The sequence below is a fragment of the Oncorhynchus masou genome, chromosome 25 (assembly GCF_036934945.1).
Source record: "Oncorhynchus masou masou isolate Uvic2021 chromosome 25, UVic_Omas_1.1, whole genome shotgun sequence".
Classification (NCBI taxonomy): domain Eukaryota; kingdom Metazoa; phylum Chordata; class Actinopteri; order Salmoniformes; family Salmonidae; genus Oncorhynchus; species Oncorhynchus masou.
The window spans coordinates 38,420,428-38,492,516 of NC_088236.1; the positions used below are offsets into that span (position 1 = coordinate 38,420,428).

The 72,089-nt window shown below is 42.3% G+C and overlaps 1 protein-coding gene and 2 long non-coding RNA genes across 4 annotated transcripts; all 3 read right to left on the reverse strand.

Annotated features, from left to right (window-relative positions):
- Positions 1 to 12,890: 12,890 nt before the first annotated feature.
- LOC135513571 (uncharacterized) lies at positions 12,891 to 14,322 on the reverse strand. The gene is made up of 3 exons (XR_010451559.1): positions 14,230 to 14,322; positions 13,503 to 13,588; positions 12,891 to 13,191 (listed from the first exon to the last, which is right to left on the reverse strand). It is a non-coding gene; the product is annotated as an uncharacterized LOC135513571 (long non-coding RNA).
- Positions 14,323 to 33,511: 19,189 nt separating this feature from the next.
- On the reverse strand, positions 33,512 to 58,026 carry LOC135514289 (lysosome membrane protein 2-like). Of its 2 annotated transcripts, XM_064937657.1 has the most exons (13): positions 57,517 to 58,025; positions 48,631 to 48,788; positions 48,172 to 48,319; positions 47,006 to 47,200; positions 45,727 to 45,818; positions 45,284 to 45,403; positions 44,617 to 44,795; positions 42,864 to 42,982; positions 41,855 to 41,928; positions 41,682 to 41,733; positions 41,305 to 41,457; positions 40,412 to 40,459; positions 33,512 to 37,751 (listed from the first exon to the last, which is right to left on the reverse strand). In XM_064937657.1, exons 1-13 carry the CDS (start codon positions 57,637 to 57,639, stop codon positions 37,614 to 37,616), a joined length of 1,599 nt encoding a protein of 532 aa, XP_064793729.1. In that variant the 5' UTR covers positions 57,640 to 58,025; the 3' UTR covers positions 33,512 to 37,613. The 2 variants fall into 2 exon arrangements, with proteins under 2 accessions (XP_064793729.1, XP_064793731.1); XM_064937659.1 differs by lacking the exon at positions 40,412 to 40,459 and having other exon boundaries at positions 57,517 to 58,026.
- Positions 58,027 to 68,551: 10,525 nt separating this feature from the next.
- On the reverse strand, positions 68,552 to 71,594 carry LOC135514290 (uncharacterized). The gene is made up of 3 exons (XR_010451655.1): positions 71,495 to 71,594; positions 70,724 to 70,801; positions 68,552 to 69,372 (listed from the first exon to the last, which is right to left on the reverse strand). It is a non-coding gene; the product is annotated as an uncharacterized LOC135514290 (long non-coding RNA).
- Between the last annotated feature and the right edge of the window lie 495 nt (positions 71,595 to 72,089).

The following is a 72,089-nucleotide window of genomic DNA, read 5'->3' on the forward strand; positions in this document are numbered from 1 at the left end:
GCAAAACATGAATTGATACCGATAAGCCATCAGATATAAAAGTGACATTTAATACATTCTTGCTTTGTGGTCTCACCGTAGAAAGAGTTGACAGAAAACTGTCAACAACAAAGAATATCTTGATGTTGTCCTCAGCTGTGGAAAGGTGATAAATGGCTGCCAGATAAAGTTGGACAAGCCAGACGAGGATGGGAATGGTGAGATCTGTTTCTGGGGGCGTCATGAGGCCTTGGACCAGGAGGGCTGGCTGCACTCTGGAGACCTGGGCAAGCACGAAAAGGACAACATCCTGTTCATCACAGGGAGCATAAAGGGTATAGTACTTATTTCTAGTTTGTTTTCTAGATGTACAGTATTGTATATAGCCATTGCACAACATGGCTGCCAGTGTTGGGTGTTGATGTGAGAAAGACGCTGTTTCCTCAAGACACTGATCTAAGGTCAATTTTGTGTACCTTCCCCTGATCCTAAGTCTGTGCCTAAGGGTAACTCCTACCTTGAGCCTGGATATACAAGATAATCATCATTGAACATCATGTAGATCTATGATCTAAATATCTAGCTGAGTATGACATATCTTGTCCTGCAGAGCTGATCATAACAGCAGGAGGAGAGAATATTCCACCAGTGCCCATTGAGGATGCAGTGAAAGCAGAGACTGCCATCATCAGCAACGCCATGTTGCTCAGAGACAAGCTCAAATTCCTCTCTATGATGCTCACACTCAAAGTAAGGCCTCAAACATTAGATGTGGACTGTATTGCCAACTCCTATGTTCATTGGCATACTTTAGAATTATTGCTTTAGAATTATTAAGCAATTCAAATAGAATTATACAGCACAAACAGATCTGGAACCAGGCTCAAGACCTCAAACATTAGTTGTGGACTGTAATGCCAACTCCTATGTTCATTGGCATACTTTATAATTATAATTATTTTATAATAATAATTATAATTATTTCTTTAGAATTATTAAGCAATTCAAATAGAATTATACAGCACAAACAGATCTGGAACCAGGCTCTGTTCAGAAAGACTCCTGGATCACTCCTAACCTTTGGCCCCACTCTCCCTCCATAGTGTGTAGTCGACGACAACGGTTATACGACAGATGAGCTGACCCCAGAGGCCTTGGCGTTCTGCCAGCAGCGTGGTGTCATGGAAACCAAGGCCTCTGAGATTATAGCCAGTAAGGAGCCAGCTGTTTACAAGGCCATCCAGGAGGGCATAGAGCTAAGGCCAACTCCAACGCCCAGAGGGTCCAGAAGTGAGTCATTTTGGACAGAGACTTCTCCATATCCGGGGGAGAACTGGGTGAGTCAGTCAGTGTGAGAAATATATACAGTACCAGTCAAAAGTTTGGCCTATTTTCTACATTATAGAATAATAGTGAAGACATCAAAACTATGAAATCACACATATGGAATCATGTAGTAACCAAAAAAGTGTAAAACAAATCACTTTATATTTTAGATTCTTCAAAGTAGCCACCCTTTGCCTTGATGATGGCTTTGCACACTTGTCTGAAGCTGTGAGCATATACTGGAAAATAGGTCATAGCAAGTAGCTTAGTGGAGAGATTAAACATTGTGTTGCAATGAACAGTTGTGCTGATTGGATATAACGGGAAAAGATGGCACATGAGGATGCAACTCAGCATAGTAGTGCCTGACTCATGTGATTCGCCTAGTGCAGGGGTGTCAAAGTCAAATGGACGGAGGGCCAAATAAAAAATTTAGCTACAAGCCGAGGGCCGGACTGTTCGAATGTTCATTGAAAAATTTTTAAATGACGCATATAGTCTAGTGAACCTAATTGAACCTACTGAAAACCTAACAAATATATTCCAATATGATCAGATAAATAAAGCAATATTTTCTTATGGCTCTGTCAGTAATCTTTAATTTTCAACAGACACAAAAGACAAATTTCCTTTATATAAAAATCCCCATAACATGAACATTAAATGAAAGAAACCGGTATTCAAGGCACCATCAGTAGCCTATATTTTCTATTTTAGCAAAAGTGGGCTAAATTTACTTCAAAGAAAAAAACAATAATAGCAATTTTCTATCATCCACTCAACTGAAATATTTTTTAAATATAATTGGATTGAAATACAATAAAATAAAGTGCAAAAATCTATTAATCAAAAACAACACTTTGTTTAAGGAGAAGTAACATGCAGTGAAAACAAATATTAAACTTTAACTTTTAAACTTGAACTGAGTAAAAACTCTAAATATGTGATTGCACAGTAATGTTCACTTGTTTGAGGTTGAGGGTGATACTTGGTGGTGTCCCATCTTTTCCACAAGTTCATCAATGTTCGGGGTAAGGCTCTGAGCTGAGGAAATCCTCAGAATTGAGTGGAGGTGTTCAGCAGTAAGTCGACTTCTGTGTGATGTTTTGTTCAGGTTCATCAAAGAAAAAAGTTGTTCACACAGGTATGTGCTGCCAAACATAGACAACGTTTGAGCAGCCTGGATGCGCAGCTGGGGCATTGTGTCGGGGAGGAAACGGGCGAACTCCGCAGCACCCACTGCCGCATATTTTGCCCTCAGTGCATCATTGCATTGGAGGTCAATCAACTCCATTTGGAGGTTTGGTGGTGAGCTTTCCACGTCAACAGCAAATGGGTTACCGAGCAGTTCCAACCTGCTTTTTTGTGCTTCAAAGTCAGCAAATCGGCGTCGAAAGTCAGCGGCAAGCATACCTATTTTATCAGCCAACTGTGCGCTCGGGAACGCACTGGTAGAGAGCTTCTCTTTCATGGTCTGGCAGCTGGGAAAGTGGCTCAAATTTTCTTTCCGCATCTGCGTCTCCCACAGAGTCAGTTTGGTTTTAAATGCCTTCACTGTACTGTACATATCAGAGATGACATGATCCCGACCCTGCAGCTGCAAGTTCATTGCATTCAGATGACTCGTAATGTCACACAGAAAAGCCATTTCACACAGAAACATTTCGTCTCGGAGTTGTGTTGTGTCTTTCCCTTTGCTGTCCAAGAACAGACAAATCTCCTCACGAAGCTCGAAACATCTTTGAAGCACCTTTCCCTGGCTTAGCCATCACACCTCTGTGTGATAAGGCAAATCACCATGCTCCGTTTCTAACTCCGTCAGAAATGCCTTGAACTGGCGGTGATTCAAACCTTTGGCTCTGATAAAGTTAACTGTGTGCGTGATGATGCTCATTACATGCTCCATTTTCAAGGCTTTACCGCACAACGCTTCCTGGTGTATGATACAATGATAAGCTGTCAGCTCACCTGTCGCGTTTTCCTCTTGCATCTTTTCCCGTATCTTCGCCACCAGTCCGCTCCTGTGTCCACACATCGCAGGTGCTCCGTCGGTTGTCAAACCCACGAGTTTTTCCCAAGGCAGCTCCATCTCATTTACACATCTTGACACCTCTTCATACAAATCATGCCCCGTAGTTGTGCCATGCATAGGACGTAAAGCCAAAAACTCCTCTGTCACGCTTAGGCTGGAGTCCACTCCGCGGATGAAAATTGACAACTGGGCAATGTCAGAAATGTCGGTGCTCTCATCCACAGCCAAGGAATATGCAATGAAATCTTTTCCCTTTTTCACAAGCTGCTCTTTTAGATTGATGGACAACTGGTCTACTCTCTCGGCAATGGTGTTTCTGCTCAGACTCACATTTAAAAAGAGTTGCCTTTTTCTGGGCAAACTTCGTCACAAACTTTAATCATGCAGTTTTTGATGAAATCCCCCTCCGTAAATGGCCGGGCTGATTTAGCGATCTCTTCTGCCAAAATAAAACTGGCCTTGACAGCAGCCTGGCCTTGTGATTTGGCTTTTTTGAACAGAGCCTGTCGAGATTTGAGGCCTCGTTTTAATTCCTCTGCCTTTTGTAGCCTTTGTTCCATGTCCATATTCTTGTTTTTGTCCGCGTGTTTCGTTTCATAATGTCGTCTCAGATTATACTCTTTCAGTACCGCCACACTTTCTCCACACAGAAGACACACAGGTTTTCCAGCTACCTCCGTGAACATATACTCCGACTCCCACCTTGTTTGAAACCCCGGTTCTCAGTGTCCACCTTCCGTTTTGCCATTTTTGATGGGTATCTGAAAGTTAATTTTACTGTGATGCTGACGACTGCTGTGCCAATAAATATTGAAATGAAGCAGCCTACTGCTCGGTGCGTCACCGTTGCATTGTGGGAAATGTAGTATTGGTGCGTGTAAAAGATCTGCGGGCTGCCGGCTTGCTGCGGTCTGCGGGCCGGTTCTAATAATAAATCAAGATCATCCCAGGGGCCGTAAAAAACCTTCTCGCGGGCCGGATGTGGCCCGCAGGCCTTGACTCTGACATATGTGGCCTAGTGTGTTACATGCTGACGCTAGGTCTATGAGGTTGAGGCCCACTAAAGATTCACCAATTATTATCCGTAAAGTAAAAAAACTATGAACTGTGGACTACTAGTCCGAAAGTCTCCCCAAAGGTATACGGAAAGGTAGCGTCTGTAGTAAACCCGTACTCCGAGCCAACTGTCTAACCCAAAATTAGATCTGAAATCAGGCACTATTGCAACACTACCATAGAAACTGTAGGAAGAGACCTAAAATGGCACTTGAATAAAAAATGTATGAAAAACTGAGTGCTACCAAACCCATGCTAGCAGTAAAGGAAACAGCATGGTAAACCCATTGCTGTGTAGCCTTAATTTGCAACCAGAAGGCATGAGTTTGCCAAAAGGCACCTAAAGCACAATATTCTCTGGTCTGATGAAACCAAGATTGAACACTTTGGCCTGAATGCCAAGCGTCACATCTGGAGGAAACCTGACACTGTACCTACTATGAAGCATGGTGGTAGCAGCATCATGCTGTGGAGAATGGGAGACCAGTCAGGATCAAGGGAAATATGAACAGAACAAAGTACAGAGAGATCCTTGATGAAATCCTGCTCCAGAGTGCTCATGACCTCAGACTGGGGGCGAAGGTTCACCTTCCAACGGAACAACATCCCTAAGCACACAATGTCCTGAATGTCCTTGAGTGGCCCAGCCAGAACCCGGACTTGAACCCGGCCGAACATCTCTGGCGAGACCAGAAAATAGCTGTGCAGCGAAGCTCCCCATCCAACCTGACAGAGCTTGAGAGGAATTGCAGAGAAGAATGGGAGAAACTCCCCAAATACAGGTGTGCCAAACATGTAGCTTCATACCCAAGAAGACGCAAAGCTGTAATCGCTGCCAAACGTGCTTCAACAAAGTACTGAGTAAAGGGCCTGAAATCTTATGTAAATGTGATATATCTGTTTTTATATTTGGAATACATTTGAAACAATGTCTAAAAACCTGTTTTTGCTTTGTCATTGTAGGGTATTGCGTGTAGATTGATGAGGGAAAAAACGATTTAATCAGTTTTAGAATAAGGATGCAATGTAAAACAAATGTAGAAAGAATCAAGGGGTCTGAATACTTTCTGAATGCACTGTATTTAGGTACATGAAGGATACAACCTTACACAGGATAAAATACTTTTTACACAATATAATGAAGCTATTTTGACACAACCACAATGATGCTTTGCATGTCAGCCCCAATAACTATACAATAAAGTAGGTCTATTCCATGAATAATAATATGGTGATTATAGTTATAAGAAATCCCCCAAAACTTGATCAGCAACAATAGACATTAAAAGTAACACCTCATTCAAAGTAACCCTATGTTTTCATTTGCAACGTCAGTTATGTGAGCAGGACCATACACAATGAAGTAGGTCCTATTTACAGAACGTTTACATACCACAGTATTGAATACTTGGAGAATGGACATGTTTAGTAAGTAGGATGATGGGGGTTGATCTGTGGTGTCCAGCTGTAGTCCTGTGTCAGATACACAGAGTGTCACACCCTGACCATAGTTTATTTCTATGTTTCTATGTTTTGGTTGGTCAGGGTGTGATCTGAGTGGGCATTCTATGTTGGATGTCTTGTTTGTCTATTTCTATGTCTGGCCTGATATGGTTCTCAATCAGAGGCAGGTGTTAGTCATTGTCTCTGATTGGGAACCATATTTAGGTAGCCTGGGTTTCAGCCTGAAACCTGTGTGTTTGTGGGTGATTGTTCCTGTCTCTGTGTTTGTTGCACCAGTCAGGGCTGTTTCGGTTTTCGACGTTTGTTGCTTTGTATTGTTTGTGTTTTCTTCATCATTAAAGATATATCTAACGAACCACACTGCATTTTGGTCCGATCCTTGTTCCACCTCTTTGTCAGAGGAGGAGTTGGAAGAAACCCGTTACAGAATCACCCACCACAAACGGACCAAGCAGCGTGTCAACAGGCAGGAGCCACAGGAGCAGCGATCACAGGACTTCTGGACTTGGGAGGAGATATTGGACGGAAAAGGACCCTGGGCACAGCCTGGAGAATATCGCCGTCCCAAGGAAGAACTGGAGGCGAAGAAAGCGGAGAGGCGCTGGTTTGAAGAGGCAGCACGGCGGCGTGGTTGGAAGCCCGAGAGTCAGCCCCCAAAATTTCTTGGGAGGGGGCTAACAGGGAGTATGGCTACGCCAGGTAGGAGACCTGCGCAAACTCCCTGTGCTTACCGGGGGGCTTGAGAGACCGGGCAGGCACCATGTTATGCTGTGGTGCACACGGTGTCTCCAGTGCGGGTGCATAGCCCAGAGCGTTCTATTCCAGCTCCGCGTATCAGCCGGGTTAGATTGAGCGTCGAGCCAAATGCCATGAAGCCGGCTCTACGCATCTGGTCCCCAGTGCGTCTCCTTGGGCCGGCTTACATGGCACCAGCCTTACGCTCGGTATCCCCGTTTCGCCTGCATAACCCAGTGCGGGCTATTCCACCATGCCGCACTGGCAGAGCGACCGGGAGTATTCAACCAGGTAAGGTTGGGCAGGCTCGGTGGTCAAGAGCTCCAGTGCGCCTGCACGGTCCGGTCTACCCAGTACCACCTCCACACCCCAGCCCCCCGGTGGCAGCTCCCCGCACCGGGCTTCCTGTGTGTGTCCTCGGCCCAGTACCACCAGTGCCAGCACCACGCATCAGGCCTACAGTGCGCCTCGCCTCTCCAGCGCTGCCGGAGCCTTCCTCCTCTCCTGCACTGCCGGAGTCTCCCGCCTGTTTAGCGCTACCAGAGCCTTCCGCCTCTACAGCGTTGCCGGAGTCTCCTGTCCGTTTAGCGCAGCCAGAGCTGCCAGTCTGCATGGAGCAGCCAGAGCTGTCAGTCTGCATGGAGCAGCCAGAGCTGTCAGTCTGCATGGAGCAGCCGGAGATGCCAGTCTGCATGGAGCTGCCAGTCTGCATGGAGCTGCCAGTCTGCAAGGAGCTGCCAGTCTGCAAGGAGCTGCTAGTCTGCAAGGAGCTGCCAGTCTGCAAGGAGCTGTCAGTCTGCAAGGAGCTGCCAGTCTGCAAGGAGCTGCCAGAGCTGCTAGTCTGCATGGAGCAGCCAGAGCTGCCAGTCTGCAAGAAGCCGCCAGAGCTGTCAGTCAGCATGGAGCAGCCAGAGTCGCCAGTCAGCATGGAGCAGCCAGAGCCGCCAGTCAGCATGAAGCAGCCAGAGTTGTCAGTCAGCATGGAGCAGCCAGAGCCGTCAGTCTGCCAGGATCCACCAGTCAGCCAGACTCTTCCAGATCTGCCAGTCAACCAGACTCTTCCAGATCTGCCAGTCAACCAGACTCTTCCAGATCTGCCAGTCAGCCAGGATCTTCCAGATCTGCCAGTCAGCCAGACTCTTCCAGATCTGCCAGTCAACCAGACTCTTCCAGATCTGCCAGTCAACCAGACTCTTCCAGATCTGCCAGTCAGCCAGGATCTTCCAGATCTGCCAGTCAGCCAGACTCTTCCAGATCTGCCAGTCAACCAGACTCTTCCAGATCTGCCAGTCAACCAGACTCTTCCAGATCTGCCAGACAACCAGACTCTTCAAGATCTGCCAGTCAACCAGACTCTTTCAGATCTGCCAGTCAACCAGACTCTTCCAGATCTGCTAGTCAACCAGACTCTTCCAGATCTGCCAGTCAACCAGACTCTTCCAGATCTGCCAGTCAACCAGACTCTTCCAGATCTGCCAGACTCTTCCAGATCTGCCAGTCAGCCAGACTCTTCCAGATCTGCCAGTCAGCCAGACTCTTCCAGATCTGCCAGTCAACCAGATTCTTCCATATCTGCTAGTCAACCAGACTCTTCCAGATCCGCCAGTCAACCAGACTCTTCCAGATCCGTCAGTCAGCCAGGATCTGCCAGAACTGCCAGCCAGCCAGGATCTGCTGGATTCAACTACCTGGCTGAGCTTCCTCTCAGTACTGGGCTTCCTCTCAGTACTGGGCTTCCTCTCAGTGCTGAGCTGCCCCTCAGTGCTGAGCTGCCCCTCAGTCCCGAGCTGCCCCTCAGTCCCGAGCTGCCCCTCTGTCCCGAGCTGCCCCTCTGTCCCGAGCTGCCCCTCTGTCCCATGTTATTTAGTAGGGTTGCCGTGGCTAGGAGGTCACGGAAGCGGACACGGTGAGGGAGGACTACGGTGAAGTGGGGGCCACGTCCAGCACCGGAGCCGCCAACGCGGACAGATGCCTATCCAGACCCTCCCCGATAGGTTCAGGTTTTGCGGCCGGAGTCCGCACCTTGGGGGGGGGGGGGTACTGTCATACCCTGACCATAGTTTATTTTTATGTATCTATGTTTTGGTTAGTCAGGGTGTGATCTGAGTGGGCATTCTATGTTGGATGTCTTGTTTGTCTATTTCTATGTCTGGCCTGATATGGTTCTCAATCAGAGGCAGGTGTTAGTCATTGTCTCTGATTGGGAACCATATTTAGGTAGCCTGGGTTTCAATGTGTGTTTGTGGGTGATTGTTCCTGTCTCTGTGTTTGTTGCACCAGTCAGGGCTGTTTCGGTTTTCGACGTTTGTTGTTTTGTATTGTTCGTGTTTTCTTCATCATTAAAGATGTATCTAACGAACCACGCTGCATTTTGGTCCGATCCTTGTTCCACCTCTTTGTCAGAGGAGGAGTTGGAAGAAACCGTTACACAGAGGAGATGACTAGTGTGTTGAAGTCATCCAGGTAAAACCTGGCACCAGTTATCGGGATACAGGTTTGCAGCAGGAAACCTAAAAAAGGAAAGGTCACTGAACTGTAAGTAACCATCAGATCACAGTTTGAATATGTTTGTAAACTTTTCAATCTCTCCATTTCCCAGTCTGTTGTTCCAACATGCTTTAAGATATCCACCATTGTTCCTTTACCCAAGAAAGCGAAGGTAACTGAACTAAATGACTATCGCCCCGTAGTACTCAGGGCCCTGGCTCTGAACCCCTCCCTGTGCAACTGGGTCCTGGACTTCCTGACGGGCCAACCCCGAGTGGTGAAGTTAGGCTACAACACCTCTGCCACGCTGATCCTCAACACAGGAGGCAGGGGTGTGTGCTCAACCCCCTCCTGTACTCCTTGTTCACCAGGAGCACACTGCCTGCCCTCCAGGACATCTACAGCACCTGGTGTCACAGGAAGGCCAAGAAGATCATCAAGGACCTCACCTGCCCGAGCCACTGCCTGTTCACCCCGCTACCATCTAGATGGTGGAGACAGTACAGGTGCATTAAAGCTGGAATCTAGAGACTGAGAAACAGCTTCTATGTCCAGGCCATATCAGACTGTTAAACAGTCACCACTAGCCGGCCTCCGCCCAGTACCCTGCCCTGAACCTGAGTCACTGTTCTAGCCAGATACCACCCGGTACTCTACCTTAGAGACTGCTGCCCTATGTACATAGTCACTGAACACTGGTCACTTTAATTATATTACATACTGTTTTACCCAATTTATATGTATGTACTGTATTCTAGTCAAGGTTCATCCTATATACCTACTGCTGTACACACTTTTTCTATTCATACACTGTCCATAATGTCTTTACACACCATTATATGTATGTAAATATGTATATATATATTCCGATCTCTGACGTTGCTCGTTCTGATATTTCTTAATTTCAACTTTATAATTTTTCTGGATTACCGTGTGTATTGTTTTTTTCCCATATAATTATTGCTAGGTATTACTGCACTGTTGCAGCTAGAAACACAAGCAAATCGCTGCACCTGCAATAACATCTGCAAATCTGTGTATGCGACCAATAAACCCATACAGTATATTGACATCATTATGCTTCTTAGAGAGGCTGATCATCTGAAATGAAAGACTATAGTAATACAATGAAGTAATCAGGTATGTCCAGTAGCACATTTGTTCAGGGAGAAGAAAGGGAGAAGAAAACAAAAAATTTAAGAAAGCGCAATATCTGAGTTGTGGTAAAAAAAAAAAAAAAAAGAGGCAGGATGGTCGCAGTAGTGTCCTAATTTTACCCTTAAATCATATTTGGTTGTTAAGACGTCTGCTCTGTCTGCTTGAGTCTACCATTTCCTGGCTGAACAAATGTGAGAACCAATTAGATGAACAAGGTACTAACCCTTAAACCTGTGACCTTGTACTGAGAGATGCATAACACATTCTATTTTATCACTTTGTTCAGACAAAGCACAGGTAGCCACTTCTATGGAATCAGGTGGAATAGCCGCACATATACATTGTGTTTGCAAAACGTGTATGTTACGTTCCCCAGTTTCTGTGCTGTTTTGGGTTTGTTTGTGTGTGTGTGTATATGTTTCAGGATGGCTTCCTGGATTCCCACAAGCAGCTCATTGGTCGGCCCCATTGCAGATTGGAGCTCTGATCCCGCCCTCTCATTAGGGGATACAGCTGTCGGCAATTACAAACTCCTTCTGCAGCTGGATAAAGCAGTGTTCCTTTGTTAGGAGAGAGAGCTTCTTTGTATGTCCTGTATAAGTTTCTGTAAAGGGTTTTGTAACTGCTCCTGTTGAGGTATGTGTATGCCAAAAGGACAGTGTTTTTGATTATTGAAATGATTCACTTTAAGTTTGTATTGTTCTGTTTCATTTGTTCCCAGGGGGGAAGGGGAAGGCACCTTGGGAGTGTAGGCAAGAGGCCCGTGGGCATACATATACCCGTAGTAGGTATTCTGTCTATGCACACTAGGTAAGACATGGGCGGACCACCCCATACTTATTATTATTATTATTATTATTATTTTGGTTAGCGCGCCAGGTGGAGTTTAGGTGGGTAGGCGAGGGTACTCTAACTTTTACTTTATTTTGCTTTGGTTCCGTCCAGCCCCTTTTTCCCACATTTTACCTTAAGGAAATACATTCCCTGTAAAAGGTAATATTCTCTGCCTTTGTCATCCTTACCTGTGCCTACAGTCACATACCTCTTAAACTCCATGAGAAGTTGAGTGTAGCAGGGTGTTGCATTTGCTACAAGATGTGTGTAACATTGCATTTGATTTTTAAACTTAATCATATGCCAACTGTTACCACTTCAACGCTATTGCAGTGTGATGAAGTTTCAATGTTTTTAGTGCAGTTTTGACATTCTTGGTTGAGAGGCCAGGGTTCCATGCATTACCTCTGGAAGGGAGTCCTGTGGGGAAAGGTGTGCACCCCACCGTGGGCCTGTGGGGTCCAGCTTTGGGGTGCAGGCTGCACACTGGGTGACGGGGAAAACTCTCTGGGTAGATCCAGTTCTCCCAGCCCAGGTCTAGCCGAGAGCGACAGACCAGAGTCACTCCAAATGTTGGAAACCGTGCTTCTAAGGTTTGTCGGACCTGATAAACTACTTATTTGTCCACGATTGTAATTATTTGTTGTAAAAATGGAAAATGATCATGTGACACAAACCTTGTATGAAGATCTGAGATGTTGTCTGAGTCACTGTTGTCATGACATTGGTCTGTCGGGGGAGGTTTATGACCCCCATAAATACTTTCCCCCATTTTCCCTCTACTCTACCGATGTGACTATTGAAAAGCCCTTGGTTAACAAAGATTCTGGAGACATCAAAAGGTGGGAAACTGAACCAAATTTCGGTAATCCAACCAGTTGAAAATATGCGTTGGTACTTAATGTCAGTTCGGTTGGCATCTGAGACATTACTGATGATAGGACGACAAACTGTATCTTGGAAAGTCGACACATTCTAGTTATCAGATTCACATGGAATTGTTGTGCAGTTTAAATATGAAACTATTTGTGGAAAGATTAAATTTAATTTTAGCTTCTTAAATGAGAACGGTTTATCACTCGGACGTGAACAGACATGGGTTGTACAAGCTATGAAACACACTTATTTCACCACTATATGAACCCATTGACAAATGTAACTTCCTGTTCCAAGGATGTGCGGACCCCACGTTGAAAGGACAAAGGCCACCTACAGAAAATTGATGAATTTTGACTATGCCAGGCAGAATATAGCATGAGCTTAAAGTATGGCAACTTGGTATGAACTTTGAACTCTTATTCACTAAAGAAGTGCTACCCCCTCCAACCCCGCTAAACGTGGTCTAGGAGAGGATGGACAGAGTATGCATTCTACCATGCTCCAGTTCACCACTAGACAGTCTTCAGAGCTCCATGCTGGACCACCCGGCCTGCCACCTACAAACAAGCTACTGAAGCGCAGCTCAGAGTAAATACTTATTGTATTCTCCTTTTTCAAATGGGCGGTTATTTAAAATGCATAACCTTTTTTGCTCCTCAGTCTTCCCGCTCTTTCATTCTAACCCAAACCCCTCTCTTTGTGTAACCAGTCGTCGTATATGTTCCGTCCGCTAGGGACATTTTCCTTTATGACATTTGTAATCTATGTATGATACATTCTGTGTATATGTGATTATTTAGTAAATAAGTAATTAAACAAAATGTTGTATTGCAGATTAAACTTGTTAGCCAGGGTTCGTGAAGATAACCCAGAATGTACAACACTCAGATGAGACTAAATAAAATGACGATTAAATATTAACTGCTACTGATGTAAAAGATTACTAGGTCTTTAAGAGTTTATTCGGAAGATAACAGCTCTATAAACACCTTTCATGGTGCCCCAACTTTCTAGTTAATTATTTACCTGATTAGCTTAATCAGGTAATGTTATTTTATAGAATAGCATGTCATATCACTTAATCCAGCATAGCCAAAGACACAACACTGTGTTGGGTTGCGAACACAGCTGTCCACTTCTCCCTTGGTGAGGCCAGTCCAGCCCCCTCCATCCGAGGCTCTCTTTGCAGGTTCAGACCCCCCACAGGAACTGCTTTGTCTAAAAGTGGTTCCCATCGGCACCTGCAACAAGTGAATAAGGGGACCATTACTCCTTAGATTTTTTTTCATACAGTGGCCTACATGACATTCACCACTGGGCACAGACGTTAATTCAACATCTATTCCGCGTTGATTCAACGTAATTTAATTGAAATTATAAAATTGATTCAACCAGTGTGTGCCCAGCGGATCAACTTTGCTGTGCAGAAAAGGGCAACAATTGTCTCTCATTGTTTCCACTACTCTGAAGCTATGCATCTAATATTTGAGTATGACAATGAAAACCATAATAAAACCATGAATATAAGCTAAGCTTGTACAAAAACACATACCTGAAAGCAGTATTCTGTGTTCAGTGTGCTTGGAACAGGATGATATAGATATGTCTTCAGCATGGGTAAACATCTGGTCTCTACAGCTGCAATAACACACTGCTATTTTCTCTGCTCAAAACATCATTGACTGATGATTACATCAGCATGTCAGTTTCAAAGTACATTGCAATGGGAGAAACAAATCAACCTAACATCTGCATCTTTAAAGTAGGTTATTCATATCTTTATATTTGAAACTAGTAACTCCAGATCATTTCATTAATCAAAAACATAGCATGCATTCAAGAACAGGAACTACTTCTGTCAGAGTATTAAAGAAGATACCGTTGGTGTGTTGGCCAGTTCTCTGTTCTACCCTGCGTGGTGTTACAGCGGACCCGTATATACGAAAATTGCATTTACCACTTATTGCTTAGCTAATATAAAGTACATAGTATACAATCGGTGACTCAGTGTCATATTTATCCTGATACCAGATTCGATTGACGCAACCCTTAACAGTAGTTACTGCAGTCCTCGGATATATATTATTGGGCTAGCTAGCCCAAATAACAAGATCAGTTACTATGGTGGCTAGCATCAGCAAAACGATTACTATTAGCATGCTAGCAACATTAGCTGAGTAAACAACACATTTTGCAACATACACAGGTTCATCACTGTTTTGATTGTATAGCTTCACGTGTTTGTCTTTTTTAACATGTCATTTGCGGGGGATACTTGCCGATACAGACCAGAATTGAATTGACAGGAAAGCTTGATCAGATTAGTGTTTTTGTTTTTATTGCATTGGCTTCATGAGAAGTGAAGCCAGGAGGCTAAGCTTCACCTCAGTGGATTCCTGGAGTAGCTGCACCCTCTACTGGACACTTGGTGAACCTAGCCAGACCCGTCAATTCACACTTTGTAACATCATTAACAAATCATACCAGCATAGCTAATTGCCTTCAATAGACCATACATAACAATGAATACTCTATGCATCACATTGAAGAAATGTGTAATTAGTGTGTGTATTTTGAAATAAATATTGACCCAGTAGCCTTCAAATTAGCAATAAAAAAAGCCCCAGTCATAATCTTTGTAAAATAAACTGGTTTTGATAGTGTGTGGAACACAAGCCTAACAAATACAATACCACACAGAGGTTATATCATAAAAGCACAGCTAATTGAAGTGTTGAAAATAAAAAATATTACAAAGAAAATTCCACCACTTTATAAGGTAACCAGTTATACTTTTACTCCCAGACTGTCAAAATAATTGTGTTTGCAACAATAACATCAAATATTTTAAACAGTCCAAAACAACATAAGCCTCTCAGTGGAATGTATTCATGGATGCCAAGGGAAGCCAGGCTTCCCCAAAACATTTACCAAGAAAGAAACAATTTATCTTTCGTCTCTCTGTCTTTCATAATTTTCCTTCAATCCACAAGTCTGAATGTACAGTCGTGGCCAAACGTTTTGAGAATGACACAAATATACATTTTCACAAAGTCTGCTGCCTCACTGTCTTTAGATATTTTTGTCAGTTGTTACTATGGAATACTGAAGTATAATTACAAGCATTTCATAAGTGTCAAAGGCTTTTATGGACAAATACATGAAGTTGATCAGTGAACTTCATGAGTGAATATTTTCAGTGTTGACCCTTCTTTTCAAGACCTCTGCAATCTGCCCTGGCATGCTGTCAATTAAATTCTGGGCAACATCCTGACTGATGGCAGCCCATTCTTGCATAATCAATGCTTGGAGTTTGTCAGAACCCCACACATGAATAGTTTCAGGATGCTTTACTGTTGGCATGACACAGGACTGATGGTAGCGCTCACCTTGTCTTCTCCGGACAAGCTTTTTTCCGGATGCCCCAAACAATCGGAAGGAGAAAATCATCAGAGAAAATGACTTTTACCCCAGTCCTCAGCAGTCCAATCCCTGTACCTTTTGCAGAATATCAGTCTGTCCCTGATGTTTTTCCTGGAGAGAAGTGGCTTCTTTGCTGCCCTTCTTGACACCAGGCCGTCCTCCAAAAGTCTTTGCCTCACTGTGCGTGCAGATGCACTCACACTTGCCTGCTGCCATTCCTGAGAAAGCTCTGTACTGGTGGTGCCCCTATCCCACAGCTGAATCAACGGTCCTGGTGCTTACTGGACTTTCTTGGGCGCCCTGAAGCCTTCTTCACAACAATTGAACCACTCTCCTTGAAATTCTTGATGATCCAATAAATGGTTGATTTAGGTGCAATCTTACTGGCAGCAATATCCTTGCCTGTGAAGCCCTTTTTGTGCAAAGCAATGATGATGGCACATGTTTCCTTGAAGGTAACCATGCTTGACAGAAGAAGAACAATGATTCCAAGCACCACCCTCATTTTGAAGCTTCCAGTCTGTTATTCGACCTCAATCAGCATGACAGAGTGATCTCCAGCTTTGTCCTCGTCAACACTCACACCTGTGTTAACGAGAGAATCACTGACATGATGTCAGCTGGTCCTTTTGTGGCAGGGCTGAAATGCAGTGGATATTTAGTGGGGGATTCAGTTCATTTGCATGGCGGACTTTGCAATTAATTGCAATTCATCTGATCACTCATCATAACATTCTGGAGTATATGCAAATTGCCATCATACAAACTGAGGCAGCAGACTTTGTGAAAATTAATATTTGTGTCATCTCAACTTTTGGCCACGACTGTATCTCACAGGAGAAAGCATTTGAGTGAGCGAAACACTGCCCCTCTGTCTCTCTATGCGTAGCTCACCTATCCGATGCTGTCTGGTCAAAAAGATTATGGCATTGTCTCCACCCTTAGCATTGAATGCAAGGAAAACGAGTGAACACTTGACAACCCTTGATAAAAAATAAATAAAAAATAATAGCCAATCAGCGTTGAGCTAAACTGTGAATGGTCCTGGCGCACCAAAAAGTGTAAAGGAAACCAGTTTAACATCAAAAGCCAAACATCATTGAGAGAATTTGTTTTGATTGCTGCATCTCGTTGTGTCGTTATCCTCCGGTGGCTACTGTTAGCTAGCAAAAATTGGACGTTTTATGAATTAGCCATGGATGGAGATAGGGATTTGGACTTCTCCGTACTGGCCAATGATCACAATGGTGATTCTGATCCAACCATAAATTCACACATTGTGCCCCTGGCTTGAGAGGATGGAAGTTCAATATGTAGCTAGATCTAGGCTAGTAGGCTGTTGTTAACTAGCTGGCTCATCGTTGCCCATGGAAGGAAGTTAGGCTAGCGAGCAGACGTTTTTGCCAGGTAGCCTAGGACAACAAAAACTAGAAGTGAGTACTGTATGACAGTCCGCTTTACACACTCTTGGCATTCTCTCAACCAGCTGCATGAGGTAGTCACCTGGAATGCATTTCAATTAACAGGTGTGCCTTGTTAAAAGTTAATTTGTGGAATTTCCTTCCCTGTTTGAGCCAATCAGTTGTGTTGTGACAAGTTTGGGGTGGTATACAGAAGCTAGCCCTATTTGGTAAAAGACCAAGTCCATAATATGGCAAGAACCACTGAATTAAGCAAAGAGAAATAACAGTCCATTATTACTTTAAGACATGCAGGTCAGTCAATCTGGAACATTTCAAGAACTTTGAAAGGATAAGTTCATTAGAGTTAACTGCACCTCAGATTGCAGCCCAAATAAATGCTTCAAAGTAACATATATATCAACTGTTCAGAGGAGACTGCGTGAATCAGGCTTTCACAGTCAAATTGCTACAAAGAAACCACTACTAAAGGACACCAGTAAGAAGAAGAGACTTGCTTGGGCCAAGAAACACAATGGATATTAGACCGGTGGGAATCTGTCCTTTGGTCTGATGAGTCCACATTTGAGATTTTTTGTTTCAACCGCCGTGTCTTTGTGAGACACAGAGTAGGTGAACGAATGATCTCTGCATGTGTGGTTTCCACCGTGAAGCATGGAGGAGGAGGTGTGATGGTGCTGGTGACACTGTCTATGATTTATTTAGAATTCAAGGCACACTTAACCAGCATGGCTTCCACAGAAATCTGTAGCGATACGCCATCCCATCTGGTTTGCGCTTAGTGGACTATCATTTGTTTTTCAAAAGGACAATGAGCCATAACACACCTCCCAGGCTGTGTAAGAGTTATTTGACAAAGAAGCAGAGTGATGGAGTGCTGCATCAGATGACCTGGCCTCCACAATCACCTGACCTCAACCCAATTGAGATGGTTTGGGATGAGTTGGACCGCAGTGTGAAGGAAAAGCAGCCAACAAGTGCTCAGCATATGTGGGAAGTCCTTCAAGCTTAACTGGGGGGGGATTGTTAAACCATGGGGTGCTGTTTGAATTTCAAATTTGGGAGATGTTAAACAATGGAGTGTTAATTAATTTACCTGCAAAATTTGACACAGGTGCACTTTGTGCTGGGGACAATAAAAGGCCACTCTAAAATGTGCAGTTTTATGCGACAGATGTCTCAAGTTTTGAGGGAGCGTGCAATAATATTGGTGGACGGAAGACAGGGTGGTGCAGCAGGTGCCGCATCTCATACGAATGCTGTTATTTTATCTAAAACATCAGGTGTACGCCGACCCCAGCTAAGCAACTCGTGCAAAGAGTTAAAGCCCAATTATATGTTTAATCTCCGGTACTCTGCCATGATTGTCAGTTATGTAGCTGCTCTACTGATCATCTCAGTGCGCCCTTGCTGGGATGACACAAATCTACTGCCGGAGAAGATCAACACCAAGCACATTGGTTCACCGTTCCACGGGAGCGAACAGCACACAGCATACCATAATGTTCTGAATAATGGCCTCGTCCACTGATCGTCGCCGCTGTGGAAGTGGATGAATGCTATGGTCCCATGGTTTCTCTCGACTCAAGGATAGACTTTGACTCTTCAAACATATCCCTGTCTCTGCTTCTGGTACGCAAGCTGTTTTAATTAGTTCCCCGCATCCAGTGCAGGCAGGACGGATTGTTCATTGCGCTACCGAACTGACCCTAATCAAAACAGCTTAACACATCAAATTAAACTTTTTTTTTTCTATGTGTCAATCACTCTCGAGTCACCTGGGACCCACAAGCGAAGCCCAAGGGACTTACTAGGGGGGGCACTTCAACATTTGTAGTGTCATTCCAAAAAGTGATCAAATTCAACATCTACTCAGACTCCAACCTTGACTTCCTCTGCCTCTCAGAGACACGGCTCCATAAAAACTCCCCATATGCTGCTTTGATTGTGCCTGGCTACAATGTTTTCAGGAGAGACAGGACTGAAGGAAGAGGAGGGGGTGTGATGATTTACATTAAAGAACATATTCGATGTAAACAAATTGAGTGGTCATGTGATAATGAACTAAAATGTATTGGCCTGAACGTTACACTGTCTCCCCAAATGTCTTTTACCCTTATTGGAATGTATAGGCCACCTTCCACCAAAAGTGTGTTTTTTGATCAGTTTAAGGTTTAACCTCTCTACTGTTAGAATGCCAGATCAACTAAGAATACCTAAGAGTGAATTCAACTATTTTGAAAACACTATTAAGGGAATTAACTGGAATGATCTCTTGTCCTATACAGACATGGAAGCTGATAGTCAGGTTTTTCTATCCACAATCCAGACTACAATAAATGGTTTCCTAAAGAAAATCAGATCCAAACCTGGCCAAAAGAGCACTCTTTCTTGGCTAAATGGAGAAATCTGGATATTGATGAAAGAACGAGATTATGCTCTGAAAATAGCCCTAAGATCCAAGTTAGAGCATGACAGATGCAGGTTTACCATGTTGAGGAATAAGGTGATGAAATAAATCAGACAGGCCAAGGCAAACTTTTTTATTAACATAATTGGTGAAGCAAAGGGAAATTCTAAATTGATCTGGGAGAATCTAAAAAAGTTAACAGGGAAAGACCATAGTAACACTGCAAAAAGACTAGACATCATGGTGAATAACAATCTAACACAGGATGCAGTCGAAATAGCAATAGCCTTCAATTCCTACTTTATTGACTCTGTCAGGGTACCAACACATAACCCCTCCACTTGTTTCATGGGCTCAGTGCTAATGAATGTCATTCAACCTGTCTTCATCATAAGGGAGGTTTCTATGTCAAAGGTGATTAGCTCACTAAAGAACTCTAAAACCAAAGATGTGTTTGGCTGGACTCTACCTTTCTTAAAAACTACAAAGAGTCACTCATTGGCCCCATTACTAAGGTCAGTTATTATGTGTTCATTAACCAATTCAATTAAAACACTCTGTCCGTTTCTAAAAATTTGTAAGGTACTTATTTGCATAAAATGGACAGAGACCAGCCACCAAAATTAGCCAATAGCATTTATTCTCGAGAGCTCTGGTCATAATGCCATGTACATTGGTTTATATACCTCACATTTCATCATAAATGTCCCTCCTCCTCTCAGATACAATGGCAATATAGTTCACAAGCCTTCTCACATTGTCTGTCACCTGTTAAACAATCTATTACAAGCCCAAGGTCTCGCCCCTCCCTGGGTAGGGACAGAATGTCCTGTAAGGAACACAGTATTCCAGCCGGTCTGACGATAGCTCCATTTGTTTCTAACAAGGAACAGAAAGTCATTGTTCTAATTCTTGACTAAAACTACACACATTATATTCAGTATTATGATTATAATAAGATTCATACATTCATACAGTAACAGAGTAGTATTCTGTTTAGTTAAAGTTCTAAGATAAATGTATACATAATTGATTCATTATTCATAAAAATCAGTCACCAACACATCTATTGGTCTCGGGGTGTTTCCAAGGGTATGGAAGTCGGTCATAATAACGGCCATCTTTACATCAGGCGACCCTGCTGACGTGAGTAACTACAGGCCCATTAGTATGCTACCTGTGGTGTCAAAGGTTGTTGAAAAGTGTTTAACAGAACAACTGATTGCCCACCTCAACAACAGCCCCTTCACATTACACTCCATGCAGGAGTGTAACACTGTGGAGTGTTACAGAGCGAAACACTCCACAGAAACGACCAACTGCTTCCTTATGGAAAATGTGAAGTCCAAAATGGACAAAGGCGTTATTGGGGCTGGGTTTCTGGACCTAAGGAAGGCATTTGATACTGTTAACCATGAGATTCTCATCACAAAATTGTCCAAGTTCAACTTTTCCCCCGATGCCTTGAGATGAAATCATACCTTGAAGGCAGAACTCAGTGTGTCAGATTGAGCAATGAACTGTCGCCCACTCTTAGCTATGATGTGGGCATGCCCCAAGGGTCAATACTGGGGCCCCTCCTGTTCAGCCTGTACATTAATGATCTGCCTTCTGTCTGTACTGGGTCTGAAGTTCAAATGTATGCAGATGATACAGTGATATATGTGCATGCAAAGAGCAAACAACAAGCTGCACAAGAACTCACTACTGTAGTGGTCCAGGTTACAAAGTGGCTCAGTGACTCGTGTTTGCATCTCAGTGTGAATAAAACTGCATGTTCTTCACAAAGAGGGCAACAGATGCTACTGAGCCAGGTGTCATTGTGTCAGGGGAGAAGCTCCAGGTGGTATCTGATTTTAAGTACATTGGCATCATACTTGATTCCAACCTCTCTTTTAAAAAGCATGTGAAAAAGGTAATTCAAATAACCAAATTCAACCTAGCTAATTTCCGATTTATACAAAATTGTTTGACTACAGAGGTAGCAAAACTGTATTTAAAATCTATGATACTCCCCCACTTAACATACTGCTTGACTAGTTGGGCCCAAACTTGCTGTACAACATTAAAACCTATTCAGTCTGTCTACAAACAGGCTCTCAAAGTGCTTGATAGGAAGCCCAATAGCCATCATCACTGTTACATCCTCAGAAAGCATGAGCTCCTGAGTTGGGAAATCTTGTGCAATACACCGACGCAGGTTTTGTATTCAAGATCCTAAATGGCCTGGCTCCCCCTCCACTCAGTATTTTTGTTAAACAGAAAACCCAAACATATGGCAGCAGATCCACAAGGTCTGCCATGAGAGGTGACTGTATAGTTCCCTTAAGGAAAAGCACCTTTAGTAAATCCGCTTTCTCTGTGAGAGTTTCCCATGTCTGGAAATCCCTGCCATCAGACACAAATAACTGCACCACATATCACACGTTCACAAAATGCATAAAGACATGGCTAAAGGTCAATCAGATTTGTGAACATAATCCCTAGCTGTGTATTGCTGCTTTCCATGTTGTCTGTTGTCTGTAGCTTGTGAGGTGTGGAAACACTTTGTTGCTTTTATGAATTTTGTCTTGCTGCTTTTTGTTCTATGTTGCTCTGTCCGTATGCTACGTCTTGCTTGTCCTATGTTGCCCTGTCTGTATGATATATCTTGCTGGTCCTATGTTGCTCTGCGTGTGCTCAATACTCATTGATTGTCTATATTGTAATTGTTTTAATAACCTGCCCAGGGACTGCGGTTGAAAATTAGCCGGCTGGCTAAAAATCGGCACTTTTACTGAAACGTTGATTAATGTGCACTGTCCCTGTAAAAATAAAATAAACTCAATTAGCATCCTGACTGCATGAATGTCCACCAGAGCTGTTGCCAGAGAATTGAATGTTCAATTCTCTACCATAAGCCGCCTCTAATATTGTTTTAGAGAATTTGGCAGGACAGCCAACCGACCTCACTACCGCAGACCACAGGTAACCATGGCAGCCCAGAACCTCTACATCCAGCATCTTCACCTGCGGGATTGTCTGAGACCAGCCATCCAGATAACTGATGAAACTGTGGGTTTGCACAACCAAAGAATTTCTGCACAAACTGTCAGGGAAGATCACCTGCGTGCTCGCCAGGGTCTTGACCTGACTGTAGTTTGGTGTTGAAATCGACTTCAGTGGGCAGATGTTCACCTTTGATGGCCATTGGCACACTAGAGAAGTGTGCTCTTCATGGAGGAATCCTTCTTTCAACTGTACTAAGCAGATGGCGGTTTGCTGATGTCAATGTTGTGAACAGAGTGCCCCATGGTGGTGGTGGGGTATTGGTACGGGCAGGCATAAGCTAAGGACAATGAACACAATTGGATTTCATCGATGGCAATTTGAATGCAATTGTGTCGAGATCCTGAGGCCCATTGTCGTGCCATTCATCCGCCGCCATCACCTCATGTTTCAGCATGATAATGCACAGCCCCATATTGCAAGGATCTGTAGACAATTCCTGGAAGCTGAAAAGGTCCCAGTTCTTCCATGGCCTGCATACTCAGCAGACATGTCACCCATTGAGCAGGTTTAAGATGCAAAGGAGATGCGTCATGCTGCATGAGGAAAATTATGGTCACACCAAATCAAATCAAATTTATTTATATAGCCCTTCGTACATCAGCTGATATCTCAAAGTGCTGTACAATAACCCAGCCTAAAACCCCAAACAGCAAGCAATGCAGGTGTAGAAGCACGGTGGTTAGGAAAAACTCCCTTGAAAGGCCAAAACCTAAGGAAGAAACCTAGAGAGGAACCAGGCTATGTGGGGTGGCCAGTCCTCTCCTGGCTGTGCCGGGTAGAGATTATAACAGAACATGGCCAAGATGTTCAAATGTTCATAAATGACCAGCATGGTCGAATAATAATAAGGCAGAACAGTTGAAACTGGAGCAGCAGCACGGCCAGGTGGACTGGGGACAGCAAGGAGTCATCATGTCAGGTAGTCCTGGGGCATGGTCCTAGGGCTCAGGTCCTCCGAGAGAGAGAAGGAGAGAATTAGAGAATGCACACTTAGATTCACACAGGACACCGAATTTGACAGGAGAAGTACTCCAGATATAACAAACTGACCCCAGCCCCCCGACACATAAACTACTGCAGCATAAATACTGGAGGCTGAGACAGGAGGGGTCAGGAGACACTGTGGCCCCATCCGAGGACACCCCCGGACAGGGCCAAACAGGAAGGATATAACCCCACCCACTTTGCCAAAGCACAGCCCCCACACCACTAGAGGGATATCTTCAACCACCAACTTACCATCCTGAGACAAAGCTGAGTATAGCCCGCAAAGATCTCCGCCATGGCACAACCCAAGGGGGGGGCAACCCAGACAGGATTACCACATCAGCGAATCAACCCACTCAGGTGACGCACCCCTTCCAGGGACGGCATGAGAGAGCCCCAGTAAGCCAGTGACTCAGCCCCTGTAATAGGGTTAGAGGCAGAGAATCCCAGTGGAAAGAGGGGAACCAGCCAGGCAGAGACAGCAAGGGTGGTTCGTTGCTCCAGAGCCTTTCCGTTCACCTTCCCACTCCTGGGCCAGACTACACTCAATCATATGACCCACTGAAGAGATGAGTCTTCAGTAAAGACTTAAAGGTTGAGACAGAGTTTGCGTCTCTGACATGGGTAGGCAGACCGTTCCATAAAAATGGAGCTCTATAGGAGAAAGCCCTGCCTCCAGCTGTTTGCTTAGAAATTCTAGGGACAATTAGGAGGCCTGCGTCTTGTGACCGTAGCGTACGTGTAGGTATGTACGGCAGGACCAAATCAGAGAGATAGGTAGGAGCAAGCCCATGTAATGCTTTGTAGGTTAGCAGTAAAACCTTGAAATCAGCCCTTGCTTTGACAGGAAGCCAGTGTAGGGAGGCTAGCACTGGAGTAATATGATCAAATTTTTTGGTTCTAGTCAGGATTCTAGCAGCCGTATTTAGCACTAACTGAAGTTTATTTAGTGCTTTATCCGGGTAGCCGGAAAGTAGAGCATTGCAGTAGTCTAACCTAGAAGTGACAAAAGCATGGATTAATTTTTCTGCATCATTTTTGGACAGAAAGTTTCTGATTTTTGCAATGTTACGTAGATGGAAAAAAGCTGTCCTTGAAATGGTCTTGATATGTTCTTCAAAAGAGAGATCAGGGTCCAGAGTAACGCCGAGGTCCTTCACAGTTTTATTTGAGACAACTGTACAAGATTAATTGTCAGATTCAACAGAAGATCTCTTTGTTTCTTGGGACCTAGAACAAGCATCTCTGTTTTGTCCGAGTTTAAAAGTAGAAAGTTTGCAGCCATCCACTTCCTTATGTCTGAAACACATGCTTCTAGCAAGGGCAATTTTGGTGCTTCACCATGTTTCATTGAAATGTACAGCTGTGTGTCATCTGCATAGCAGTGAAAGTTAACATTATGTTTTCGAATAACATCCCCAAGAGGTAAAATATATAGTGAAAACAATAGTGGTCCTAAAACGGAACCTTGAGGAACACCGACATTTACAGTTGATTTGTCAGAGGACAAACCATTCACAGAGACAAACTGATATCTTTCCGACAGATAAGATCTAAACCAGGCCAGAACTTGTCCGTGTAGACCAATTTGGGTTTCCAATCTCTCCAAAAGAATGTGGTGATCGATGGTATCAAAAGCAGCACTAAGGTCTAGGAGCACGAGGACAGATGCAGAGCCTCGGTCCGATGCCATTAAAATGTCATTTACCACCTTCACAAGTGCCGTCTCAGTGCTATGATGGGGTCTAAAACCAGACTGAAGCATTTCGTATACATTGTTTGTCTTCAGGAAGGCAGTGAGTTGCTGCGCAACAGCGTTTTCTAAGATTTTTGAGAGGAATGGAAGATTCGATATTGGCCGATAGTTTTTTATATTTTCTGGGTCAAGGTTTGGCTTTTTCAAGAGAGGCTTTATTACTGCCACTTTTAGTGAGTTTGGTACACATCCGGTGGATTGAGAGCCGTTTATTATGTTCAACATAGGAGGGCCAAGCACAGGAAGCAGCTCTTTCAGTAGTTTAGTTGGAATAGGGTCCAGTATGCAGCTTGAAGTTTTAGAGGCCATGATTATTTTCATCATTGTGTCAAGAGATATAGTACTAAAACACTTGAGCGTCTCTCTTGATCCTAGGTCCAGGCAGAGTTGTGCAGACTCAGGACAACTGAGCTTTGAAGGAATACGCAGATTTAAAGAGGAGTCTGTAATTTGCTTTCTAATAATCATAATTTTTTCCTCAAAGAAGTTCATGAATTTATCACTGCTAAAGTGAAAGTCATCATCTCTTGGGGAATGCTGCTTTTTAGTTAGCTTTGCGACAGTATCAAAAAGGAAACACCAGACTGGTTTTCTGATCTACGCCCCTACCTTTTTTTTCTTTAAAAGGTATCTGTGTCCTACAGATGCATATCTGTATTCCCAGTCATGTGAACTCCATAGATTTGACTGATTTCCTTTCATGAACTGTAACTCAGTAAAATCTTTGAAATTGTTGCATGTCGCGTTTATATTTTTGTTCAGTGTGGCTGGCTAGCCAGCTCATATAATTACCAGAACATATCTGCCAACGTTATTGCTTTTAACTCTAGCCTACTTTTTATTCAACATATAACTAGAAAATGAACACATCACAAGTTAATCATTTACAAATGATTTACAAGAATGGCAAACTTTCCTGTTGGAGGAATTTGCTGTTACCCCTACCTCTTTCAGATATACCAAGAAGCAGGCAAAAAGAAGCAGGCGTGGTACATTCGTGGGATCTTGGTCTGTGTATGAAAGGGATTTTACAGTACAAGAGTTAGTCGACTGAATCCGCCAATAGTGTTTTCAGAGTTCAGTATATTCTCATATGATATATCAAATCAAATGTAATTTGTCACATACACATGGTTAACAGGTGTTATTGCGAGTGTAGCGAAATGCTTGTGCTTCTAGTTCCGACCGTGCAGTAATATCTAACAAGTAATCTAACAATTTCACAACAACTACCTTATACACACAAGTGTAAAGGGATGAATAAGAATATGTACGTAAAAATATATGGATGAGCGATGGCCATGTGGCATAGGCAAGATGTAGTAGATGGTAAAGAATACAGTATATACATATGAGATGAGTAATGTAGGGTATGTAAACATTATAAAGAGTGGCATTATTTAAAGTGGCTAGTGATACATTTATTACATCCAATTTTTAATTATTAAAGTGGCTAGAGATGAATGAGTTTGTTGGCAGCAGCCACTCAATGTTAGTGATGGCTGTTTAACAGTCTGATGACCTTAATATAGAAGCTGTTTTTCAGTTTCTCGGTCCTTGCTTTGATGCACCTGTACTGACCTCGCCTTCTGGATGATAGCGGGGTGAACAGGCAGTGGCTCGGGTGGTTGTTGTCCTTGATGATATTATTGGCCTTCCTGAGACATCGGGTAGTGTAGGTGTCCTGGAGGGCAGGTAGTTTGCCCCCGGTGATGCGTTGTGCAGACCTCACTACCCTCTGGAGAGCCTTACGGTTGTGGGCTGAGCAGCTGCCGTACCAGGCGGTGATACAGCCCGACAGGATGTTCTCGATTGTGCATCTGTAAAGGTTTGTGAGTATTTTTGGTGACAAGCCAAATTTCTTCAGCCTCCTGAGGTTGAAGAGGCGCTGCCTCGGCACCTTCATCACGCTGTCTGTGTGGGTGGACCAAATCAGTTTGTCTGTGATGTGTACGCCGAGGAACTTAAAACTTTCCACCTTCACCACTACTGTTCCGTCGATGTGGATAGGGTATAAGCATTGGCTAAAACTAGTGTACTATTTAGGGAATAGAGTGCCATTTGAGATGCAGACATGGTCTTCTCTATATCCCCTTATATCCATATACCAGTCATTTGTTTAATGTTGTATTTGTTTTCTTATAATTCCCTATTGTAAAGTCTTTGGATCTGAAAAAAAATGCTACTAAAAATATTAGATCCTGGACCTGCTGTGGAATGACCCCATGCCTCAGAATGGCTGCGTGCCCAGCGAGGTGTGGGGAGGAGGCTGCTCCTGGGGGCCAGATGTCACCCGGGTCTTCCTCAACAGACACAACATGCAGCTCATCAGCCGCTCCCATGAGTGCAAGCAGGATGGCCTGCCACAACCACAGGGTGAGAACAGCCAGGCTTCAGATGTCTACGGGTTTACATAGGATGGGTAAGACCATGGCCCATATTCAAAAAGTGTCTCAAAGTCGGAGTGTGGATCTTGTATCTCTTCCCATCTGTCAAAATAATCTTCATTCATTATGATCTAAAAGGCAAAACTGATATCAGATCAGCACTACTCTGAGCCGAGCCCAAGAGTTTTTCCTGGCCATGTGACCGGCTCATGAAAGATTCTAGACCCTCGTTATAAGCTATAACATTGGCTCAGAGTTTGTCCTGGGTCGGTATCTCAGAGTAGGAGCGCTGATCTAGGATCTGTCCATATAATATTACTCATTATGATCGAAAAGGCAAAACTGATCCAAGATCAACACTCCTACTCTGAGAAACTGTGGATATGGGCCCTGGTCAGGTTACAGTATGTAGCCAGGAAGAACCTCCTGGCCTTGGTAATGAGGTATTTTAAAAGCTAAATCTCTTTATGCCCATAATGCTAATACGCCCACTGACTTGTCATGGCAAGCAACAGGGGGGCCAACATGAAACTGGGACCAGGCCTTGTGCCTTACTTGATTCAGTATCAGGCTAGCAGTATGACTTCGAGAACTCACCCTGAGGAAAAAGTCAGATGCAACAGACAATGGAAAACTACATTATCTAACAGTTTCCCTGAGAATGTTGCGCTGTGATATTTCACATCCAAGACTGTAATTATATAAAGATTGATATGGCACTACACGAGAGAACGCTTTGGTCTCTTTGTATTGAGGATTAGACAATAGCTTGTACACAACTACGCATGCATACATGTTAACAAGATTATGCATGAACAAAGTATTTAGATTATTCAGTGGACAAGGAAAAAGTTTGATCTGTTCTCCCTGTCTGGCTTACAGTGTGCGGAAGGTAGGAACATTCAGCCCTCAATGTCCTGCTGGAACAGTTGTTTTCACACAAGTCGGACCTCGTCAGTGCCTTTCAAGAGATTGACAAAACAGGTGTCATAACCTCAGTATAGCCATGATCAAATATTATTCCAAAGGATTAAGAGTTTATGTGGGTTAATCCAACCAACACCGGTTTGTGCTCATATTTCATAAGAAATAAACAGACTAAAACATGAAGCAATTCCCTCCTCCCAACACAGGGCAGGTGTCTCTGAATGACTCTGCCACGGTGGTAGAAAATGTGCTGCGTCTAGGCCTGTCCTGGAGGATGCTGCTCTCCGGTCTGGTCAACGGAGACCACCGGGGGGGGGGGCATGTTGGACTACCAGGAGTAGTTCTGGGAACTCTCCATAAAAAGCCAAATATGGTTGTAATGGCATGTTAAATCTATCATGTAACTTCCATATTGACCCTACTGAGTAAAGATGGCGCCGGAGGGGATGGCTGCCATCTTATCGGCTCTTTACCAACCATGCAAATTTTTTTTTTTTTTGAGTTGTTCGTAACTTGTTTTGTACTGCACCAATTTCTGACCGAAAAGAGTTTATGGACATTAGAATTGCGATTACTCACCTCACATTAGACTAAGAGTTTTTCTTCAATGAGTTGGACAGGAGGGATATACTACAGACACCGACCAGGCCCAGATACCCGTCATTCGCTGGAGAAGGAAAAGGAGATTTTGCGAAAAAAGATCAGGGTGCCTTGTGAGGATCAGGCGACGAGTGGCCAATCTGCCTTTGCCTTCCATCCTGCTAGCTAACGTTCAAATCGCTGGAAATAAATGGGACGAACTAAAAGCATGTATATCCTACCAACTGGACATTAAAAATTGTAATATCTTATGTTTCACCGAGTCGTGGCTGAACGACGACATTAAGAACATACAGCTTGCGGGTTATACACCCTATTGGCAGGATAGAACAACAACCTCTGGTAAGACACGGGGCGGGGGTCTATGCATATGTAAACAACAGCTGGTGCACGATATCTATAGAAGTCTTGAGGTTTTGCTGAGGTAGAGTATCTCATGATAAGCTGTAGACCACGCTATCTACCTTCACCTGTATTTTTTGTAGCTGTCTACCACCACCACAGAATGATGCTGGCACTAAACAGCCCTCAATTTTTTTATTTATTTTTATTTATCCGTAATTTTACCAGGTAAGTTGACTGAGAACACGTTCTCATTTGCAGCAACGACCTGGGGAATAGTTACAGGGGAGAGGAGGGGGATTAATGAGCCAATTGTAAACTGGGGATTATTAGGTGACCGTGATGGTTTGAGGGCCAGATTGGGAATTTAGCCAGGACACTGGGGTTAACACCCCTACTCTTACGATAAGTGTCATGGGATCTTTAATGACCTCAGAGAGGCTCAATGAGCTGTATACCGCCATAAGCAAACAGGAAAACGCTCATCCAGAGGCGCCGCTCCTAGTGGCTGGGGACTTTAATGCAGGGAAACTTAAATAAATTTGACCTAATTTCAATCAGCATGTCAAATGTGCAACCAAAGGGAAAAATTCTAGACCACCTTTACTCCACACACAAAGACGCATACAAAGCTCGCTCTCCATTTGGCAAATCTGACCATAGTTCTATCCTCCGGATTCCTGCTTACAAGCAAAAAGCACCAGTGACTCGGTCAATATAAAAGTGGTCAGATTAAGCAGATGCTAAACTACCGGACTATTTTGCTATCACAGACTGGAATATGTTCCGGGATTCCTCAGATGGCATCAGTCACTGGCTTTATCAATAAGTGCATCGAGGACGTCATCTCCACAGTGACTGTACGTACATACCCCAACCAGAAGCCATGAGTAACAGGCAACATTTGCACTGAGCTAAAGGGTAGAGCTGCTGCTTTCAAGGAGCGGGACTCTAACCCGGACGCTAATAAGAAATCCCGCTATGCCCTCCGATGAACCCTCAAACAGGCAACGCTTCAATACAGGACTAAGATCGAATCGTACTACACCGGCTCTGACACTCATCGGATATGGCAGGGCTTGCAAACTATTACAGACTACAAAGAGAAACACAGCCGAGAGCTGCCCAGTGACACGAGCCAACGAACTGAATAACTTCTATGCTCGCTTTGAGGAAAGCAACACTGCATGAGAGCATCAGTTGTTCCGGATGACTGTGTAATCACACTATCCGCAACCGATGTGAGTAAGACCTTTAAACAGGTCAACATTCACAAGGCCACAGTACCAGACGGATTACCAGGACGTGTACACCGAGCAAGTGTCTTCACTAACATTTTCAACCTCTGTCTGAATCTATAATACCAACATGTTTCAAGCAGACCACCATAGCCCCTGTGCCCAAGAACACTAAGGTAACCTGCCTAAATGACTACCGACCCATAGCACTCACGTCTGTAGCCATGAAATGCTGATCTCCTACACTGATCTCCTACACATCCAGCCAACTGAAGCCATTCCTACTACCCATCTCTCCCCTCCTCCCACTGGCTCTCATTCTCCCACCTTTCTCCTGCTTCTCCCTCCCTACTCAGCTCTCTGCCCCTATTTCCTCCAGGGTTTATCACGATGGAGGGCTTCTGTCAGATGTGGGAGCTGCTGAGTGCCTACTTAAAGATGGAGATCACTGACGAGGCCATCTCGGACCTGTCCATCACCATAGATACCAATCAGGAAGGCAACACTGATGAGTTCAAGGAGGCCTTCCTGCTGACTGACAATAAGAGCCGGTTGGATAGGGGAGCTTCATGGGGACCACCACTGACCTGACAAAACTGGAGGGGGCCCCCAATATGGAGGGAATAGTGGGGCTGGAGGGGGACCACAATATATATGAGGGCGCAGTGGGGCTGGAGGGGTACCCCAATATGAGGGAGTAGTGGGAATAAGTGAAAAAAGCAGACACTCAAGACCCAATACACCCCAGGAACTACTACTAGTGGGAGTAATATATATATATATATATGAGAGAGAATGGAAGAGACTGCTTGTTCATTACCTCAGGGACTAGGAATCGAGAACAAATCAACAAGCTGCTTTGATCGTTGACGCACATTGAGACACTGGAGTGTTACAGGCTAGAAGGTGAATAGAAGCCCATTCATCTCCTTGGTGGTGAAAGGGATGGATGGATGTCATGTTCATCATAGGTTGATGTTCAAGAAGACACCACAGAGGGATGTGGTTTGCATTCATTTAGTCCACATGCAGAGGCCAATGAGCAATATACACGTCGCCGTCATTCCAAGCAGAGTAACTTGCGCATCATTTTAAACGTTCAAAAATCCAATTGATGCCAGACTCCCATAAATACATCTGGACTAACTTATTGGTGCTTTAGTGATAAAGCGGGGAAAGCCATCAATTTAGTGACTCTTATTAGTGTACGGACATTACCAACGGACACCGGTTCACTGGATGTTGCAGTAGGATTATATCTCCATGGGGACATCGGTCCTTTCTCACAAGAGCGGAACTCCAGCTCAGTGTCACCCTCTGGTTTACTGTATAAACACAACTCCAGGAGGACGACGCTGAACCTGCCCCTCCAAATGTTTGCACCCATCACTGTAATTGTCTTAACTTTTACTAAAGACCCATAATTCCTTCCATCATAAAGAAACAATCTTTAAAAATGCAATTTTTGGGCAACCTTTAACTTTGCCAGATGTTTGATTCACTTGTAATTACTGTAAGTTGCTGTTGATGCTGGAATGTTATGACATATCGGAAGGTAACATTGGGAATGCACTGGATGTAAACATAAGTGACATTACTTTGAATTAATATTTTTAACCAAACATGCTAAGCTTGTGTACGTATGGGTAATGAATCCAAGAATATCAGGTAGTGTTTCTGTATTTTATTTGTGTGTGTGTGTGTGTGTGTGTGTGTGTATATCACACATAAAATCTTGATGATAGCAAACTTGGTAATGTAACAATGGAAGTTCTGAAAATCATTTCAAAAAAAGTAAGTTTGAAGCAACAATGAGTTTCTTTTTAGAGGTACAATAGAATACAGGCACTGGAGATCAATAGTTGCAAGTATTTGATCATAATATCATAACAATACAATCAAATAAAATGTCAAACATCCAAAAGGAAAACATTGGTATTAGTATATAAGAAACACTGCAAGCCGCGCAATGCATTTACATTTTTTTTTTTTTTTAAGATGTGAATACTGAGCTCTTTACTAGTAACCACCAGATGGCGCACATACACTACGTGTTCACGCAGATATATCCAATCAGACAGAAGACAGTTTCAGTACTCTATTACTTCCTTTCCTTAATTATTACTGATAGGCCACACCTCTTTCACCTGTCATGTTCATTCATATCAGCCGTCAGGAAAGGGGACCATAAGACTTCAGATACAACCATTGGTAGAAGTGCACAATTTGCCCTACACTCCTCCTGCATGAGCCTTTCGTGATTAATCAATATTGTTTTATTGCTTGCATGTATGATTTCTGAAGAAAAAAAGATTGATGTTCATTGAATTCCTACATTTGAATTACTAAGCTCAACAGGAATAAAAGGACATGAGAACACTAAAAAAAGATAAGCTTACACCCAGGCATTGCAGACAGTGCCCAAACATGCCTGAAATTCAGCATGGTGGTATGTGCATTTTCAAAACAACTATGGTAGAGGATATGGAGATGGAAAACCATGCCATAAGTGTCCATTTTCAATGTATGTAGGAAGAATAGGATGGCCTATAGAAATTCTGAGCCTGAGGTCATGTTAGAAGAGGGACAAACAGCATTATTCTATGCTGGAAGCAAGGCAAGGTTTTTTATGTTTTGAAACTACTGTGTTCCTTTGTTTCCCAGAATCCATATAAGGGCCTGTGGGGGTGGTGGCTGACTTCTACAGAGGTAACACACATGGCACAGCCTGCCCGCCGACCCTATTCTCAGTGACAACCCCATTAAATTCCCTGGTTTTCCAGAAATCCTGATGGAAGGATATCAGATTTCCTGCTTATTTGCTCCCAATTCCAGGAATATTTTAACTGGGATTTCTGGAAAACCCAACATTTTTGGGAAAGCTGGAACAGTTTTGCAAGGTGTTACTAAGGAAGAAAATAGCACTATTTTGATAAGTTAAAGCTATAGTTTGTGACCATTTCTTATAGTTAGGATAAGCTGCACAAAGCTCTCCTAAATCCTCAATAACTGAAAGAAGTAAAAGTTAAAACAGTATTTAATGGTAATGTTGGTATCGTTGTTAAAAGCAAAACACAGCCATCAACTGTATTCTTTGCTACTTTATTTTTTTTTGGCAAATACACTAAAAATGTTTACAAAAGCATTGTATAAACATTTGTGCAGTGTAAATTATCAAAACTAATGTATATTACATTTGAAATAGTTTTTCACCCAACATGACGATTGTCATTTTCAGCAGCAAAAAACTTAAACTCAGAAGTAACATTAAAATGTATGTTAGATGGTGACTGAGATCTTTAGAAATGTACACAAAATGAAATGTGAAAAATATATACAGTTGCCACACTGCGTAACTAAATTGGTTACTTGAAAGCAATTTAAGGAAATAAAAGGATTGTATTACCGTTGTTTTTCCATGAAGGAGGGCTTCATTCATCTATGGGTTAGATTGCTTGTACACGACCCGTGTACCCATCCAGGCACTAAGGCAATCTGCTTGTACACAACCCATGTACCCATCCAGGCACTAAGGCAATCTGCTTGTACACGACCCATGTACCCATCCAGGCACTAAGGCAAGCTACCTCCACATGCATACACATTATCAGCCTTCCAATTAAAAATCACTCCAGTTTGACAAAACAGTACATTGGCTTTACAAAAATGTCTACATAAGCTTATCATCCAACACACACACGACCAACGACCAATTCAATGTTCAACTGAAATGTGCTTGATGACCAAGTTGAATATTACTAAACAGAAAAAAAATAAGGAAATGAAAACAGGACCAAAAAAAAAAAAACAGAATTCAGAAAAACAAAGACAACATTGAACATATGGATACATAAATTGTGTCAGATTAAAAAAAACATTTAATAAAATGTATTTTTACATAACATTATATTGTTATATATATTGTGTCAATACATAAAACGTATTTTTTTCTCCCGCACATTAGAGCAGCATTTGTGCATAACAAGCAATACAGATCGCCCCAGTCTCTTGATATTAACAATAGTTATGGAATTCTAAAAAAAACAACTTTTTTTTGTCTTGTTGGGAAAAGACAACTCAAACACTGTTGTAAATACACTGCAATTGGATCCTGGCACTGTTTTCGATGGCTTGCATCTGAAATGGCACCCTATTCCCTAAACCGTGCACTGCTTTTGACCAGAGCCCTTTGGGCCCTGGCCTAAAATAGTGCACTGTATAAAAGGTATATGGTGCAATTACTATTAGGTAGGCGGCTGCACAACCGTTATCTCGGAGGAAAGGAGACACAAGCTGGAACAGATCCATGTAGGTTATCTTTGGTCACGCACAGAGGAGCGAATGGACATGGATGATTGGGTACAAAGGTGAATGGGACGAGTCAGTCAGATAATGTCTCAGGTAGGTGTGTGTGTGTGTGTGTGTGTGCGCATGCATGCGCACTGTTAAGCATACAACACACACATGGCTCTGGTTCAAGGTCTTATATGTTCAAGTCACAAAAAAAGGATAGTATGATATACTGTGATGATTATACAAGTACAGCCATGCTTTGCACAATGCAATAATTGCCTGATAAGTACAGTAGGTTTCAAACTGAAAAGGCCTATTGTGAATTGGTTCTTGATATATAAATCATGATATATATATATATATATAAAAAAAAAAAATCAGAACCAGTTTATCATAGTACAGCCCAAAGCCATGTCGGACGGACATCCTTACTGGCACAACCAAACAAACTAATACTTGAACAACTCTCCTTCATTTGTTTACTAGAGTATCCATCTAGACCTCCAGAAATAGTTTCCAGTTTTAACAACCCAAGCCATCATCCACAGAAACAAAATTCTCAATATGGACAATTCTTCAGCCACTGTCTGCCACAATGACAAGTGAGGTCAAGTCCTCATCAGTTAACATAAGTGGGGTTAAAAACCATTATACTTGATGTTACAATTTTGCTATCTATAGTTATCTGCTAATTCCAGTAAATGACAGCACGTTTTGGGCATTGTATCCTATGCTCAAATATTCTTAAACATTTAAGGAGCTCACAGACCAGACTTAACAATTCAGAAGAGTTGATATCAGTTTCTGTTGGAACAACCCTAAACAGAATATGAGCATGGATGGTTTCTCCACAGAAAAATACAAGCCCATAGGTTATGGTAATTAATTGCAGCAATAATAGATAAAAACATATTATTTCTTTATCTACCTAAAAGCAAGTGTCCATCTAGAATTACACCTCAGGAACCAATGAAAAACAACCCTGGGTCAAACCACTGAAATACACCGAAGGACCATTGCATTTTACATAAGCCCAAAAAATACAGGGCAAGTTATTTTTTTGGAAAGTGCAGGAATCACATTTTGAAGTTGACAGTATTATGAACTTAGTACATTTTTTTCCAGAAGCGACTGCCAAAAGCCTTGACACGACACAGAGACTAATGACCAACGACAGCAACAAAAAACACCACATCAAAACATACAGTAAGACAAATAGTGATTCAAGTGTCATGTTTGTCAGAATACCTGAAGCTCCTTGGCTAGCCAGTTGACTCTGTTCGACATAACATGCACAGCAGAAGCAGTGTGCAGGGCCTGACCGTTTATTCTAGAACTTAGTTGTTTTCTTTACAGGGCACCCATCGGTCTTCAAAACAAATCGTATACAAGCCCATTTGGCACATGTGACATGCCCCAAATACAACAGGTGTTGTATTACAGTGAAACGCCTACTTACGAGCCCTTTCCCAACAATGCAGTGTTAAAAAACAAAACTGTAAATATAAGTACTATAATCTGCTTCTAGCAGGGTACAGTCTATGTGAAGACCTGTTCCCTTATGAGGACTGTATTAGCAATCCAAATTGTGCTTATTCTAAGTATCAGTGCAGACCCACAACGTGGGTCGACACTTAAAATTAAAAAGTGTTTTAGGCACACCTTTGACTACTTGCTGGATTAGGTCAGAGGTAGCCTAACATTTCCCCATTACGCATGTACAACTAAGATATCCAGCTTTTTACCATATCCACATGAAGAATCAACACACTGAACAATTGTAAGGCAGAAAGTAGGTTCAAGTCTCCCTTGTAATGTAGGTTTTTCTTCCATTTTGAATATTAGATGAAGGTTTATGGTATATCTACTTCGGCTATAGGTACAATCCCCTAACACCACATAATGGGAAAAGCAACTATCTACTAATGTCTTATCTTCTGAGGACTTTGACATGTCTTCAAAAAGGCTTCCAAAAATGTCAATGTAAAAAAAAAAAAAGACTTAAAAAAAAAGCTAAATCTCTCAGTTGTCATACTACACAGTGCCTGCATCAAGAAAAAGTAACCCATAGTCCAATCAAAACAGGACACTACAGTGTAAGACATGAACACACAGTCACAAATTCTGTTTGATGACAACTTGGGTATGTGACCTGACTGATTGCTCAACATAATATGAATAGTTTGGCTCAGTTCATTTCTTTTTTTCTTTTTTTTCCCTTCTTTAGTTTTTTTTCTACAAAACGGATATGGTAAGGAAGTACACAGTTTTGTTAGCAAACCCACATTCTGAGTCACTGAAAACTCAGTTACAGGGAGGGAGGGAATAGTACTGGTCATACTATTTAACTTAAGGAGCAAAGGTTTTAATCTGTTGGCTTGTTTTGGAGGTAACCTCACAAACACCGTTACAAAGAAATGTTAGAGGACCTTCTGATCTTCATTGTTCAAGTAAATACTACGGTCAGTCAGTGCTCTTCGCGCCCTGTTGGAAGGCTGATAGTGGTTGCTCAGTGGTTGTTAATCATTGAGAATACGGACTAATATTCTAATTCAAAGTGCAGAAAATACTCACAAAACCTATTGTCCTGGCTGAGATAACTAGTGTTGCGTCATGAAATCAGCGGTGAGCTCGACAGAAAAAAGACAAGTGACATTAGTAGTAGACCGGAGATGTTGTTTTGCACTATGGCAGGAAGAAAGGCCATGCTCAGCAGGAGAGTAGGACAGTCCCCAAAAGTGAAAACCCATGTCCGCACTGCAAAACCCTGCCTTGGCTATAATACCGCGCCCAGGCTGCCCCACCTGCCCCACACACTGCAGCCTCCATCAACACTTCTGAGCCTCCACAGGAGACATGGCGATGTAGGAGCCGTTCCTCATTGGCTGGTTGGTGTGGTTGTTTTCTGATGGTTCAACCTCTGGTTTATCGCTGACTTGAGTGTAGGCAGTGTCGTCTTTTGCCGTCTGAAGAGGGAAAAACATTTTGTAAAAGGTCATAATAATCCCACCATGAAAACAACCAGTTATATATTTACAACTAAATTGGAAATATTTTACACATGAAAATGAAATGTTTAATGCAATGTTATAGAATAAACTAATTGTGGATATATCATGAATTAATGTCACTGTACAAACCAACAAAATATTTTTCAACTTAAAAGAACAAATAATATGAAGCAGGAATGAGATAGATATACACTGAACAAAAACATAAATGCAACATGTAGTGTTGGTCCCATGTTTCATGAGCTGAAATAAAAGATCCCAGAAATGTTCCATACGCACAAAAAGCTTTCTCTCAAATGTTGTGCTCAAATTTGTTTACGTCGCTGTTAATTAGCATTTCTCCTTTGCCAAGATAATCCATCCACCTGACAGGTGTGGCATATCAAGAAGCTGATTAAACAGCATTATTACACAGGTGCAGCTTGTGCTGGGGACAATAAAAGGCAGCTCTAAAATGTATAGTTGTGTCACACAACACAATGCCATAGGTGTCTGAAGTTGAGGGAGTGTGCAATTGGCATTCTGACTGCAGGAATGTCCACCAGAGCTGTTGCCAGAGAATTGAATGTAAATTTTTCTATCATAAACCGCCTCCAATGTCATTTTAGAGAATTTGGCAGTATGTCCAACCAGCCTCACAACCATAGACCACGTGTATGTTGTTGTGTGGGTGAGCGGTTTGCTGATGTCAACGGTGTGAACAGAGTGGCCCATAGTGGTGTTATGGTACGGGCAAGCTTAAGCTATCGACAACGAACACAACTGCATTTAATCAATGGCAATTTGAATGCACAGCGATACCACGACGAGATCCTGAGGCTCATTGTCATGCCATTCATCCACCATCATCACATGTTTCAGCATGATAATGCACGGCCCCATGTTGCAAAGATCTGTAGACAATTCCTGGAAACTGAAACCATCACAGTCCTTCCATGGCCAACATACATGTCATCTTGGCACAGACATTGAAGAGGAGTGGGACAATATTCCACAGGCCACAATTAACAGCCTGAGCAACTCTATGCGAAGGAGATGTGTCGCGCTGCATGAAGCAAAATGGTGGTCATACCAGACACTGACTGGTTTTCTGATCCACACCCCTAACTTTTACATTTTTTAAGTACTCTGATCAACAGATGCATCTGTAGACCGTCATGTGAAATCCATATTAGGGCCTTATGAAATTATTTAAATTGACTGATTTCCTTATATGATCTGTAACAACTTGAAATTGTTGCATGTTGCAATTATATTTTTGTTCAGTGTATGCATGCATGCATATATACTTAAAATTATAAATGCTAAATATAAACAATTTTTGTTATCTTTTATTTCAGCTCATGAATGGAACCAACACTTTACATTGCGTTGCGTTTATATTTTTGTTCAGTATATACACACACACACAAAGCATGTGGACACCCCCTCAAATTTGTGGATTCAGCTAAGTCAGCCTCACCCGTTGCTGACAGGTGTATCAAATTGAGCACACAGCCATGCAAACCTCCATAGGCAAACATTAGCAGTAGAATGGGCTAACTGAAGAGCTCAGTGACTTTCAACGTGGCACCGTCATAGGATGCCACCTTTCCAACAAGTCAGTTCGTCAAATTTCTGCCCTGCTGGAGCTGCCCCGGTCAACTGTAAATGCTGTTATTGTGAAGTGGAAACATAGCGCGCAAAAATTGTCTGTCCTCGATTGCAACACCCACTACACAGTTCCTAACTGCCTTCGGAAGCAACATCAGCACAAGAACTGTTAGTCGGGAGCTTCAAATTAGTTTCCATGGCCGAGCAGCCTCACACAAGCCTACGATCACCATGAGCAATGCCAAGTGCTGGCTGGCGTGGTGTAAAGCTCGCCGCCATTGGACTCTGGAGCAGAGGAAACACGTTCTCTGGAGTGATGAATCACGCTTCACCATCTGGCAGTCCAACGGACAAATCTGGGTTCGGCAGATGCCATGAGAAAACTAGCTGCCCCAATGCATAGTGCCAACTGTAAAGTTTGATGGAGGAGGAATAATGGTCTGGGACTGTTTCAGGGTTCGGGCCCCTTAGTTCCAGTGAAGGGAAATCTTAATGCTACAATGACATTCTAGACGATTCTGTGCTTCCAACCTTGTGGTAACAGTTTGGGGAAGGCCCTTTCCTGTTTCAGCATGACAACACCCCCGTGCACAAAGCGAGGTCCATTCAGAAATGGTTTGTCGAGATCGGTGTGGAATAACTTGACTGGCATGCAGAGCCCTGACCTCAACCCCACGGAACACTTTTGGGATGAATTGGAATGCCGAATGTGAGCCAGGCCTAATCACCCAACATCAGTGCTCGACCTCACTAATGCTCGTGGCTGAATGGAAGTCCCCGCAGCAATGTTCCAACAGTGAAAAGGCTTCCCAGAAGAATGGAGGCTGTTTTATGGCAGCAAAGGGGGGGGGGGAAACCAACTCCATATAAATGACCATGATTTTGTAATGAGATGTTCGACGAACAGGTGTCCACATACTTGTGTAAAAATAATCCCTGAAGATTATTTTAAATTATAAGCAACACGCAAGAATTGCTAACAGCTCAAAGAAAATAGCAAATGAAGCGAAATTAAGACTTACAGTAAAAGAATGAAAAGCTTCAGTAAAATCAATACGTTTTACTTCATTCTAAAACAGAAAGGAAAAAAGGGGGGGTTACAGAAATGTTTTATCATAATACGTTATCTATACAGTTCTTTACAATAGCTTTATTTGATAAAACAAGCTTTATCTGAATACTTTAAAATACCAATTCTGTCTGTGATGTGAACTCCTACTTTGTTCCTCAGCATGAACATGCCGGCAGGCCGATATCTGTTTTGTTGAACCACGTGGGGAAGATACTAAGCTAACTCTTATCCGAGTCATGACTGATGGGTGGGGAATGGGGTCATGCACAAGGGGTCAGAACTACTAACCAAGACAAACACAGATAAGTGTTGAAAGTACACTGGCTAACCTACAGGATTACTAGAGTTCAGTGCCTGTACGTCACTGTAGACTGTCATCATTGTGACTTGTCTGCCAACAAGGAACTGCTCAATTCAGATGTATACTTCCTCTTCTGACCTCAGTGGTTTCAATTGTTAGAAAGGCCAGCCGGAATAACATTTGATACAGACATTACAGGAGGTAGGACATGCTGACCATGTGAGTTTTATCATGTAAGTAGTTGGAGGTTACCCCCAGTCACCAGACCAGTGATGCTAATATAGAAGTATAAAACTAGTATAAGTATAAAACTATAAACAGATAAACATTGAACAAAGCTAACATTAAACCTTTGTTGTGACATTGCACCACTATAGACTAATAACCACTTATGGAATCCTTCACCACAACTGACATTGTGAGTGAAGTGCCTAATTGTAAATTAAAAATGTACAATTTACACTATATTTCAGAAGAACCTAATGAATATTCTTGTTTGGGGTGTCCTGGGAGTAAGTGCAGGGGTAGAGGGGAGGTCTTACCTTCTTCTGGCGAGACCTGCAGACCAGGAGGACGAAGACTACGAGCAGGATGGCGCCCATGCCCACGATGAGCAGAGGGAAGTTAGACACCAGGGTCACGATGAGCAGCAGGGTCCTCATCTGGGTAGCAGAGTCATCGTCGATAGTGGCCGTCTGGGGGAGGACACTGCGGTTATCAACCAGTCTTTACTATTTAATTAACTGGTGTGAGATGCTGCAAACCAGTTATTAACTAGTCTTAATAATAGACCAGTAATAAAGGATTTTCTCTGGCAAAATTTTGAAACTTTATTTGACATTCCTAGGCTGCACCTGAGGCCGACTGAATTTCACAAAATAATGGAGAGAGAGAGAGAGAGGGAGGAGATATGTCTTACCTCATTGACAAACATGATAGGGAAAATTGTTACGTTTAGATGTTTGGTTTTTCTGAGGAAGAGAAAATGTAATGAGGACAAGGTTCAACAATGGGTCTTCTCATCCTTCATATGAATCGAGTGGGAAAAGAGCAGGCTTCAAAGTGTGTAAAACTGTTCTGGTCTTTACTTACGGAAAGCCTGGAACTCTGTTCAAAATGATATTGAGCTGGGCTCTCTTGCAGGCACGGATGGGGACCCCAGTGGTCTAGAAATACAAAATAAAATATTCTTTAAAATGCAGTTACATCTTGTCCTTTCCGATATGGAGACAGTTTATTTTAATAATCCACTGGTACTTCATAAAACACACAAATGCAAAAAATGTCACATGGCTAATAAATACGGTCTATTTATAATCAGATTATACTGTTTATAGTCTCACACTGTGGCCAGTTTATTAGGTACACCAACCAGTTCATGAAAATGGTTCGCTCCTACACAGTGAGTCACATGGCCGTGGTTTGCTATATAAAGCAGGCAAACAAGCATTCAGTTACTGTTTCGATTGAACGTTAGAATGGGCAAAACGAGTAACCTAGGTGACTGAGCGTAGTATGGTCGTCGGTGCCAGGTGCGCCAGTTCCAGTATCTCAGAAACGGACGGCCTCTTGGGATTTTCACACACGACAGTGTCTTGGGTTTACCGAGAATGGTGCAACAAGCAAAACACATCCAGTCAGCAGCAGTCCTGTGGTCAAAAACAGCTTGTTGATGAGCGAGGTCGAAGGAGAATGGCAAGAATCGTGTAAGCTAACAGGCGGGCCAAATAGGAACACAAATCCCAGTTCCTGTTGTGTCATGTTGATGGCAGAGTCAGGATTTGGCGTAAGCAGCGTGAGTCCGTGGCCCCATCCTGCCTAGTGTCAACGGTACAGACTGGTGGGGTTGGTGTGGGGTGTGTTCTCCTGGCACATGTTCGGTCCCTTGATACCAATTGAGCAAAGTTTGAACGCCACAGTGCATCTGAACATTGTTGCTGACCAGGTGCATCCCTTCGTGGCTAAAGAGGGGTCCGACCCGATACTAGATGGGTGTACCTAATAAACTGGCCACCGAGTTTAGGGGCCCATAACAAATCCCACATATTGGCCTCATGACATACATACATACAAACATGTTAGATAAAATGTTTGTTCATACTGGATTAAGGTCAAGGTAAGTCTCATGCTCCTCTTTGTTGGGGCTCAGTCCTTCAACAGCATTAATGTACATGGCATCGGCCTGATAGAAGTGAGGGAATGACACCACGATAGGGGCACCTATGGACAAGAGGAAGGAGATGGGGGTAAAACATGATTTAAAGGCCCAGTGCAGTCAAATTGTCTGTGTTTTATATACATCTCCACTCTGAGGTTGGAATAATACTATGAAATTGTGAAAACTATGATAATGCCCTTTAGTGTAAGAGCTGTCTTGAAAAGAGCACCTGAAATTTCAGCCTGTTTTTGTTGGATGGAATTTTGGCCTGCCTGATGACATCACCAGGTGCTAAATTTGTTAACAGACCAATAAGAGAGTTCCAAACCTCTACCAATAACAGCACCTTTTTTTTTCTTCTCCCCACTCAGACCACTACCAGACGGTCCTAGCAAAATTCTTGCTTGAGATATTGCTCTTTGCCAAGAGGCTATTTTTTATTTTTATTTTTTTACCATTTTAATTGAAAACAAATCACAGTTATGTACTTAATTGTTACCCAGAAATTATTTGACATTGAGAAACTGCTGTATTGGACCTTAAAGAGACAAAAATAAAACACGAGCAACCAATATGATCAACTAACCTATATCCTTATCCTGGACTGCCATCAGGGAGCATTAAGCAAAACAAAGTCAAATGTTTGAAAATTGGGGGTCTTAAAAGGAAATATCATGGACAGATGTGAGATATTGCTAATGTGTGCTATCTGGTATTATAACCCAAGCACAGAGACAGCGGAACAGATAGCAAAAATATGTGTAGAGTTCTTCCTTGCCATTGGAAAGGCAGCCCATACCGGACAGGTTCTGATAAGCCATTGGAAAGGCAGCCCATACCGGACAGGTTCTGATAAGCCATTGGAAAGGCAGCCCATACCGGACAGGTTCTGATAAGCCATTGGAAAGGCAGCCCATACCGGACAGGTTCTGATAAGCAGGCACAGTGAAATCATGGCTGTTTTTCATAACCCAAGAGAAAAACCATTCCTTTGAGGTCATAATGACCATTCTGAAGTTCCACAAGGTACTACCTCAGAGACACAATAGAATGTGCTCCATTTTATTATGTGGCACAACTTGAGTGAGTTAACAACCCTCACTAAGGAATATGGAAACGACTCAAAACTGCAATATCTGACAAACGGAATTCAAACTGACAAAAGGAATTAACAAGGGCCGTAGTTCACTTCTAGGCCCGGAGATGACTCAGTTATAACAGCATCCACACTGTTGAACTTTCTCTGCTGCACCACACCGTGAATGCGGATGTTTAACTCACATACAGTACAGGACTTAAAAATGCATCTCCCCACGAGAATTAAGGGTTACAGCAGGGCATTTATATGCCATGTGTTTGTACATGGATTGTTTTAGGAGAGGAAATCATTTAGAGATTAGCCGTATCCTAACCCTGAAGTCCACAGCTATGCAGGCAATTCAAGTGTTTTATAGCCCTCATCCAGAGTTAATCATTCACCATCTACACCATTATAAAATCTGGATAGTCAAACATGGGAAATTTCTGATATTTACTGCAGCTGGAAGCGCAGCTAGAACTGGATCGACTGGGGTATTCTTTTCAGTCCAAAACAATAGGTTGTTGTTGTTAGTCAACTCAAACAGTGGGTAAGTGGGGGGGCGAAAGCTTTGTTATGCAAACCAGGGTTCCAACAGGGTGACGAACCGTCTCGTACCTTCTCGGCAAACACTGACTTTAAGCACCCCGGTGCCAAGGCAGTCCCCAGCTGGCACACAGAAGCCGGCGTTGGTAGGGTTCTCCTTAGGACTCTGCAGGACATCATGTGGAGGGGCAAAGCGGTAGGCTGGAATGCCCTTCACTTCCACATCCTCAACATAAGCCAGGTGGATAGACCTAGAACACAGGGAGAAGTGGGAATAAGGATATGGACACAAGACGTGTCGTAGGACTTTCTCATTATATCAGCATTATGGCAGGAATTTGAAACTCTTCATTCAGTTCTACATGTCATTTCCAGAGAAGAGTGTGAGGTCTCAAATGTGTCACATACCGTTCTGAGCAGTGGCTAACTATGAGAAGATAAAGTGCAACTGTTTTGACTGAGTCAAAGCTTCCTTTTCATATCATGTGCCGTTTTCCCAGTTTCTCCTCACGCATCGTGGTGTTGCTTAGGCCATGCTCAGCTCACACTTGTTTACCATGATCAGGGCGTGACGTCTTCTAGAAGTGGTTTATCAGTCTGATAGGGATACGAGTCCGTCGTCTCCAAGAATCCCTGGTTGTCACCTAAACCACGGCCCCTCTTTGTACTTGCTACTTTGACTGTAAACAAATCATAGACTACCGATAATAGAAGATTTGGAGATATGACTGTGAAGTACCTGCAGAGGTCAGCAGCGAAGATGTACAGCAGCTCTTTCCTGGACAACAGAGGGTGGAACACACTGCCATCCGTGCCGTTTATCATGTTGCTCTGGTTAGAGGACCACCACGACATTTCACTGTTGATAGGGGAAAGGTAGGGGAAATGTTAGACATCAAGAGGACGCATTTGTCTACATAAGGTTATTCTAACATAACGGAACCAAATATTGATTCCATTTAAACTGCCTGGAAGCCATTAAACATAACATTTTGCAATCTGCTCTGTCATGACAGGGAGCAACTGGGAATAACCCTGGACTTTGAATAGGACAGATACCAAGTCATCCCTGTTCAATGAGTAAACCCAATGGCCGGGGCAAGGACCAAATAGCTAAATTATGACATGAGAAACTCGTTATCCATTAATCACAACAGAAAAACAGAGGAAAAGGGTCCCTACGTCAGCCCGTTCCAGGTGTCTATTCTGCCATATTCCATATAGTCCCGTTCGCCAGTCAGGAACACAAACTCTCCTTCGTCAGTTCCATTTTTCTGGGAGGACAGAGAGAGCAACAATAGTTCAGAGAGACAGTCATATCAAAACAAATACATCCAACAAACAGGGGAACAGCAGACAGGTACAGAATTAGAAACAGACAAACAAGCAGAGTTAAATTTAGAACATCTTCCTTTAATGCTGTTAAGTGAATTGGGAAGTAATTCCTGTGTTTAAAGTGGCTGGTTGTCGTTGTTGGAAATGTACTGACAGGGAATATTGTGCTCTAGAGGCTCAAATAAAAATACCACTATTACTGTAGCCTGCCCATACAGTTCTGTTTTCTCTTTCTCATAATACAGTTTTCTAGGGAGTAAGTTTGGGCGATGTACCGTTTATACTGGGGTATTTCTAAATACGGAGGGTATGCTTTTCAATACCATTTAAAAAACAGAGGCGGGGGGTTTGCTGCGGGATAAAATATATCCAGCTCAGGGCTCCAGTTTTGCATTTGGTTTGCTAACTTGCTAGCTAAGTGGCTAGATGTCCAGATCAAGCTTATTGGTTACAGCAGAGGCATTCAATCCCCTCCTGGATCAAGATCCCCATTGCCTAAATTGTTTTGTGTGCACTTCCAGTAATACCCCGGTATGGTACAGAAACGATGACAGTATGATAATATGGATAGCGCCCAACCCTAATGGGCAAAATTAAGACTCCGTAAGAGTGCCAAACTAACAATAAGAAGTCCCTTCCAGATAGACGCTTTGACAGTTGAGATTGAGATTTGAAAGTTTAGGTACAGGTAAAATTCTACCCGTCTACTTCTTTCTGGGATTTTCCAAATAATGCACTGAACTTGTTTATTAAAATCGGACTATTTGCTTTTTATTGCATGAGGCAGAATAGCAGACACAAGTCTCCAAAGCCCCAGAAAAAGAGGAACTAAGCAAGCTTCCTCAGCATATTGTCATTTTCACTCTCATCATGTGATGACCCCACAATACCTCATCCCAGTCTCTCAATCTCTACCAACAGCCGTCAGGTCCGATGACTACAGGATTTATCGAGCAATGTCAACACTTCTATTAAAATCACAATTTTAAGACCGGCCATTAGCAAGGCTACTATACTTTTTGTGGATGACTGGATTAACAAGGACCAGCTCTGAACTGTAATCTGAGTGACCATATGGTTTATTACAGTATTTCAAGGTTTTTACTGAATACAAACAGTGCTTTACCTTCCACATCAGTCCAAACATCTCGTCCACCTCTGGCTTCATGGCGTGGATTTTGGAGAGCAGGGGGTCCTTGAAGCCCCATAGCACCTCGTGAACGGTACGGGTCATGAAGATTTCCACACCGATGGAGTTCATCCACATGGAGACGAAGGTGCGCAGCAGGAAAGAGTAGGAGTTCAGCTCGTTCATCACCGCCTGCCCAGGGAGAGGGGAGGAAACAGAGAGAGAGAGAGGGGGTTAGAGATCATAGGCACTATGCAACACAACCATCAGCAACATTTGTAAGTCCATAGCTTTTGTTGCCATCTGGTCTGGTCATTGGAAATTGGATGAAGTCCACAAAAGTGTCTGTGATAAAGTAACAAGCTTATAGGAACAAGTCACCATGATTTCATAATACGGCGTTTAGCATAATGCTTGGAAAGTCTACTGGAATGATGCAGTAAAGCAGGGTTATCAAAATTTCATGGAGGCCCGCATGTCTGGTTTTTATTTTTTCCTTTAAATTAAGCCCTAAACATCCTGGTGAGGGGAGTTCCTTTCTAATTAGTGACCTTAATTCACCAATTAAGTACAAGGGAGGAGCGAAAACCCGCAAACACTCGGCCCTCAGTGGAATGAGATTGATACTTCAGCAGTAAAGGAATGTCAGTACATTGTTATAGTGGCTGTACTGAAACTCTCGAAGGTTAAAGTTGACCAAAACAAAACAGCTGTGGAATGATTCACACCCTCATGTTTCTATGTGTTCTTAGAAAGGCGCTGCACCATAGTTTATAATAATGATTAGGCGGGTGCTTACATTTGTCCTATTTCACATACGTACAAGTGTGAATTGGAAATGTGTTTTTTGCATATCCCACTCTCCCCTTGAAGACCCCCTCGGAGAGTGGGGTCATGGCCAGGGATCAGCCATTATTGAATGCGTCCCCGGAGCCTTGCTCAAGGGCACACCAGCAGATTTGTTTTACCGAGTTGGCTCGGGATTCGAACCAGCGACCTTTCAGTTACTGACCCAATGCTCTTAACCACAAGTTCATCTGCAGCCCAACACACTGTATTGCAGATACACCATGTCCATGGCAGCTAAGATAAAGTGCATATGTGAAGACTACAAGTATGTAGAGGTAACAAGCAGAGACCAAGAGACACACACACTAACTCACCACAGCTGGGATGTTGACTGTCCTCAGAATGTCGACCTCTGGATTACCCCGGGACTTCTCTGGGACGAAGACAAAGCTTTTGGGGTTCAGGGCATAAACCTTGGTTCCGTTTTCGAGGAAAGTTACATTTTCCCTGGGTCTGTATTCCCTGTTATGGAAAGGTGTGAGTAGAAAGGTTGTCATTCCAAACAAATATCCTCCCCCCTCCCCCATATGACTTTCCCAAGACCTGCATCGCCAGCTTCCCATGATCAAACAAACAGATCATAAAACAAATACATAGTGGACCGAATCTGAACTTGAGATATACACACGAAAAACAAATATTAGCAATAACCTTTCATTGGTATCGATATAGGAGTTCCACTGAAGTCTGGGTTACGAGTGTTGAGCTCAAGCCCTTTGTGAACTGAGGCCATCTCATTTGAAAGGAGAGCAGTGAGTGTGTTGTCAACCTACCTGTAAGTGTAAGGTCCAATCTGGGTGACAGCTGCCTTGCCCCCTGCTAAGAACACTTCGGGGTTGGTCACGTTGAAGAAGTAATACTCCATGTAGACTGGAGGCGGTGGGTTCTTCCACGACTCAAATACTCGGCTCGCCTCAGTCAAGGTCAATTCCTACAACAACAACAAAAAGAGAGCGAAATACAGTTAATGATGGAGGACAGACCAAAACAACAATGATATCGCCAAGCATAATTTGTTTACAGTAGTACATTCCGGAGGGATAGAAAGCTATTTACCTAAAAATGCAATTTAAAACCATTTCATTCATTTCTAAACTAAGGATATTTCAAGCAATTACATTTTTGATTGCGGCAGCATCATCCACCAACAATCCTTCAGGTTATGCCAGCAGAGAGCACACACTGCAATTAATGTAGTGTACACCCTATGCCCGCACACCAAAACAGGGTAAGGGGGAAAGGTCCTTCACAGCTGAATAACTGTCAGTACAAGCAGAAAACCTGAGTGAAAACCGCCCAGGGGGAGTCTGTCGACTTCAGCAGGATGAGAAAGATATTTGCATTTTGCTCAGGACAATCTTCAAAAAGCCTAAATTACTACCCACCATAGTGGCAGCATGACAGTCTGAATAGACAATATGGACTAGCATCACTGTCCTATTAGTCATCTTCTGAATACAGGAAAGTGGTTAAAGTTAGCCATCATGCCTGGACTAGAAAAGACAGTAGCTTCAACAAGGTAATTCAACTGTAATTAAAACTAACGCAGTGACATTCAACACTTTGAATGAATGAATGAATGAAGCGTGTTGAAACATGGTTGTCAAATCTGAAGAGCAAATTACTGTTAAGCTGTCTGTTGATCCATAAAATACTGGTAAGTAGTCGACGCCAATAGGGCCTACCGTAAAGAGATATCGGTATTACTAACTTCAAGTGAGAAATGTCTCACTTCCCCCGTCCTTTATGTAAAGGGTTCCTGATTGCTTTCTCTGTCCTCTGAGTAAAGTGAGGTGTACTTGGGAAAGGCCTTTACCATTCACACAGCTCACTCAGCTGAAGTCTCAGAGAAGCTCAGCAAAGCTCGGTGATTGAAAGAGGATGTTTATTTTAAGGTGTGGCCCAACAGGGATGCACAAAAACTCTGGTTTCCTGTCAAGACTTTTGTGCAACCATGATATAAGACGGTAGAATGACTCATTACAATGGAGGTGCATACTCCCTATGGAGTCTTAAATGTTAGAACAGTATTTTGGCTCATACACACACACATTCTGAGAAACACACACTATACAACTGGGCCAAAGGTCAGAACACCCTAGCTAGAGCATTGAACTGTGGGGCTTACTCCTCAGGGGCAAAACAGAAGCCTATTACTTCATTTAGACTCCAGTCAGTTTTTAAACATGATCATAACTTCGAGCGGGCATATTGCAGCAGTGAAATAGGCTAGTTTCCAGCACAAGTCTTGTAAACAGGGTTCTAATAAAAAGTTAGGAGCACAACTAGGGATGCACGATATATTGGTGAACATATCGGAATCGGCTGATACGAGCTAAAAATGGCAACATCGGTATCGCCGCGACGTCTAGTTTAACGTCGATGTTAAAACCGATGTTAAAGCAACTGTGCATTCCTATATAGCGTAGGTACATGACGTAACGACGGCGGGTAAAATGTTGCGCTACACGTGCAGCACAGCATTCTTAACCGAGCCCACAATGTCTGCTGTGTGGATCAAGCAGTCAACAAGTCGAGCAGTCATTTGAAAGAGTAATAATTTTTCAGCGAGACAACTTAAAGGCAAAATCCATTAATGCCAAGATAATGGAATTCATTGCCCTTGACAATCAACCGTTCTCTGTCGTGGGTGATGTTGGCTTTCGCCGACTGGTCAAGCACCGGTACACACTACCAAGTGCGCTATTTTTCAGGATGTTGCCCTACCGGAGTTACACAGTAAAAGTGTCACTGCTATTAGCTTCAAGACATACATACTATGGAACGCCATTTGGGTCTTTGGTGTCAAAAAAGATACAGTAGCAGTCAAAGCTGTACAAAAAAAGTCAGCAATCAAGCCAACACCGGCCACGAATTACGCATTTACAATATCGCCCTGGTAATAAAACATAATTTGTTTGACCACAACTTCTGTGGTAGCTAGCTTTAGCTTGGTACCTAGCTAGCACCAATACAACCAGCCTGAAATCAATGATCAGTAGAAACTGCAGTCATTTTCACTATTCTTATCAATGATTTAGGAATCCTTGTGAGTAAGCATTAACTAGGTTGCCACTTGTTGTTCGCCTATTGAAATGTAACTTAATTTAATGAAAAGAAATAGCCAGCTACTTAACCCTGTTGCCCAAAGCTAACGTTACAATTAGCCAGATTGCTTCATCTGGCTAGTGAGGCTCGACCGGACTGGGTTGTGTTGTGAAGCGAGTCACAATAAGGGTTAGGCACAATAATGGAATTTGCGGTTTGCCTTCAAACTAAAAGTATGTCAATGACAATTTTGCAAAAGAATACAAATAGTAGAATTATGTCATAGATTTATTTTGAAGTCTAACTGCAAAGTCCACTATTGCGGCTAATACTTATTGTGGCTAGCTTCACATAGATGGGTCAGACAACCATTAATCAAATAAGAATTGTCTTCTAAATCAGGGTTATTTTAGATGACGACACCTAGCTATATAGTTAGCGAGCTAACTATAGCTACTGAAACAGTCGTTTTGCTATGTTTTTGGGTAAGAACATTGTTTGCAACTTTATCAGCATCATAGCATACATATCGATGAATCGTTGTGACATATGAAATACAAGTGATAGTGTAATCAATGTGTAAAAAACTACGTAAAAACTTAATGAACGCGTTAAATTATTACTTGACGTGCAGTCATATTCAGGTGCTAATTGGTCAAATAGTGTTATTTGACATCTATATCTTTTTGACACACACAAAGACCCAAACGGCGTTCCATAGTTATCCTGGTATGAGAATGAAACAACTGAACAAATTAACAACGAAACAGCACAGCAAGTAAGTGAAATAAATAGGTTTTGATTGTATTTTACTGGTAAAGGGGCATAAGTAAATGCCAACAAAATAACTTTTTGGTCAGTGTGGTGTGTGTGTAACCTTTATTTAACTAGCCAAATCAGTTAAGAACAAATTCTTACTTACAATGACGGCCCGTACGACAATAGAACAATTGTCCGCCGCCCTATGGGATTCCCAATCATGGCCGGATGTGATACAGCCTGGATTTGAACCAGGAACTGTAGTGACGCCTCTTGCACCGAAATGCAGTGCCTTAGACCGCTGCATCCATGTGTGGGCTAACTATTTAACTCTACTAGAATGCTTAAAAGGCCGCAACATTTTTTAAATATTAGTTATCGGTATTGTTTTTTTGGCAAGGAAAATATTGGATATCGGTATCGGCGCCTCACTAAGTACAACCCCTTGACTTTTTCCACATTTAGTTACGTTCGAGCCTTATTTTTAAAGTAACTAATTTGTCCCCCCCCCATCCACCCCCATCAATTTACACACAACACCCCATAAAAATAAAGCAAAAACAAGTTTTTAGAAAGATTTACAAACGTATACATTTTTTTTTTAAATGAAATATTACATTTATATAAGTATTCAGACCCTTTACTCAGTAATTTGTTGATGCCTTTGGCAGCGATTACAGACTCAAGCCCTATTGGGTATGACGCTACAAGCTTGGCACACCTGTATTTGAAGAGTTTCCTCCATTCTTCTCTGCAGATCCTCTCAAGCTCTGTCAGGTTGGTTGGGGAGTGTCGCTGCACAGCTATTTTCTGTTCTCTCCAGACAAGTTTGATCGGGTTCAAATCTGGGCTCTGGCTGGGCCACTCAAGGACATTCAGAGACTTGTCCCGAAGCTACTTCTGTGTTGTCTTGGCTGTGTGCTTAGGGTTGTTGTCCTATTGGAAGGTGAACCTTCACCCCAGTCTGAGGTCCTGAACGCTCTGGAGAAGGTTTTCGTCAAGGATCTCCTGACTAGTTTCCCCGTCCCTGCTGCTGAAAAACATCCCCACAGCATGATGCTGCCACCACCATGCTTCACCGTAGGGATGATGCCAGGTTTCTTTAAGAAGTGATGCTTGAGATTTAAACCAACAAGTTCAATCTTGGTTTCATCAGACCAGAAAATCTTGTTTCTCGTGGTCTGAGAGTCCTTTAGGTGCCTTTTGGCAAACTCCAAGCGGGCTGTCATGTGCCTTTTACTGAGGAGTGGCTTCCGTTTGGCCACTCACTGTACCATAAAATGCCTGATTGGTAGAGTGGTGGAGTGCTGCAGAGCTGGTTGTCCTTCTGGAAGGTTTTCCCATCTCCACAGAGGAACTCTGGAGCTCTGTCAGAGTGACCATCAGGTTTTTGGTCACCTCGCTGACCAAGGCTCTTCTCCCCCGATTGCTCAATTTGGCCGGGCGGTCAGCTCTAGGAAGACTCTTGGCGGTTCTAAACTTTTTTAATTTAATAATTATGGAGGTCACTGTGTGCTTGGTGACCTTCTATACTGGAGACATTTTTTGGTACCCTTCCCAAGATCTGTGCCTCGACACAATCCTGTCTCGGAGCTCTACGGACAATTCTTTCGAACTCATGGCTTGGTTTTTCCTCTGACATGCAGTGTCAACTGTGAGACCTTATATGGATAGGTGTGTGCCTTTCCAAATCATGTCCAATCAATTAAATTTACCACAGGTGGACTCCAATCAAGTTGTAGTAACATCTCAAAGATGATCCATGCAAACAGGTTGCACCCAAGCTCAATTTCAAATCTTATAGCAAAGGGTCTGAATACTTATGTAATTAAGTATTTGCAAACAAAATCTTAATCTGTTTTCGCTTAGTCATTATGGGGTAGTATGTGTAGATTGATTAGGGGAAAAAACTATAACCCATTTTAGAACAAGGCTGTATCATAACAAAATGTGTAAAAGGTCAAGGGGTCTGAATACTTCCCGAATGCACTGTATGTAGCATATTTGGTCTATATAAATTCTAGCTACTTTTTAAGCAAACGTTGTGCTCTAGAAACTAATATTTAACCCTGTAAAAACATTTGTTTACTATAAAAAGCTAAAATGTTGATACAAAAACAGGTCATTGAAATTAAAGTCATTTGTGGAATATCACATTTCTACACAGTGTAAAAGAGCAACCTATTGAGATGCATTACATTGACAATTCTACACTGATGTTAAGAGGGTAAAGTTTGAGTGACGACATCAGCTCTGTCATTCATTCAATGGTATTGTCATTAATCTTCTAAAGAAGCTATCCTTTTTGCTTTCCTTCTGTGCTGCCAAATGTTCAGATATACTGGTAAAGTAACCAGGTTGTTAGGTACAAAAGCTAGCTAATGAGGTAACATTACTGGACAAGGTGTAAACAAATGCCCATGAAGAACACTTGAGGTCTAGGGAAGTGAAAAAAAAAATCATATTTTGGAGGGTATTGTTGCCCTTTAAATTTCAATTGCACACCTCAAGAGGCTGGTGTTTGGCTGGCAGTGTTTCTGTACTGCATGCGCAATAGCAGACTTTGCAAAACAAAATACGACCCGATTGATACAGATCTTAATGATATAATCATTCAAAAAGGTAAGCCGACTTTGCAATTAACATTTAATTTATGTTTTATGAGAAAGCCTTTAGAAATGACTGTTTCAGCATTGCTGACAGGCTACACAAAGTGGTCAACAGAGGCATTCCCAAGCCATTACCTCTTCAGAAAGTTACAAGAAATACATGCAGTCTTTAAAATCTAGGCTTTTGTCTGAACAAATCTGCACTCACGGTTTTTTTCTCTCTAGGTCACTCGGAAACAACTGCACAGTGAAGCCTATCATTACAACAATTTTTTATCTTGGGGGGGCTTTCACTGGTACTCCCAAAATAAAACATCTCGGGGGCATTCGGAGCATATGTAACCAACATGGTCGCACTTTAGAGCCTTGAATGTGAATCAACTCTAATTGAATAATCAATGCTGTACAGCAAATTATGATTGCTATAGAGTCAAATATCGCTTCGCATTAAAGAAAAAATATCCAAGTTATTTAGGAACAAGCAACAAAAAGCCTATTTGATACTTTGAAGACATTTCCTTTTATTTTACAAGATCATTTGAGTCACCTGAATGGTGTGAATTAAAAAGTAAAGCCAAAGTAAGCCAGCTATTCCAATGCTGTGTGTTGGATTGAATGCGTTTAAAGCCAAACACTGATTGCGTACAGGATATGAGAGTGTGAGGGAAACACTAACACGCGATTCAGTCATCAGCAGTGTTCTACCAAGTTTCCAAATTTTGCAATCAGTGAAGTTTGTTCTGTTTTCTAGATTAAACTGAGTCCCTTTTAAAACAGATACAATTCAAGAGTGACCGTTTCTGTGTATACAACATTTTAACTAAAACCAAGGTCTAGATTAGAAGAATTCTTGTGTTTACCAACCTTGAAAAAGGAAGGCCACCTAAAGGCTTCCATAGACATCATGTCTACATCATTTATCTCTTAGAAATGCTTAAAGCCTTGATCTCACAAGCAAGCAGGGACAGAGGGTTGCGGTTTATCAATCTTATCATAAATCAAACTCACTATGTGCATGTAGTTGGTGGGTGGGGGTGGGTCACATGATGAGTGGTAAGGACATGAAAGCATAACAACTGTTAGGGTCACTCACAAATAAATTAAAACTTAACTCCTGCATATATTTTAGTTTGTGGTTAGATAACTGTTAATATGAAATTACATTCAGTGCCATATTTCTCTCTGGTTTTCTCCCCCCATCTATGAATTATGAAAGAAACCTGTTTGAATTAAAGTAAACAGGTTTGTCACCCATGAATTTGTTGTGAAGTTTTTTTTACTCTACCCTCCAAAATATAGTTTGAGGAGCGGCAGAGGGTTTCTTCCTGGAAGAGCAGTCCTCTCGACCTAGATCAGGCCAGGGCTGAAACAACAAGTTAACAGATGACTGCTGTTTGACCAAAAAAATATCCTGCCTCCAGGCCAAGGAGTCCGTCAGATTCCATACGTGAATTAATTAAACACTCCTCTCCCATCCACAACCTTTTACCAGAAGTCCTCTAGGTAGGATACTGGGAAGTTGGACAGAACTTCTTTATTTCTTATTTCTCATTTATCTTTTCAGTCACCGGTCAATGTCCACATACTCGGGCAGTCTATTGAACGTAAAGCGCCTGGTAGGCTGATATTTGATATTTTTTTGTTTGTTTCATTTCTTGATGTTATGTATTCTAGGTCTAGGATGACACTACCATATCCGAAATAAACACAGACGCGAATTTAACAGCAATTAAACTGTGGCAGGGAACATTGGGCTGTTTGTGTCTGTATACTCTCCCTACCAGTTTGACATTTCTGCTGAGGTTCGCAGTTTCAGAAAAATAAATTGAACCTGTTCAGATCTCTAGGACATTTTTGGGGGAGATTCTTTTATAGTGTGGTATTCAACCTTGTCAGCAAAGACGGTGAAGAATGAAATGCAAAGTATTCCAAAAGGAAGCTTGACTCCGAGCCTTCACGAGCTCTCTCCCTTCCCCCCACCAATGCGCACGCACGCACACGCCTCCCTGCCCTCCTCTGACGGGATTCCTACCCTACTACAACCCCTGACTGATAAACCCAATAAGCCACTTGGGAAGCTCATATAAAACTTTAAATCCCAAATCAATTATATTGTGAGACACACATGTAGATAAGATGAATACACTGCAGTTGAAGGTGCAGCAGTTCTAATTCAAATAATCTGTATCGTGTATAATAAAGCTTGGCTAAGTATGATTTAAAAATGTATTTATAGTGGGTTTATTGTACTGATGGAATAAAGCAGGTTGCTTGCTCTGAGAGCACCCATCCATGGTGATGGTCTTACCACGACGCACTGTGACATGAGCATACCCCGCATTGTAAATCTGCCAGAGATTCCATCCATAGGCTACTACAATACACTGAGTTACCATGCAGAGCTGTTCAAGAGGTTTGAATCAATGTTGCAGATTTATGAATGATAAAATGTTGCGATCCTACCACAAAAACCATCACTGGTTGGTGGTAAAAAAAAAATGCAGCACATAAATTGCTGACCTTGGAATGCATGGTATATTGCACTGGCCCATGTTGGGTGGGCAAATGACTGGAAATGGGGATTGAGTGAACTCAATGCTGTAGCTAGCTAGCAAACATCACATTTAAAGCTCCAGCCTGGTCTCAGACTATACGTAACATAGTAAACCGGGACACTGAAATTTGTATGATGTGTTACATTTGGTATGGTTACATAAGACAGAAGGTATAACTTCAATGTCTAGCAACCCAAAGGTTGCGCGTTCGCATCTTATCACGAACAACTTTACTACTTTTTAGCTACTTTGCAACTACTTGGAATGGGAGCTAACCCATCCTCTAACCCTTTAACCAAACTCCTAACCCCTAGCCTAGTTAACCACCTTGCCACCTAGTGAACATTACCCACAACAAACTAGAATTTGTAACATATACATTTTTGCAAATTCGCAACATGTACGAATTGCAATGTCTACCATATTGTACGAAATGCAATCCGTAACACATCGTACAAATTGTAATTCATAACATATCACAAATAATGATCAACTCCCATAAAGCCACGTTTACTATGTTACGTCTACTCCTGAGCCCAGGTTGAAAACTAGTAACGAGAAGGGATGGGAAATGTGACTCACCGTCTGCTGTTCAGTGCAAAGACAACAGACGTTAACAAGTTAAAGCCACCAAACATCAAAAAAACTATAAAATGCATGTTTGAAGTGGGAAAAAGTTACAACTCACCTTTTTAAGACGATTGTAAATCATTGTTTGGAAGACTTGAGCCACGACCAATGCGATGCCCACTATCAGTAGATGGGCGCAGAGAATCCCAGTAGCGTAAATTGCACATGATCTCCGAGTCATGATGCTGGCCAGCTATCAAACTAGCTAATTTGGCAAATTTGAAATTATTTATAACACTAACGATAATACTGTCTGTATGTTCTGATCTTTATTTTGACTTTCTTTCCTCGAAGATAGCTGCTATTTCTCACTTTGCCTCATGCTCACTACAGACAACGCTTGAAACGAATATAAAATTGCTCGTTGATATGTAGCGATCTACTCGCAAACTGTCTTCGATAATAAGAAATACTTCTACTTAGTGCTGTCAAAAAAACTGTTATTCTGCCCATACAGTCGGTGCCTAACGGAAATCGACTGTGTTGTTCTGAGGCAGCGGGAGAAATAGCAGCTCACAGTGCAGAGGACGGGCGGAAGACCTCCACTCCCTCCTTACCAGATTCAAATTAACTCGAACAAGGCGTCGTTTTGGTCTCTGGTGGGCGGTGGGTGTGTTAAAATCAATGACGGTATATGATGTTAAAATGTAGCGTGCTTTCCGTGTGGCTGAGTTCAGTGTTTTACTTTAAAGCACCATAATAAGACAGCACAAACTAAAACACGTTCGATATGTTTGCCGTTGATTTTCTCTATGTAGTTGGCTAATGATTTGTATTTGGATACGTTCAACCATGCAATGATTTTAAAGTAAACTTAAGATTCTGACAATTTTATACCAGTTCACTTTCATATGAAACTGCAATTAATATTATGAAGTAGTGAGGCTAACAACGTGAATGTGCTGAAGGGAGCTTGTGAATGAATTGGCGTCGCATGCTCATTCACATATCACCAGCTAACTTTATAAACGGAGTGTTGAGTGTAGCCTAGGCCTACTAAAGCCACTGCTTAGCAGGGTGGCATATACTATTGCGACACTATGAAACATATAAATAAAAAAAAACAGTGCATCTGAATTAAGGAGTTAGCCAAATGAATGTATACACGATACTGCCTTCATACATGTTTAGGAGTAACCGACTGTTACTTCTCAAAGTAAATTCCGCTATATCACCTCATCGTGTCTCTTTAAATAACTACAACATAAACATGAATAATGTCTTGTTCAGAGAACCAACGATAGTTGACGTGAACCGTTAGTTCACTGAGCAGTAAATCCTATTGGCTAACAACCACCCGGACCACCATCCTAAGACCACCCCCATTGGGTTATGATTGGACAGACGAGGTTGAGTTGTTGCAGAATTTGATCGACTGATTTCGGGGCGGGGCTCGTTTAAAGGGGGAATGCAAAGTGTATCAGATGTGCTCAGAGAGCTGACTGGAAATTCTCCAGACTACTCAGTCAAGCTAATGTCGAGAGGGAAAGAGAAAATGCTAAATAAGTACAGACACATATCTTGCAATAATTCCTACCTTCAGCAAATAGTTATCATCTGGTTCTCCCTTGTTAAATCTGTACAATCTGTACTATGCTTCCCATTGATTATTGCCTCTGCACTAAATGACAAAATGCAGATACATTTACATTACCGTTCAAAAGTTTGGGGTCACTTAGAAATGTCCTTGTTTTTGAAAGATAAGCACATTTTCTATCCATTAAAAGAAAAGAAAATTGATCTGAAATACAGTGTAGACATTGTTAATGTTGTAAATGACTGTTGTAGCTGGAAACAGCAGATTTTTTAAAATGGAATATCTACATAGTTGCTGATAATTGGCCTCTGTAGCCTATCACTCCTGTGTTCCAAAGGCACGTTGTGTTAGCTAATCCAAGTTTATCATTTTAAAAGGCTAATTGATCATTAGAAAACACTTTTGCAATCATGTTCGCACAGCTGAAAACTGTTGTGCTTATTAAAGAAGCAATAAAACTGGCCTTCTTTAGTTGAGTGTCTGGAGCATCAGCAGGTTCAATTACAGGCTCAAAATGGCCAGAAACAAATACCTTTTTTCTGAAACTCATCAGTCTATTCTCGTTCTGAGAAATGAAGGCTACTCCATGTGAGAAATTGTCAAGTAACTGAAGATCTCATACAATGCTGTGTACTACTCCCTTCACAGAACTGTGCAAATTTGCTCTAACCAGAATAGAAAGAGGATTGGGAGGTCCCGGTGCACAACTGAGGAAGAGGACAAGTACATTAGTGTCTAGTTTGAGAAACAGACACTTCACAAGTCCTCAACTGGCAGCTTCATTAAATAGTACCTGCAAAACACCTGTCTCAACGTCAACAGTGAAGAGACGACTCTGGGATGCTGGCCTTCTAGGCAGAGTTCCTTTGTCTAGTGTCTGTGTTCTTTTGCCCATCTTAGTCTTTTAGTTTTATTGGCCAGTCTGAGATATGGCTTTTTCTTTGCAACTCTGCCTAGAAGGCCAGCTTTCCGGAGTTGCACCTTCACCGTTGAGAATGGTGTTTTGCGGGCACTATTTCATGAAGTTGCCAGTTGAGGACTTGTGAGCTGTCTGTTTTTCCAGCTGCAATAGTCATTTACAACATTAATAATGTCTACACTGTATTTCGGATCAATTTGATATGATTTTAAGGGACAAAAAAATGCTTTTCTTTCAAAAACAAGGACATTTCTAAGTAACCCCAAACTTTTGAATGGTAGTGTATGTCTATACTGTATAGTGCACTCCTCCCCAATGTAAACAATATTTTCACGACCCTTCCCTTGTTCTGTAAAATAAATTGCACACCCTCTCCCCTCATAGAATTATAGCAAAATAGTGTTTACAACAAAAAATAACAGTAACTATAGAAGCCCTATGTTTATAAATGGGGATATCGACTTTGCCACTTCAGCATGTTTTTGTGGAAAAGTCAATGCCACGCAGGGTTACGAGCCAGAAGGTTGAGGGTTCACCTACCACCATGGACGAGCTCACTCTCCCTGCCTGTTTCATTACACTACGGTCAGAGCCGGCTGCAGACAATGATTCGCAAGGGGGGAAATCAAATTTTCAACATTTGATTCCATATTTATGAATATATTTTAAAAAACATGCAACAAATTTTCCACCAACAGCTTTCTGTGCCAATGCATCACACAACCAATAAACAAAGCATACCTACTTCAGGCACTTCAATATCATGGTTTGCGTTTTCAACACCACTATAAAAAGACTATGTAAATCTTGACAAACCGAAAATACATCCCTCCCTACCTTGTAGGCCTACCCAGCATCAAAGGCTTGGCATGACAATGTCTGAATGTCATTCAACTGTTTGGTGTTTTGCAATAATGTGTCCTTCCATTCATCAAATGGCCTTCTGCACAGTCTGGATTGATTTATTAATTTTATTTGCTGGATTGCATTGTGGTCCCTATTTTTTTTACATAAATACATATACAATTACATACAGTTGAAGTCAGAAGTTTACATACACCTGAGCCAAATACATTTACACTCAGTTTTTCACAATTCCTGACATTTAATCCAAGTAAAAATTCCCTGTTTTAGGTCAGTTAAAATAAAGTGGTGATCCTAAGAATGTGAAATGTCAGAATAATAATAGAGAGAATTATTTTTTTTCTGAGGTCTTGTCTGATTTCTTTTGATTTTCCCATGTCAAGCAAAGAGGCACTGAGTTTGAAGGTTAGCCTTGAAATACATCCACAGGTGCACCTCCAATTGACTCAAATGACGTCAATTAGCCTATCAGAAGCTTCTAAAGTCATGACATAATTTTCTGGAATTTTCCAAGCTGTTACAAGGCAAAGTCAACTTAGTGTATGTAAACCTCTGACCCACTGGAATTGTGATACAGTGAATTATAAGTGATATAATCTGTCTGTAAACAATTGGAAAAATTACTTGTGTCATGCACAAAGTAGATGTCCTAACGGACTTCCCAAAACTATAGTTTGTTAAACAAGAAATTTGTGGAGTAGTTGAAAAACAAGTTTTAATGACTCCAACCTAAGTGTATTTAAACTTCCGACTTCAACTGTAGATAGATATAGACACATTACAGAGACAACAAATGCTTGACCTCCAGATGAGTGTGAGGGGGGAGTTTAAACACAATTTCTACAAGCTTGTTTGGCTGGTAGCTTATTCATTAGATGTTTGGGGCTGCTGGTGAACCATGATGTGCAGGCCTAATCACAGTGAAACTGGACTAATGCACTTGCCAGAGTCTTTAGGATGTCTATAGCTAGGTGTTCATCCCATTGGCTACAGATTTTCATGTGAATATTCTAAAATCTGAATTAAAAACAATATGCACATTTTCCCATTAGAGTTGTGTTTCCATCTAATTGACTTTTTTCAACTCTAGGCCTACAATTGATTTTGTCACGACAAATGTTGTATAGGTATAGCAAATGTGCCCACTCGGGTATTGGCACGTGCGCTCCAGCCAACAGTTTGCAGATACAGTGCGGGTATAGCCTACAATATACAATGATATTATTATGGACAAAAGTACAAGATTATTTTGATTTGTCAAATGGCAGCCAAGCATTGATCATCATGTCAGCAGAATAAGACCCTTGATATTTATTGAAAGGAGCATCAAGCTCATCACCGTGCACTTTCACCACACTGTGAAGTTCATCTTAATTTATTTAATTTGTAGCCTAATTAACAGCATGCTTTCCCAAGATGTCGGGACATTTTTAATCCGACATGTACCAAAAGGTTGGATGTAAACCTAGTTAATGTCAAGCCATTTTGAGACTGCTGGAATTATATTTTGGACAAACGTGCTCATTTGATTAATTGTTCAGCAGTCTTATGGTTTGGGGGTAGAAGCTGTTAATTAGCCTTTTGGATCTACACTTGGCGCCCTGGTACCGCTTGCCATCCAGTAGCAGAGAGAACAGTTTATGACTTGGGTGACTGGAGTCTTTGACAATTTTTAAGGTCTTTCTCTGACACTGCCTAGTATATAGGTCCTTGATGGCAGGAAGCTTGGCCCCAGTGATGGACTAGGCCGTACGCACTACCCTCTATAGCGCCTTATGGTCGAATGCCGAGCAGTTGCTATACCAGGCGGTGATGCAACTGGTCAGGATGCTCTTGATGGTGCAGCTGTATAACTTTTTGAGGATCTGGGGACCCATGCCAAATCTGTTCACTCTCCTGAAGGGGAAAAGGTGTTGTCGTACCCTCTTTACGACTGTCTTGGTGTATTTGCTCCATGATAGTTTGTTGATGAAGTGAGCACCAAGGAACTTGAAACTCTCAACCCCGCTCCATTACAGCCCCGCTGATGTTAATGGGGGAGTGTTTGGTCCCTCTTTTCCTGTAGTCCACGATAAGCTCCTTTGTCTTGCTCACATTGAGGGAGAGGTTGTTGTCCTGGCACCACACTGCCACGTGTCTGACCTCCCTATAGGCTGTTTCATCATTGTCGGTGATCAGGCCTACCACTGTTGTGTCGTCAGCAAACTTAATGATGGTGTTGGGGTCATGCTTGGCCACGCAGTCGTGGGTGAACAGGGAGTACAGGGGGTGACTAAGCACGCACCCCTGAAGGGCCCCCGTGTTGAGGATCAGCGTGGCAGACGTGTTGTTGCCTACCCTTACCACCTGGGTGGCGGCCCATCAGGAAGTCCAGGATCTAGTTGCAGAGGGAGGTGTTTAGTCCCAGGGTCCTAAGCTTAGTGATGAGCTTTGTGGGCACTATGGTGTTGAACGCTGAGCTGTAGTCAATGAACAAAAGGAACACATAGGTGTTCCTTTTGTCCAAGTGGGAAAGGGCAGTGTGGAGTCCGATTGAGATTGCGCCATCTGTGGATCTGTTGGGGCGGTAAGCGAATTGGAGTGGGTCTAGGGTTTCTGGGCTGATGGTGTTGATGTGAGCCATGACCAGCCTTTCAAAGCACTTCATGGCTACCAACGTGAGTGCTACGGGGCAGTAGTCATTTAGGCAGGTTACTTTCGCTTCTTGGGCACAGGGACTATGGTTGTCTGCTTGAAACATGTAGCTATTACAGACTCAGTCAGGGAGAGGTTGAAAATGTCAGTGAAGACACTTGCCAGTTGGTCCGCACATGCTCTGAGAACATGTCCTGGTAATGTCTGGTCCCGCGGCCTTGTGAATGTTGACCTGTTTAAAGATCTTTCTCATCAGCTACAGATAGTGTGATCAAACAGTCGTCCGGAACAGCTGGTGCTCTCATGCATGCTTCAGTGTTGATTGACTCGAAGGTTGCCTAAAAGGCATTTAGCTCGTCTGATAGTCTCACGTCACTGTGCAGCTCGTGGATGGGTTTCCCTTTGTAGTCTGTAATAGTTTGCAAGCCCTGCCACATCCAATGAGCGTCGGAGCCGGTGTGGTAGGGTTCAATCTTATTCCTGTATTGAAGCTTTGCCTGTTTGATGGTTCATCTGATGGTATAGCAGGATTTCTTATAAGCGTCTGGATTAATGTGTCGCTCCTTGAAAGCGGCAGCTTTAGCCTTTAGCTCGGTGTGGATGTTGCCTGTAATTCATGGCTTCTGGTTGGCATATGTATGTATAGTCACTGTGGGGATGACGTCGTCGATGCACTTATTATTGTAGGCAGTGATTGGAACATTTCCCAGTCTGTGCTAGCAAAACAGTCCTGTAGCATAGTATCCGCTTTGACTGACCACTTCCGTATTGAGCGAGTCACTGGTACTTCCTGCTTTAGTTTTTGCGTAGGAAGCAGGAATCAGGAAGATCGAATTATGGTCAGATTTGCCAAATGGAGGGCGAGGGCGAACTTTATATGTGTCTCTGTGTGTGGAGTCAAGGTGGTCTCAAGTTTCTTTCCTCTGGTTGCACATGTGACATGCTGGTAGAAATGAGGTCAAATTTGCCTCCATTAAAGTGACCCGGCCACTAGGGGCGCCACTTCTGGATGAGCATTTTCTTGCTTGCTTATGGCCTTAAACAGCTCGTTGAGTATGATCTTAGTGCCAGCATCGGTTTTTATATCCTTCACGTCGGACTCATTAAAAAAAAACTTTGTCCAGTTAGAGGTGAGTAATCCCTGTTCTTATATCCAGAAGCTCTTTTCGGTCATAAGAGACGGTAGCAGCAACATTATTTACAAAATAAGTTAAGAACAATGTGAAAAAACACACAAAATAGCACAGTTGGTTAGGAGCCCATAAAATGGCAGCCACCCCCTCCAGCGCCATTGTAAGAATGCATCTGGCCTCTCCGCTGCCTCTCAGCTATTGCTATTTGTTCTTGTGGATTCATATTGAAAATGTATGCAGCTTTGAATGATTTTATGTGTGATATGATTGCTAGTTAGCCTATTGCAGATCTGGACAAATGAGATGGAAGGATAGACAGTTAGACTGGTAGACCTGTGGTATAGTAAAATGTTGTGCGGAGAAAAGCGTAGTGCATAAGGAAAGTAACAAAACAGCTTGATATAGGGGAGGGGCAAACAAGCAGATGAGGAAATTTGGCTAGGATGGAAGCAATTATATTGTACCTGCGGAGTGAATTTAAACCAGGTAAAAAATGCACTACCCTCCTCTGTGACCCCCCCCCAAAAAACATACAACCCTCCCCAAAGCAACAAAAAAAAGTTGGACAACGCTCCCCAATTTTGGAACCCTTGCATAGGAGGGCCTTGCATAGCAGAGAACCAGTATTCTATAGGGGACAGTTATCAAGTTTTTAGGTTAATTTGTTTCACAGTCACACAAGTTAACCTTCAGAAACAGTTCACGCCATGTTGAGACTGGATGCCAGGGTGTCATAGCTCAAGCTCATTGCCACCATACGTGGTTTCAGGGACATTTTTCAAACAACCTTTTGGATTATGTGTCATTCACAACTTGTGATGGACAGTTGGGTGTAATAGAACACGGGTGCATTTAGAGCACATTGTGAGCATCCATCCTTATTTAAAGATAACACCTGCTGCTTGACTCAAGGACATGTATTTACACAGAACTTCCATGGAGTGAATTAGCGGTCAGATAATAGGTTATGCATAGGGAAATGGACAAGTCGGCCAATAAAGTCTCTTATTTTCGTGGCCTGGAACATTAGGCAAATATTTATAAAGAACAGTCATTGGGTGTTGGCCCTAAAGACTGCCAACACTTTGCATATCTGCCCTGAAATTATTTTTGGCAAAACAGTCAGCCACTCTTATTTTACAATGAGGTAAAATCCAGCACCAAACTAATATAAGTTTCACAAGTAGACCGGCTCCTAAAATGTAATCTGTTTCCCATTGACTATTTAAAAATATAAATATTTATATCTCGGGAAATCAGTTAACAACAAATTCTTATTTACAAAGACGGCCTACCCCGGCCAAACCTTTGCCAATTGTGTACCGTCCTGTGGGACTCCCAGTCACGGACGGTTGTTCTACAGCCTGGAATTGAACCGGGGTCTGTAGTGACACCTCTGGCACTGAGATGCTGTGCCTTAGACCGCTGCGCCACTCAGGATCCCACATTTTCACTATCACCATGACTTCATTGTAATTTGGTTTGCCAATAGGTTACATCCTGCTAAAATGCTGTTTGAACAGTATTGGAGGCTACAGACTGAGCTAATATGATGTATAACTTTTCCCATGGACTATAATCAATGGGCATCTTTTGTCTGAATACAGGGAATGGCATGCAAAAGGTTGTTGCATGCCCTTTCCTGTATTCAGACAAAAGATGCCCATTGATTATAGTCCATGGGAAAAGTTATACATCATATTATTAGATGTTGCTTGTTAACAAAAAGGAACTTACTTGGGTGTACTCTGAAATGTTACTAAAGTGTTACTTCAATGTACTAATAAGTAAGTACTATAACAATCGGGCCATGCTGGAGGGGGGTGGCATCTGTTCAAACAAGAGAAGCGAAAAAATACTGGAAGCAAATCATCAGGGAAGAATGATAAGAGGCAAGTAATGCAGCAACATTGTTTCTGGGGGGAAAAACGGTTTGGTTAGTGAAGCGAAAACTGATTTTATTTGTAGATGCTCCTAAGAGGGGATCCCGAGTAGCGCAGTGGTCTAAGGCACTGCACCTCAGTGCTAGAGGCATAACAACAGACCCTGGTTTGATTCCTGGCTGTATCACAACTGGCTGTGATTGGGAGTCACACAATTGGCCCAGCATCATCTGGATTAGGGATTGGCCGGGGTAGGCCGTCAATTGTAAGTAAGAATTTGTTCTTAACTGACTTGGCTAGTTAAATAAATAAAAATTGACAGCCCATACACACAACACTATTTGATCATATTGGGAACAAAAGCTTTTGGGTGCAAGGGACATATCCTTTGTGCACTCTAAAAGGGTCCAGTGTGCAAATAAGGCAACCATTCATACATACCAGGACAAGGAGACTTTTAATTAGAAGGTAAATCATTTTGAATAAATTCTTCTAATCTAACCTGTCTGGGTATCTGTTTTCCCCACATATCATTCATTGTTTTCTCACAAGTTCCTGTCCTAGAAGCAAGAAAGTGTGCCCATAGCGCTTGGTTTGCACTTTGGAGGCAGTACCTGTAGCACAACCGTGAAGCTTTTCTCAGACAAAACATGAGATGTCAAATGCAATTGAATGATAATGTCCCAGCACTTCTACAGTTGAAGTCGGAAGTTTACATACACCTTAGCCAAATACATCTAAACTCAGTTTTCACAATTCCTGACATTTAATCAGAGTAAAAATTCCCTGTCTTAGGTCAGTTAGGATCACCACTTTATTTTAAGAATGTGAAATGTCAGAATAATAGTAGAGAGAATGATTTATTTCATATTTTATTTATTTTGAAATATTTGGTTAAGGTGTAAACTTCCGACTTCAAATGTAGATGTGGTCCTCGTATTCCCAACTTTGAGTGGAAACTTTGCAACAAGACTAAGAGGATGCAATGCAACTTTTGAAGTGTAAACAGAAATGAAAATCCACTAATTGCAGATTATAAAAATGTAAATAAAATACAAAACAGAAATGTCTTATATCTTCATCTTATTGCACACAATTTGAGGAAAAGCCTGACAGTACCTCACCTTTTTTTTATTGTTTTACTTCTCTGCAGATTTCTGGAATCTACGAATTGCAGATGATTATAAAGAAAAAAACTAATGTTGTCCTGTTGCTTTGGTTCCCAAGTTGTTGGGACATTTTTGGAAATGCACACTCGATTGTCAACACACAACATCAAATGGAACAAGATATACAATGGAATATATTACAAAATATGATTAGCCATAGAATAATATTTCCACACACACCCACTTAAGTTAGTTACAAAGTTTACATCATGCAAGGAGTACTAATGTTAAAGTACACTGACAACTCCACCTTTACAATCCAACTTTGAAATTCAAGTATGTCACGTGTCACAGTGCCAAAGTTTGTACATGTAAATAGTGTTTGTTTTTTGGGAGTATGTCGGAGAAATAATCCTGAGATCCTTTTCGATCCCAAATATTTACTTCTCTTATGGATCTGCCAAATGGCAAGGCTCCAGGGAGAGTCAGACCATGGTCAACGCAACTATTTGGAGGCATCATCCAGGTGATCACAACTTCCAAACGTGTCATATTGCAGTCAATATAAATCCATGACACAAGTGATGAAATCGTTTCCCAACTAGAAATGCTTGAGATTACAACATAGGGAGAATTTATTTTACACCTCTTCAAAACCTTAAAATCTGACAGTGACGGTTAACAAACCTCAGGGTTCAAACAAGCCCATTTCAAACTTATTTTCATATTTTGAATACGTTAATACTTTTTCTAGTCCTTTCATATACTGTATACAGTACAGTCTTGGTAAGGTCTATTTATTATCAAGTGTTCTGAACCACATACCACATTTCTCAGAGGACAGTAACGTGATGGTATGATGGAAGATGGTACAATAACCTAAAGATGTCAAGGAAAGTAGGCAGGCTTTGTCAAAGGGAAAACTCCTTGTGAGATGGTCCTGGAGCCAAGAGGACATATTTGCCAAAGAAGTTCAAATATATAAAATAAAATAAAATAAAAATCGTATTGGTCACATACACACGGTTAGCAAATGTTATTGTGAGTGCAGCGAAATGCTTGTGCTCCTAGTTCCGACAGTGCAGCAATATCTAACAATTCCACAACAAATACCTAATACACATAAATCTAAGTAAAGGAACGGAATAAAAATATATAAATATATGGATGAGCAATGTCAGAGCGGCATAGTATAAAATGCAATAGATAGTATAGAATACCTATACATATGAGATGAGTAATGTAAGATATGTAAACATTACTAAAGTGACTGGTGTTCCATTTATTAAAGTGGCCAATGATTTCAAGTTTGTACATAGGCAGCAGCCTCTGTGCAAGTGATGGCTGTTTAACAGTCTGATGGCCTTGAGATAGAAGCTGTTTTTCAGTCTCACGGTCCCAGCTTTGATGCACCTGTACTGATCTCACCTTCTGGATGGTAGAGGGGTAAACAGACAGTGGTTCGGGTGGTTGATGTTCTTTTTGGTCTTCCTGTGACATCAGGTGCTGTGGCTATCCTGGAGGGCAGGTAGTTTGCCCCCGGTGATGCGTTGTGCAGACCGCACCACCCTGTTCTGGTAGTCTGGCTGAAACAAAGTTCATAACCTTTCTGTGACAGCTCCAACAGGCCTAAGCTGTTTCACAGTTGGCCGACAAGGTCAAAATGCTGTCAGAGGCATTTACTAAAGACTGGGTCTTCCACAGTCCATAAATCCATGAAGTGGAATTTCACTGGCCTAACAAATGGTGCCTTGTTGATGGAATCGGATGCTGATGACACTGAGGATTTGTCATTCAAGAGGTTGTGATGTTGTTCAACAGTGTTGACCTCAGTCCTGTGACACAGCAGGAGGAATACATGGCGCAAGAAGGAATGAAAACTCTGAAGACCCAAAGTACACGACAGGCCAAACTTACAATGTTAAACAATCCTTTCTTTTCCCACTGGGCACACAGTGGTTGTACAAACGTTGTTTCAACATAATGTCAATGAAATGACTTTGAACCAACGTGGAATAATGTTGAATTGACATCTGTGCCCAGTAGTAAGCATTCTTTTGTCAGAATAATAAAAAATAAGTACCACAATCTAGTGGTCAAAACAGTAAGGCTGTATGTGATGATTTTGCTCTTATTTTGTACGTGTTACGGTTGAATGTATTGTCAATCATGGTGTACAACATTTGAGTGCACAGTCCATATTTAAATATGGGCTAAATAAACAATGTACATATGTAAATATAACTAAATAACCAAATTAAGGGTCTCTGGATTTATATTTGTGACATCGCATAAGAACTGCCGATTTAGCGCCCAAACACCGTTACCTTAGTATCCGCATAACGAACAAACTTTCGATACTGGAATTATTAAAGGTTCGAAGGGCAAGACTCGTTTACTGTTCAATACATGGGCATTTGACAAAACAAGGATACGTAAAGACTGATAAAACATTTTTTTAAATGGACCAACGGAGATCAGAAAGATGCTGCCTGCCTACCCTTGGTAATGTGGATGTGCTGCTAGCTTGCCCGTTACATCTCTCACACAAACGTTAGCTAAAGATTGTCGCTAGCTATTGTGGGACTACCTCAGGATTTAATGGTCAACGTTGGTCCAAATGTTGACAGTCGACCATTAGAGTTAACGGTAGCCCATAGGCCGGCAGATGGCGACATGGCGTCGTTTCATTTGACCAATATGACTGATAATCTGACTCAATATCGCCAGCTGACGGCCTTTGGGCTAAATTTACGGTTAAATCCTTAGCCACTCCCACTTTAGCTTGCTAACGTTAAAAGACAGCACTGTGTTGCATTTGTTATAGTGATTACAGTCATACTTTAATATCTGGCTGACATATTTTGTCACATGTTTAATTGACTTAGTTGGCCCAGCGTTGTACGGGTTAGGGGATGGTTTGACCGGGGTAGGCCGTAAATTAAGGTTACAAATAAAAATGTGTTTAATTGACAAATAATTGAAGACCTTCCACAACCCACTCTCGCTGGAGCTTCCAAATGTGGGCAATGTGAAAGTCATCACCGTTTAGCTTTTACCCCACAGGGACAAGGAAAAATGTATTGAGATATTCAAATGGGCTTTCATCGTTAAGTAACATAGTAGATACAAAGCATTGAAGCGTTTAACTGCAGGGCACTCCCACATATGAAGGAATGTGCCTACCTGATGTAGGGACACAGTGAACAGTTGGGAGATGGGGCCAATTTCATCGTAAAACGTTTCCTTGGTGTTAAATACAGTCTGTGAACAAATGTAAAAGTTATAAATTGATGGTTCGGATTACGGGATGCAATATTCTGTTCCAGTTAAAGGGTTGTACAGATTGTTAGATCTGCGGACCATACTTTTTTAATGGCTAGCTCTGAATTTGAGCATTCCAAAAGTTATTTCTGGAGATCAGTTATTTTGTGAGCCCAGATAATTCATTTATAAATCCCATCATTGGATGGTTCTGTAGTTGGGATGTCCTACATCTTTCTCTGATAAAACACAAAAGGAAGTGCTTCTCAAAATAGCAGGCTTGCTTCTCTAAGCAGAATGCACTGCAGCAGGCACACAGGGAGCATGTGGCTGCAGTGGAGCACAAACTCAAACAGCACCCTCTGGCTCTGTACCCACATTAAGAGCATGGCATACCCCCAGAGGTGAGTGGCAGGTAGATAACAAGACTAATTAGCCATGTCATCACATTGAAGATAAAAGATGCCTCCTCCTTTTTGCAATAAGACATAAAGGGCATCTTTCCAAACACACTGAAAGGGTTTTAGTCCAACAGAATGCTTAATCTGTCTGAGAAACCAGACCCTAAAATATACATCAGATGGTCCACGCACAGACAATTCTGAATTATAAAAGTAATCAACTCTTACGCTGTTGTTACGGCATGACTTTGTTTTGCTTACTTGTAACAACACAATTGAATGTACTACTTACGGTTTGTCCTTCATCTGATAGTTGTTTGATCAGGTTGTGTCCTGGGGCCGGATATGTGTGTGAACAGAGCTTCTGCAGTGACTTCACCAGACGACTGCACTGAGCTGTGTGAAACCATCATACAGGAATCCGAGTCAGAGGAGGAAGTGAGAGAGGGACCATCTGTCACTGCAATGTCATTTCCAGAGAAGTTTGTTTTGGGGCAAACTCTTCATTACTAGGGTATAAGCTGTACATCTAGTGCAGGACCGGTTCCTGGCATAAGCGACATAAGCGATTGCTTAGGGCGCCCGGCCACAAGGGGACCTGTCATGCCAAATAGTGTCCACCTGCCAAAGTGTCCCCCCTGCGTCACAGTGGGAATCCCATTGTGATGCAGTGGGGGACACTCTTTGGCAGGTATTATTTACCATGACAGGCCCCTGACCAAAAAGAACTGTCGGGATCTCAACTTACTATTGAGAGTAAGATTAGTCTTGCCATCTATCTTAATGTGTAGTAATCATTGCCGAAAATCAACCGGACATGCAGGGCATGTGCCCTGACCTTTAGTCATTGTCACTTGTTAGTCATTCTCACTCAGATATCATATCAA

Coding starts and splice junctions, on each gene's coding strand:
- LOC135514289 (XM_064937657.1), bottom strand. CDS start 57,639: ATGACTCGGAGATCATGTGCAATTTACGCTACTGGGATTCTCTGCGCC. Junction 45,819..47,005: donor TGTTTGGACTGATGTGGAAG/GTAAAGCACTGT, acceptor CTGTCCTCCCAG/AAAAATGGAACTGACGAAGG. Junction 41,734..41,854: donor AACAGAGTTCCAGGCTTTCC/GTAAGTAAAGAC, acceptor TCTCTTCCTCAG/AAAAACCAAACATCTAAACG.